This window comes from Palaemon carinicauda, unplaced genomic scaffold, assembly GCF_036898095.1.
Source record: "Palaemon carinicauda isolate YSFRI2023 unplaced genomic scaffold, ASM3689809v2 scaffold78, whole genome shotgun sequence".
Classification (NCBI taxonomy): domain Eukaryota; kingdom Metazoa; phylum Arthropoda; class Malacostraca; order Decapoda; family Palaemonidae; genus Palaemon; species Palaemon carinicauda.
Genome location: NW_027172071.1, coordinates 73,146 through 145,234, shown reverse-complemented (window position 1 = coordinate 145,234; position 72,089 = coordinate 73,146). Strand labels below are relative to the sequence as shown.

At 40.2% G+C, this 72,089-nt stretch overlaps 1 protein-coding gene and 1 long non-coding RNA gene across 3 annotated transcripts in view; both read right to left on the bottom strand.

Annotated features, from left to right (window-relative positions):
* Nucleotides 1–7,944, bottom strand: part of LOC137637479 (clumping factor A-like) — a 123,460-nt gene extending 115,516 nt beyond the window's left edge. The window contains exon 1 of the mRNA XM_068369664.1: nucleotides 3,594–7,944. Within this exon, the coding sequence (XP_068225765.1) occupies nucleotides 6,008–6,946 (939 nt within the window). The 5' untranslated portion in view covers nucleotides 6,947–7,944 and the 3' untranslated portion in view covers nucleotides 3,594–6,007. The remainder of the gene's footprint in view (nucleotides 1–3,593) is intronic.
* A 17,165-nt stretch (nucleotides 7,945–25,109) lies between these two features.
* LOC137637484 (uncharacterized) lies at nucleotides 25,110–65,130 on the bottom strand. Of its 2 annotated transcripts, XR_011043661.1 has the most exons (8): nucleotides 64,996–65,130; nucleotides 59,719–59,847; nucleotides 59,163–59,235; nucleotides 50,581–50,671; nucleotides 32,436–32,551; nucleotides 31,521–31,638; nucleotides 27,755–28,256; nucleotides 25,110–25,218 (listed from the first exon to the last, which is right to left on the bottom strand). It is a non-coding gene; the product is annotated as an uncharacterized lncRNA (long non-coding RNA). The 2 variants fall into 2 exon arrangements; XR_011043662.1 differs by lacking the exon at nucleotides 31,521–31,638.
* Nucleotides 65,131–72,089: the final 6,959 nt, after the last annotated feature.

Genomic DNA, 72,089 nt, shown 5'->3' with positions numbered 1-72,089 from the left:
TATTGCTAGGAAAAATACAAATTACTTAAAAAATTTGTGATTTGTTCCTACTCAAATACAAAACATCGTCTTTTAGGTAGGGAGACTCACTGCTTGGAGTGTTGGAAGTGGTACGGAAGTGGTACGTTCTTTTTCTTCCCTGGAAATGTTCAAGAACATTTGTACTTGGTCAAAGGCGGGATCCCTTTCCCGCCAAAGGGGTTTGCAGTCAGGAATAATATACCTGGCTTATGATGACAAAGTGCTGGTATATATTCTACCATCCTCATCCTTGTCTATGGAGGATGGATGAGAACTTCCATAGGTTTTAAAGATGGAGCTCAGAAGTGTAGTTCACATCATCAAGCCAGATCAAGCGAGTAACACTTTGACCACTTTATCCCTAAGATAGAGGCAGAAAGAATGGAGGAGGGGTCAGTCATTCTTCCTCCTTTACAGAGTTAAATTTACATGTTACCAGAGATGAGATGCTTAAATTTACATGTTACCAGAGATGAGATGCTTACTGTCTCCTAAGGGATCTGGGCTAGCAACCATCACAAGACCAAGCACAAATGTGTCAAAAGCTTGAGTACTCCTCTGGAATAAAGGCCATGAAAATGCTCTGGTACATAAACTACCCCTTTTCCTGCTGCTTCCTCCAGTGCCTTAGATGACCGCGAAGGTAGCAGCAGTAGGGGATTCAGCATTATGAAGCTTCATCTGTGGTGGATAACGGGGGAGGGTGGGCTGTGGCACCCTAGCAGTACCAGCTGAACTCGGTTGAGTCCCTTGTCAAGCTGTGAGGAACATAGAGAGTAGAGGTCCCCTTTTTGCACCATTTGCTCGACTCTTCTAACCAACGGCTTCGGCGAAGCCCCTTTAGTTAACCTACAGACTAGGGACACGGCGAGTGATACCCTTCGCCATTGGGTAAGGGGGTTCCAGAAGAATTCACCAGGACCATACCTACCGAATGACTCCCTGGGGCGTATATTGTTCCCCAAGGCTCTTCCTAGCACGGTGGTGTTGCAGGAACAGCTTCAGTCTCCCTTCATCCAGCTGAAGGTTGACTCTGACACCAGTAGGACCGTAGAGGACATGGACATACAGCAAGAGAGGATGTCAGAAGTGTTCTCCGACACAGAACAAGACCTGCTGCACGGCATCCCTGAAGAGGACGAGGATCTTCCCCTCATAGAGGAAGAGGAATCCCTTTCGACAGCGACAGAAGACCCCCAGTTTGCCTTGGCCGTATACCAGTCGTTACCATCGCCGTCCTCTGCACCGACTCCACAACCTGTTGTTCAGGCCAGTGCGAGTGATGAGATTCTGGCGTCTCTTAAACTCATGATGGAGTCGTTCCAACAGGAGCAGAAGGCCATGCAGGAGTCGTTCAAACAGCAGCAAAGGACCATTCAGAAGATTGACCGTCTCAGGGCCGTCAAGGGCACGTCTAAGAAGCCTCTTAGAGTGTCCGATCTCCCTCATTGCTCCGAAACCAGTCGCTGGAGGTATGCGGAGCACATGCCCATGATGGATGGGAAAGTGTTCGTTTCTGAGAAGCTGGGAGCCAGACCTATTGAAGACCTCGAGTTCTGCCCTAGCTTCTCTGTTTATCCCGAGTGCTACGGAGACTGCGGGACGAGAGTGTAACCCGAAAAGAAACGGTCCCTAAGGAGGTCATCGTGTTTGAACACGATAAGGGGCAGGCCATCCTTCTAAAGACCCTAAAGGGATCGGACTATACTAATACTAAAGTTTCAGCGCTGAGCAAGAAGCACGCTACTTTTCTCGCCCCTTCCTCGATCTCCTTTCCCTTTACAGAGAAAGTGTTCGACTCTGTCGTCAAGGCTGCCGACGAGGGAAAACCCTGCCCGACTTAAGAAGAATGCAAGCCATTCTCCCTCGCACAGCCTACTGGTGAAGGAAAGTGGAAGGATGTCCACCTAACCTTCTCCGTCTCCAAACTAGACCCGGAGATTGCTGGACAGCAGTTCAAAGAGAACCTTCCTATGTTGCCAGACCATCTTCTGAAGGAGGAACAGGAGTCGAAGGAGAAACTTGTGGCCTCTCTCTCTCTTCGGAACTGCTTGGAACTAAGTGAGAGCAAGCATAATGCCCTAGAAATCTTCCTTTTCCTGGCCAAGTCTCACATGGGTACCCATGTGAAGGACTCTTACGCTTTATTCAGGGCGAGGAGAGCTTGCAGAGTTCATCCTGGCTGCAGTGACCATTCAGCACGAACCACGAAAGTTGATTACATACTTTGCTGTAACTACATTTTGATAATCTAGTTGCCTAATAAGATACTTGAACTGTATTTGCATTTTATTACTGCTCCCTCAGTTATAATCTAATAAAGTATGTTGGAGTTTTTACTAAACCTTTTATGGTGTTTAGGTTCTTGAAGTCACAATATTATTTTCCTAAAGGAATAATCATGACCTTAGGGACTTGGTAAGTTAACAAACGTTTCAAACTCTTCCCTTTTTGTTCCGATGGGAAATACAAACCCTTATTGTCGACATCGACATTTCCCTGCTAGGGGGCAGGATACACTAACTCGGCTTCAGGTTATGTATGGGTCAGAATTCATTGGATTTCCACATATAGGTCTAGGTTGACCAGATAAGGAGAATCTATTCAAGGTAAAAGGCACATACACAAAGCCACATCTAATAGTAATTTCAAGACATTTCTCTAGCATAGAGGGGGCTTGGGTGCTAATCATATGTATATATGGACAGTCTCTGGGGCATTGTAACAGATCTTTGCCGCTGCCATTCATGAGCGACCTTTAAACCTGTTAATTTTTTTATATTTGCAGAGTTGGTGATACTCAACTCTTTTACCCCCAATCTATTTGGAACTTTCCAACCCTTTTTTCAAGCACATTTTGCAATATATTTTATTTTTAAATTGCTCTAACAGCCTTAAATTTTGTCATAGAGAGGTCAGGTTGGTCTCATTCTTTTGGAAAATGCCTGAAGTTTCTCATAAAGTTATCAAAAATATGCAAAAAAATGTATAAAACAGTTTTTTGCAAGGACGTACCGGTACGTCCATGGGGGTGAAGGGTTGAGTTTTGTGAAACGTACCAGTACATCCTTTGGGGGTTAAAGAGGCTCCAACGAGGCTTTATCTCATAGAAAGTGCTTTATCCCGACTGTGATGGGTATTCTGGAAATCATGTTCATGAAATCATTCTTGTATTGTAAAATATATTTCTTCCTCGATGAACAAAGATTGTCGTATTTGTATAGATGCATTTTTCACCCATGCATAATATACTAACCCTTTAACCCCCAAAGGACGTACTGGTACGTTTCACAAAAGCTATCCCTTTAACCCGATGGATGTACCGGTACGTCCTTGCAAAAAAATGCTATAAAATTTTTTTTTTTCATATTTTTGATAACTTTTTGAGAAAATTCAGGTATTTTCCAAGAGAATGAGACCAACCTGACCTCTCTATGACAAAAATTAAGACTGTTAGAGCAATTTAAAAAAATATATTGCAAAATGTGCTTGAAAAAAAATAACCCCCTGGGGGTTAAGGGTTGAAAATTTCCAAATAGCCTGGGGGTAAAAGGGTTAACTTAGACCAAGACCTTCTCAAAGGCTCGGATGCGGTAGAGAAAAACTATCCCCTTCCATCAAAAGACAATGTTCAAGTCTGAGTGGTAGCCTTGATGGCCGCTACTGAGAGGAGCTTCTCCCAGCCAGGAAGAAGTGGAACTCCGATATCTTGTCTACAGATGATCTGACTTGAGAAGAATCCCTTATTTGATATCCACCATAGAGAATGTCCTACTTTACCATGAGAGTGAAGGCCAAGGGGGTTCCTCCATATCTCGACAAGGGAAAACAGGAAACAGGAAACCATTTGGGATGAGGCCATCTGGGAGCCACCTAAATCATCCCGAGTCCCGGTGTAATTTCATACGTTAGACTAGTTGACAAACCAGGTTTCATTGGAGACAGGGTGTAACCATCCAAGTGATCCCATGGGTGTTGGAAGGTGACTTCGAACATAGATCATGGAGTTAGAAAGGGGTGAAAACCTGGGCTTATTCTTGTCTAGCTGTATGGCAAACAAGTCATTTCCTGGAGAACAATCCAACCAGGATACACTTTGTTACGCATAGTAGGAACCAGCTGACCCTACAAACTTTCCTTGGTTACTGTGTCAGCTAGCCCATTCCTCTTGCCCAGAATGTGATTGGCTGACAACTCACCAGCATGAAATGCCTCCCCGAAAACCATCTGCTTTGTCGGGTTATGGAACTACACGCAAGCCAATAAGGTGGTGTTATCGCATCTACCGATCGGATTCCTCCTCAACGCTCTTGGAAGACTTGCAGCACTATATATATATAGGATTGCTAAACCCAAGCCATTAGAGTAGATGCTTCTGCTGATCCCACTGCTGAGACAACTTGGTTGTTCAGGCATGCCCGCCTTCCTTCTTTTAATGCACCTGAGCATAGTTGCATGTAAGGAGTCAAAGATTTAAGTGGGATTCCTTTTAGTATAAGATCAACCCAAGTCTTCCATCCCAACAGCACAAGAAGGGATGCCAATCCCTAGACGCTAACCAGCGATTCTTCCAACAGTGCTCGATGAGATCTTTACCAAAGGAGCTCTTAGAAGGATGAGCTTCTCCAGTTAAGAAAGGCGGCTGAGAAGATTCTGTCAAAGCTGGGGTAGTTCTGTATGACAGAATATACACACTACCTCCTTAAGCTTGCTGATGTGATTACCTAATTAGTTGAATCCAATGCTACCCACATCCCCAAGTGTATCGACCTTGGCTTGGGTAAGCAATTCAACTTTGCCTTGATTATCACAATCCCCAGATCATGATGAAAGTGGAAAGTCAAACTCAATCTTGTCGCCACGGCCACACAGAGGCAAGGATCACCCACCCGAGACATGCATCTACAGTCGTACATATCGCTTGTGGTGGCCCCACGTTACTATCCATGTGAACATCTGAATGAACACCTGAGGAGCAGTAACCCGTTTAGCACCCAGAGGACTAACTTGTACATAAAACTGTATATCATTATTATTAGCTAACTAGAGTGCGGGGAGCAGACACTCTCCCTCCAGCTCCACCTCTTTGATGAATGCAAGAGTTGGTGGGAGAAGAACAAGAGGAAGGCCAAGGTATGGGTGGATGGATGGAGTGAAGGGTTTTAGGAAAATTCGCCGTAAACAAGTTTGCCGTAGGAAAACTCGCCTCAGGAATTCTCGCCTCGAGAAATTTCGCCTAATAGGAAAAATCGCCGCAAGACAATTTTGCCGTAAAACAAGAAAACAGAAAAAATGCAATGATTTAAAGAGTGCAGATTCCACGTAATACTACGCAAATAGTCTCTTTTCTGTGCAGAATTGTACCCAATAACTTGTCGATGGAGTCTTGTGTTGACATCACTATATACCTTTTTCATTCCTTCGGCGTTTCCTCGGTCTAAGTCACACTTTTTCTTTCTTGCTAAAATCTCTTCCTTTTTTAGATACGAAATAAGCTTCCATAGATTTGGATGCTTATTTGTCATTGAGCTTTGCAGTGCATTATGGTAGCCTTCTATGCTGTGGTTCGTTCTGCTTCTATTATGCTCAACTCGTTCAAAAACATTCCATAATGCAATAGGAAAAGTAGGCTCCACTCCTCGTCTTCGCTCTCCTCTACCCCGTTCTCCTCCTATATAATGCGTTTCGAAATAAGATACGGAGTCTTTGTAGGGTGACGGCCAGATCCCGTAGAAAACGGGAATATTCTGAACTGTGGCCGTCGTTCTAAAAACGATTTTGGCAAGAAAAGCTAACTTATAAAACCCACCTAACCTATGCTAAAAGCAGTATCCTTACCCGGGGGGGCTTCGCCCCCCCCCCCCCCCCCTTACACAACATATCTAAGATCCGTAGACCATTTCCAAGCGTTTTTATTCTATACAAGATAACAGTCGGAGTGATAATAAGCAAATTAGGACGCTTGGCCGTAGCGCTACAAACTACCCTAAGATACTAATTCTTGGGGTAAATCGTCATCATCTGATAGCTCGATGAATCCATCAATAACATCTTGCACAGGAAGGAAAGCTAAGGCGGTGAAACATTTGGTTTTGTTGTTGAATTCTGCGTCCGTTTGATAACGCGACTTTAAACCGAGATCCACATCTGCGTCTGTTTGATAACGCGACTTTAAACCGAGATCCACATCTGCGTCCGTTTGATAACGCGACTTTAAACCGAGATCCACATCTGCGTCTGTTTGATAACGCGACTTTAAACCGAGATCCACAACTGCGTCTGTTTGATAACGCGACTTTAAACCGAGATCCACATCTGCGTCTGTTTGATAACGCGACTTTAAACCGAGATCCACATCTGCGTCCGTTTGATAACGCGACTTTAAACCGAGATCCACATCTGCGTCTGTTTGATAACGCGACTTTAAACCGAGATCCACATCTGCGTCCGTTTGATAACGCGACTTTAAACCGAGATCCACATCTGCGTCTGTTTGATAACGCGACTTTAAACCGAGATCCACAACTGCGTCTGTTTGATACCGCGACTTTAAACCGAGATCCACATCTGCGTCTGTTTGATACCGCGACTTTAAACCGAGATCCACATCTGCGTCTGTTTGATAACGCGACTTTAAACCGAGATCCACACCTGCGTCTGTTTGATAACGCGACTTTAAACCGAGATCCACATCTGCGTCTGTTTGATAACGCGACTTTAAACCGAGATCCACATCTGCGTCTGTTTGATAACGCGACTTTAAACCGAGATCCACATCTGCGTCTGCTTGATAACGCGACTTTAAACCGAGATCCACAATGTGCCTATAAATATTCTTAGCCATATGAAATAAACAACCTGTTACTTTTATTGTTGGAAATACAGCAGAAAAGGCGTTAATACTTGCTTTTTCAAAATCGACCATCAAGGTTTCGGGTTGTAATGATGGGCGTAAGTCCTTCAAGGCACTGAAAAGTCTGCTGTAAGTTACCTGAGATTTGTCTGGTAGCAAGACAAAAATACGTGGTATACTAATATTCTTTATAACAATATGTAATGTGAACAATTGGTAATATATCTCTGGGCTGCATTTAAACGTGCCGTCACACGCCCAGTCCTTGTTTTTCTCAAGGTCGTCTAGCCCAGCTTTTATGCCAAAAACTAAAATTCTGTCCGGACAATCTTCCCCACTATCGTATAATAAAAACTGATCACATTTTTCAAGAAATTTATATTCTTCTGGTATAATATAATGAGAGAATGGAAAATGGCTGTCTGCTAAAGAAGGTGATGAATGCAAGAGTTGATGGGAGTAGTACGAGAGGAAGGCCAAGGTTTGGGTGGATGGATGGAGTGAAGGAAGCTCTGGGTGATAGGAGGATAGATATGAGCGAGGCAAGAGAGCGTGCTAGAAATAGGAATGAATGGCGAGCGATTGTGACGCAGTTCCGGTAGGCCCTGCTGCTTCCTCCAGTGCCTTAGATGACCGCGGAGGTAGCAGCAGTAGGGGATTCAGCATTATGAAGCTTCATCTGTGGTGGATAATGTGGGAGGGTGGGCTGTGACACCCTAGCAGTACCAGCTGAACTCGGTTGAGTCCCTTGTTAGGCTGGGAGGAACGTAGAGAGTAGAGGTCCTCTTTTTGTTTTTGTTTCTTTGTTGATGTCGGCTACTCCCCAAAATTGGGGGAAGTGCCTTGGTATATGTATGTGATGTACTAGCTAACACCAAGGGCTTAAACGTAAAAATAGCCCAGTGAGGAAAGAAATAAGGAAAAAAATATACTATAAGAGAAGTAACGAACAATTAAAACAAAACATTTTAAAAACAGTAACATCATTAAAATAGACCTTTCATATATAAACTACAAAAATAGACTTATGTCAGCCTATTCATCATAAAAACATTTGCTGCAAGTTTAATATTTTGAAGTAGTGGAAGAAGGGACTGATACATAGGTAATAAAAGTACACATCCTTCAGACCTACTGAAAGCAAGAAGTCTCCTCTGATGGAATTCTTTAAGCGTGATCCACTCCAACATTCCTCCTCCCTTTACCTGAAAGGCCAGGGTCCTCGATGTTGAAAAAATGGATAAGTACTCTATACCCAAGATGGAGGGGGGGAGCAAAGGCCTGAAAATGTTGGTAAGTAACTATCCTGAAGAAATCACACAACCCAATGCTTCTGCTGGATTGCCCAAGGCACGACAAGGAATTCCCCTACTCTCGGATGTAAGATGGGGGAGAATGCTGCTAAGTGTAACCCTCTTCTTCACTTCTTCAGCCATCCCACTGCCTGGAAGAAACAGGTAGGGTAACACGAAGAGCTGAATGCCCCAGTTCCTTCCGAGAAGTTGCGGGTGGTCCCACCAGTCTGGTACCTAGGCCCCCGGGGAGGGTCAATCACTGCAGACATCATCGGGGACACACTGACTACGTCCTTCAATGAAAGACCTAAGGACGCCAATACGTACTTTCCTTCAGTCACACTTGTCATCAGCAGTAGCACAAATGGAAAAGAGCCTCCAACCTCCAATGGGGTGTGACAAAAACGGGAGGAACCCGACATGCCACCGGGAAAGATCGCCGACTTAAGACAGGGGGCGACTTGCTCCTGACACATACTCCCAGGGGATTGAGCAAGGAAAGTAAGCACGGGAGCAGCGATAGAAATTGCACCCAATGAACGAAAGGATGAAGCAACATGCCACCGGGAAAGATCGCCGACTTAGGACAGAGGGCGACTTGCTCCTGACACATACTCCCAGGGGATTGAGCAAGGAAAGTAAGCACGGGAGTAGTGATAGAAATTGCACCCAATGAACGAAAGGAAGAAGCAACATGCCACCGGAACCTGAAAGATCGCCGACTTAGGACAGGAGGCGACTTGCTCCTGACACATACTCCCAGGGGATTGAGCAAGGAGAGTAAGCACAGGAGCAGCGAAAGCAATTGCACCCAATGAATGAAAGGAAGAAGCAAAGCTCTTTCTCCCCCTTAAAGCATACGCCTGACACCAAAAAGGAGGCCATGACCTATAGTCGGCAACCAGAGACGATTGCAAACAATCATCCGTCTAGCAGGGGCAGTGAGAATTTTTATATATAGCCGGTTAAGTTCATCCTCTCATGATTGAGTGTCTCGCTTCACCTTCTAAGGATCAACAGCCAGAACGCACTTTCTGAAAATGAAAATGAAAAGTTCTCCTACGGGTACACTGGTATTACTGTACTTGATGTGGCCAAAAACATAAGTGAAGAAACTTTGATAGGTAAGGAGGCAGGGCTCCTCACCCTCGCTTTCACCCTTAGCTTAACTACTTGTTAAGTGATTCAACGGCCGTCAAGCTTTGCGCTGAAAACATACTGGCTCCCTAAAGGACTCTAAGTTCGTATTCGCATAGGAACAAACACTCGCGTTGAGTAGCTATGATCCAAGATTAAAACTTGCAAATTCCTAACTAAAGAATTTTACAACGGTTGCAAAGGAGTTTGGAAATAGCAAGAGAATTTGAGAGACTTTGACTTCTTAAACTTAATAACTATCAAAATGACATTGTAATTTCAACAAATGTTCAACTAACTTTTTTGTTAATACATGCAATTATGCTACGGTATTTCCATGGTCGAAATTTGCTAAAGCAAACTCCCACCCATAAATAGTAAAGTTAATTCTTTAAAATTCTACAAAATTAAGCATAAAGTAAAAATGAAATGTATACCCAAGTTCTCTATAGATGTATCTCAAAAAATGCTTAATGTTCGCAACATCATATCTTTTTTAGCATCTTTTTGAAAGATAGATAATGTTACACAAACTAAAATTAAAATATGTTTATCTTCGTTAATAGAAAAAACAATATCTATGCAGGAGCAATGATGAGAATGTGCAAAAACTCTAGTTACTGCAAGCAACATAAAAAACTACCTAAATTTCAAGCATCGAGCATAAGCACAAAAAACATTTAGTTAATGAAATATGAAATGATTCACTGAAATAAGAGGAGTTGGATCTAGGGGACACATCTAACTGCAGATGAAATAAAAATATTTAAGCATTGTAAACCTTGAAGAGTCAATTACCGCCGCTACAACTAACCAACTCAGAGATCTCACAACATAAAAAGTAAGAAGCCCAATAAGAACTATCAAACGGCACTTTGGCAACCATACCAAAAACTAACTTATCCCAAGAGATTAAATTATCATTCAGATTATGATACGATAATCTATTTTTGTACTCTAAACTATTAGCCCTTTTACCCCCAGGCTATTTGGAAATTTCCAACCCTTAACCCCCAAGGGGTTATTTTTTTCCCAGCACATTTTGCAGTATATATTTTTTAAATTGTTCTAACAGCCTTAATTTTTGTCATAGAGAGGTCAGGTTGGTCTCATTCTCTTGGAAAATGCCCAAATTTTCTCAAAAAATTATAAAAAATATGAAAAAAAAAAAGATTTTTATAGCATTTTTTGCAAGGACGTACCGGTACGTCCATGGGGGTAAAGGGATGGCTTTTGTGAAACGTACCAGTACGTCCTTTGGGGGTAAAAGGGTTATTGACCGACAATTGATTTAAATTTAAGTGATTCTATCCTCACTGAAGCAGTAATAAAAAGAAATAAAAAAAGTAATAAAGATTTTACAAAAGTAATTTCTGGGACCATGAAAATCTGTTTGGAACCTGAAGGGTTCTTAACTACCCACAGTGAAGGAGGAAGCCTCCATGTTAATAATCCTTGCACTGATAACCCTAAAGGGAAGCCTTTCTGACTTACAGGGCCCGGGCAATACCTGTACCTACACAGAAACTATTAAAATCAAACGCATTATCAATCGCAATCATGAATTCTTAAAAATTGTATCATCTATAACTGTCATGAATTCTTAAACTATTCAATTCTCCATCAAATAATACGGGGCAGTAATGTCTTCTACCTGTTTTCTCCATAAACTAAAACTATTCAATTCTCCATCAAATAATAAGGGGCAGTATTGTCTTCTACCTGTTTTCTCCATAAACTAAAACTATTGAATTCTCCATCAAATAATAATGGGCCGTGTTTTCTTCTACCTGTTTTCTCCATAAACTAAAACTATTCGATTCTCCATCAAATAATAAGGGGCTGTGTTGTCTTCTACCTGTTTTCTCCAAAAACTAAAACTATTCAATTCTCCATCAAATAATAAGGGGCAGTATTGTCTTCTACCTGTTTTCTCCATAAACTAAACCTATTGAATTCTCCATCAAATAATAATGGGCCGTGTTTTCTTCTACCTGTTTTCTCCATAAACTAAAACTATTCAATTCCCCATCAAATAATAAGGGGCTGTGTTGTCTTCTATATGTTTTCTCCATAAACTAAACTAGAAAAAACAGTCATAACAAAAACATCAAGAGCTGACATAAAGAATACTGTGCAGTAAAAGCCACAATGCATGATTTATCTTAATCCTGTTTAAAATAAATACGAAGGACTGAGCCCATAACTATATCCTTGAATTGTTTACAGAAATAACCTGTCAAATACGATAATGGAAACAGACGGCAATTCTAATATCGAAATAATCGAATACTGTCGGGCAAAAATAGGACCTACTTTTCTTTTAACCCTTTTACCCCCAAAGGACGTACTGGTACGTTTCACAAAACTCATCCCTTTACCCCCATGGACGTACCGGTACGTCCTTGCAAAAAACTGTTATTTACATTTTTTTTTTCATATTTTTGATAATTTTTTGAGAAACTTCAGGCATTTTCCAAGAGAATGAGACTAACCTGATCTCTCTATGATGAAAATTAAGGCTTTTAGAGCAATTTAAAAAAATTATACTGCAAAATGTGCTTGAAAAAAATAACCCGTGGGGGTTAAGGGTTGGAAAGTTCCGAATAGCCTGGGGGTAAAAGGGTTAAATAACAAAGTGAAGATGATATGTGTCATATGAAACCAATTCTACTTGTTTTACATTAAGGAACATCCTGTACTGTACATCATACATTAACCTTGCACTGATATCTAAAATTAGAATTTTAATAAAATTTCTTATTTCTTTACTCATCTGATGTTCATATTCCATCTACTACAGAATCCAGGGTTTATCAACACTTAACCGTAAATTTCTTAAAATATTAAAATTCTTCCTTTTTTTTTCAAACAATACATGCCCTTAACAAAGGAACAGAGCCCCCTAATATAAGTGGTAGAAAGCACAGGCTGTCGCCTCAGGATAGGGTAGGATTAGAACATTTTGGCCTCAAGCCAAGCACTGGAGCATCAAAGGCAATTCAGCGCTATACGAGACGAATTAATCAACCGTAACTGTACACTCACACTTTTTGGTATTATTTCAAACTATAAAACCAATCACATCACTTTTGTATAATGTCTAAAAGTGAAATAAGTAAGGATTCAAAATATTAAATAAATAAATTAAAAAAAACTGAAGCTTGTGATAAACCCCAATACTCTGTGTACCTTCTATCAAGTTCAGGGTATTACAATTTTCCACCAATATATTTCTTAAAGGTTTGTCCCCCTCTCAGGATTAAAAACAGGAAAATCGACTAAAATATTTCTAAAATCAATGAATGGAAGTACCTTATTTCTAAATATATCCAGACTATTTAATAATCGTTTCACCCGAAAGCCATAAGGTTGAGGAGATTTGGGGTGCAACTCAAAGTATGATGCTTGTCTTACAAGGCTTGCAGTCTGAAAGGCTAGAGAGTTAGGGAGTCTTTGCAATCTAAACCAATACCGAATAATGGAAGACATTCGGTAAAGGTCTAGAGGTAACTCTCCAGCATCAACAAGGAGACTTGGGATAGGCGAGGTTTTAAAAGCTCTAGTAGACAATCTAATAACTGCATGATGTATCGAGTCTAATATTTTTAACCGGCTTGAGAGCTATTACAAAGGGGGACCACCTGACTGCTTTCCCCTATTCATTACATAACTGTGGGTCGCAAGTGTACGGCCAATACGCAGCCTGGTTAAAATGATGTTATCCCTCCTACTTTTAGAATTACATGACCATTAATCCACTGAAGGGTGGATTTTAAAAACTAGCTTTTCATTACCTTACTAGATAAGGTATTTTTACCTTCTACTGTAAAACTTAAAACAGGTGGATTACACCAAAGGGGACACTTAGGACATCTTTCCTCTCCTATCTGTGCTGTTAACAAACCTACTCCTCAAGCATCATTTTTCAGTCGTACTTCCAAAAGCTTGGACACTCTAGATCTGTTAGGAGCTTGATTTAAAGGAGGCTTAACCCTTTTACCCCCAAAGGACGTACTGGTACGTTTCACAAAAGCCCTCCCTTTACCCCCATGGACGTACCGATACGTCCTTGCAAAAAAATGCTATAAAAATTTGTTTTTCATATTTTTTGATAATTTTTTGAGAAAATTCAGGCATTTACCAAGAGAATGAGACCAACCTGACCTCTCTATGACAAAAATTAAGGCTGTTAGGGCAATTTAAAAAAAAATATACTGCAAAATGTGCTGGGAAAAAAATAACCCCTTGGGAGTTAAGGGTTGGAAATTTCCAAATACCCCGGGGTTAAAAGGGTTAACATACTGTTAGGATTGTTTTCATACTGAGAGACCTAGCTAAAAACCTCAAACTCAATTCCTCTCTTCAGATAGAAAGGGGAGGCATTCCAGAATCTCTTAACAAGAGAATGCCTTGATGAAGTCTTTGGGCTTCAGCATGGCATATCATTCCAATGCTGAAGCCTTGTGGCAGGTGAGAGGGCTCTCGAACTGGGGAATTTCTTTTCCTCAGTTTGACTCTAAATTTCTCTCATTCTATTACTATCACTTATCATTGCTTCATCCACCTTCTTGAAAGTAAGAAGATAGTTCTGACTCCTCGTACTTTAATAGAACGGTTTGATAAAAATTCTTCAATAGATTTCTGTTTTGAAACCAACATTACCACTCCTCTAAATACTATTAGTCAGTATGGAGAGTGGGCATGTATATGAACATCAAGTGATTATAGAAATAAGAAATTAAATTACTGAAATTCTAATTACTTCTATGAATCTCCCACGATGTTCATATTGCTGACTCTCAAAACATTATCTTAAAAAGCCAATCTACAGTACAGCACTGTATTTTCAATTACATAAGAGAAAGCATTTGATAGTATTTCCTGTAGTATATTATAAAAAGATTCCGAGGCACTATTGGATACCAGAAAAGAATGTAAACATTATAATGGAAACGTATAGTCAAGACTGGAGTACTTTAAGGTGGAATACTATCCCCGATACTGTTTATTTTGGTGATTGATTATATGAACAAGGTAATGCAAGGAATGAATGGTCATTCAATGGAAAAGGGGACCAGAAATTATATGATCTTGAATATGCAGATATAGTTGCAATTGCCTCTACAATGGCTGAAATGTAGAAAATGATTGATAGGTTAGTACTGGAGGGGAGAAAGGTTGGATTGGCAATCAACCAGAGATAAATAGGTCATGCAGATTCAAAGTGGTGATCAAATGAATTGCCTTATTTGAACCTCTTTCAAATATTTAGGAACCACCATTACCAGCAATGGATCACAAGTTAAAGAATTCAAGGAGAGAACAGGGAGGGCAGAACAAGCAAATACGCATTGAGAAGGATTTTTTTCGTGAAATGGCAGCAATATATAACATATGCCAGAATTAGCAAGATGACAGGGGTGCCAAATGTGAATGATAGATTATCAAGATGGAGATGGATGGGGCATATTTTGAAAAGGGAGGATGTACCTGAATGGAAGCTGCTGGGCAGGAGAGGACATGGTCGACCAAGAGAAACATGGCAGATGACAATGCAAAGGGAGGTCGGATCTGAGAATTGGGTTGAGCTCAGAGAGATGGCACTGGAAAGAGACACACGCCTTGAATTCAATGAGGTCCTAGACAAGATAAAAAATCTGGAATCCAGTATTTCAAACCGCAATTGAAATGGTTTATCAAAATAAGCTAGATGCGTAATCTAGGCCAGGTATGTAACCTTAAGCTCGTTGCATTGCTTATACTAAAATCAATCCCTTTCTTTCCTTCAATTGTGCTCAGCTCCAAGGGAAATTCATAGGAGAGCTTTTAATTTATATGATATGCTAGTGGTACAGAGTAAGCAATCTTTCTGACTGGAGTGGATTCATTCAACTTAGTAGAGCAAGTGACCATGATCTAAATAAAAGAATATATAGGACTAGAATTCAGGTTACTATCATTAGTTGGTCAAGGCAGTGTTCTCTCCCCATCACTATAACTCTAGGCTCTTGGGAGCATTGTACATGTTGTAGAGGCTGTTTGAGGTAAGAACTGCCAGTGATTTGAGCCATCTGGAAGCGTTGCATTGGAACTTTAATAACAGAATTTCTTATTTCTATACTCGCCTGTTCTTCACATACATGTCCATCCTCCTCTCCACTGACTCAAGAGTATGAAGAGGATGGATAACGTCGACTTCAAAAATGAAATCTGTATTGCCGGAGGTGGCCACCTGGGCTTCCTACCACTTACAGCAGAGGGCTCTGTTCCTTTGCCAAGGGAACGTATTGTTTGAAGTAAAAGAGAACGGGAATATTCTATTTTAAAAATTCTACGGATAAGTGTTGCTTACACTGGGCTTCCGGAGAAGCAATATGAATATCAGGGGAGATTCGGAGTAATAATATTGAATTCTACAAAAATTCTAGCTTTTCAATAACACACTTTTAATACTACACAGCGTACGCAAAGATAAATTATTCAACTTAAATATATTAACAAAGCATACCATAATTATTAATTTTTTTATACTCTACTATTCCTAAATCAGTTTACCTTTTGTGGAAATATGCCTAATATGAAGTTTTTCTCAAAAGTTATACTGTACATTTCTCATCTAAACAAGCCACAATTTTAAACAAGACATTTTTGACAGAATTGGTTAATAAGCCAAAGCAGTAAGATGATAAAGGAAAACCAATCCAAGTACTTAGATTTACAGGCAGTCATTAATCAATATTATTGGTATTATCTATCAATTGCCAAGCTACAACCTTAGTTGGAAAAGCAGGGGCCCCAACAGAAAAAATAGCCCAGTGAGGAAAGCAAACATGGAAAAATAAAACATTTTAAGAAAGGTACCATTAAAATAAATATCTCCTATATAAACTATAAAAACTTCAACAAAACAAGAGGAAGAGAAATAAAATAGAATAGGGTGCCCAAGTGTACCCTCAAGCATGAGAAAGAAAAGAAAAGCCTAACTACTAGATTCAAGTGGAAGGCTTAAATATATTGACAAAGCAATTTGGCAGTCAGAAATTTGTCGTTGATTCTTTGTAAATGCAGTTTGTTCTTCCTCAACAATAAATCTCTAGGCTGCTCAAGGCACACTGTAAAAAGAAAAAAGAGGCAAGTAAAAAGAATATAATATAGATATTAAACAAACAAAAGAAGGTAAATGAAAAGAAGCATGTCAATGATGCTATCTTCCAGAAAATACTATTTCTCTCTCCCACACATACGCTCACACACACACATGGGCCTACATGCATCACATAAGTATTGCAGTTCAACCTAGCTTAATTAAGCGAGTATCTTCAAGATTAATTCTCTATTCCAGACTCAATTTCAAATAGCACTTTAATTAAAAAATCTAAAACTGCAGTTTCCAATACATGTAATGTACATTTAAATTTGAAAAATCACAAATTCTTAAAGATATAATTCTCTGTTCCAGATTCAATTTTAATTAGAACTGGAAATTAAAAGTACTTAAAACTGCAGTTTGTGAATACAGTACCAGTAGTGTACTGTACCTTTAAATTTCAATTAGCATTGGAAATTAATACATTTAAAACTGCGATTTCCGGTACTGTACGTTTGAATTTTGAAAAATCACAAATTTTTAAATATGTAATTCTGTTCCAGATAAAATTTTATTTAGCATTAGAAATTTCAAAACATTTAAAACTTCAATTTCCGAAAGAACACATTTAAATTTTGAAAAATTACAAAGTTTTAAAAGATGCAATTCTGTTCCATATAAAATTTTAATCAGCATTGGAAATTTAAAAATACTTGAAACTGCGATTTGTGCGCTACTGTACTGTACGTTTCTATAAATAAATTACAAATTTGTAAAGCAATTTATATTTTATCTTACTATACAAACCTGAGCCCTTCAATAGGAGTATGCTATCAGCAAAGATAGATGCGGCTGTTAAAACGTAACGAGGTGGCGGTAGTTAGCTGGAGGGTGAAGGGTAAGCCCCGCCCACCTCACAGACTAATGAGTTCCCACTCTGACCTTAAACCTAGGACTCGCAAGTTTGTATACTTAGGAACAAGTAAAAAGACCAACCAGAGATTTCAGACCTTCGCCAATGAAGATTGTCAAAATTTTACTCACATTTACAACCAGAGCTCTTCCTCTTCCATATAGTGACTGAATTAATCTACTGTATACAGTGAACCCTCGCTACTTCGCGGTTCGACCATCGCGGATTCACCACTTCGCGGATTTTCTCCTAACCCATATATATATACATATTGGTAATAACAAAATCAACATACTGTACTGAATAATCAATATAATCGATGCAAAAACTAACCTATACACAGATGTGTACAGTAAATGCGTTTGTTTCTTCATTACGATCAGAGAAACGTAAACAAAACATTGGTTGCCATTTTTTATCGTGCTTTTTGGCGTGTTTAGGAAACGCATGATATAGAATCGCCTTTAATATTTGTGCCTGTTTTAGTTTAGGGTACTGTAGTACATGCATTAAGTGTTCTGTACATTAAAGGGTAGTTTGTTAACAGTATTACGTACAAAGGAAGGTTTTAAAAGTCTGAATATACATGTTAAATGAATAGGTAAATATGGTGTCACTACTTCGCGGATTTTCACCTATCGCGGCCGGGTCTGGAACCTATCTACCGCGATAAACGAGGGTTCACTGTAATAGCAATCATGAATCCGGATGCAAAAATCTAATCAATTCTAAGGTAGGCCATTTCTGACATATACAATTTTCATCAAAATTCATTTGAAACTTCTTGGGTTAGGCTGGCAACAAACAGACATAGGTAAAATCCCAAATTACTTCAAACTTTGAGATTTGTTCCTACACAAATGCAAACCTTCCTTTAACCCGAGAACTGCTACAAGCCTCTTGAGCGGCTGTATGGGAGACTGCTATAAGCCTCTTCAGAGCGCAATTTTCTATCTCTTCTTGCAAATTCCCTTGTGAACTTATTCGACTTCTATTATTTTTCTTATGATAAATCAATATTTCTGGTAGAAATTTTAATGTTTATAGCTTTATTTTACCTATATAATTATGTATAATATAAAACCTTTCCATAAACGGACTTTAACTTTTTTGCAAGGGAAAAAGGCGAATTGTAATTATTTTCAGTTAAAACTGGTTTTATATTAACATATTAGAAACATAAACGATGAAAAAATTTTATTTTCCTTAGTAAAATAAATTTTTGAATATACTTACCCGATGATCATATAGCTGTCAGCTCTGCTGCCCGACAGAAAAAACCTACGGGCGGAATACGCCAGCGATCGCTATACAGGTGGGGGTGTACATCAACAGCGCCATCTGTCAAGTAGGTACTCAAGTACTCGATGTCAACAAGAACCAATTTTCTCCTCTGTCCACTGGGTCTCTATTGGGGAGGAAGGGTGGGTCCTTTAATTTATGATCATCGGGTAAGTATATTCAAAAATTTATTTTACTAAGGAAAATAACATTTTTCAATATTAAACTTACCCGATGATCATATAGCTGATTCACACCCAGGGGGGTGGGTAGAGACCAGCATTACATGTTGAAATTATGAGCTAAGTATTCCGTATTTCATTTTAGCAGTTATTCAAAATAACAAGCATAAAATAAATAAGTACCTGGTAAGGAAGACGACTTGAACAATTACTCTGCCTTTTTAAGTACGTCTTCCTTACTGAGCCTCGCGATCCTCATAGGATGCTGAGCGACTCCTAGGAGCTGAAGTATGAAGGGTTGCAACCCATACTAAAGGTCCTCATCAAAACCTCTAATCTAGGCGCTTCTCAAGAAATGATTTTGACCACCCGCCAAATCAAGTAGGATGCGAAAGGCTTCTTAGCCTTCCGGACAACCCAAAAATATTTCAAGAGAAAGATTAAAAAGGTTCTGGAATTAGGGAATTGTAGTGGTGGAGCCCCCACCACTACTGCACTCGTTGCTACGAATGGTCCCAGAGTGTAGCAGTTCTCGTAAAGAGACTGGACATTCTTAAGATAAAAGACGCGAACACTGATTTGCTTTTCCAATAGGTTGCGTCGAATATATTTTGCAGAGATCTATTTTGTTTAAAGGCCACGGAAGTTGTGACAGCTCTAACTTCGTGTGTCCTTACCTTCAGCCAAGCTTGGTCTTCCTCATTCAGAAGGGAATGAGCTTCTCGTATTAACAGTCTGATAAAATAGGATAAAGAATTCTCTGACATAGGCAAAGATGGATTCTTAACTGAACACCATAAAGCTTCAGACGGGCCTCGTAAAGGTTTTTAAAATAGAACTTAAGAGCTCTTACAGGACATAATACTCTTTCTAGTTCATTTCCAACCATACGATAAGTTTGGAATATCGAACGATATTGGTCAAGGCCGAGAAGGCAGCTCGTGTTTGGCTAGAAAACCAAGATGTAGAACATGTAGCCGTTTCGGATGAGAATCCGATGTTCTTGCTGAAGGCATGAATCTCACTGACTCTTTTAGCTGTGGTTAAGCATATCAGGAAAAGAGTCTTAAAGGTGAGATCTTTCAGGGAGGCTGATTGAAGTGGTTCGAACCTGTCTGACATAAGGAATCTTAGAACCACGTCTAAATTCCAACCAGGTGTAACCAAACGACGCTCCTTCGTGGTCTCAAAAGACTTAAGGAGGTCCTGTAGATCTTTATTGTTGGAAAGATCTAAGCCTCTGTGACGGAAGACTGATGCCAACATGCTTCTGTAACCCTTGATAGTGGGAGCTGAAAGAGATCGTTCTTTCCTCAGATATAAGAGGAAGTCAGCTATTTGAGTTACAGAGGTACTGGTCGAGGATACAGATACTGACTTGCACCAGTTTCGGAAGATTTCTCACTTCGATTGGTAGACTCTAAGGGTGGATGTTCTCCTTGCTCTAGCAATCGCTCTGGTTGCCTCCTTCGAAAAAACCTCTAGTTCTCGAGAGTCTTTCGATATTCTGAAGGCAGTCAGACGAAGAGCGTGGAGGCCTTGGAGTACCTTCTTTACGCGTGGCAGACGTAGCAGGTCCACCCTTAGGGGAAGTGTTCTGGGAACGTCTACTAGCCATCGAAGTACCTCGGTAAGTTATTCTCTCGCGGGCCAGAGGGAAGCAACTAGCGTCAACTTTGTCCCTTCGTGAGAGGCGAACTTCTGCAGTACCTTGTTGACAAACTAGAACGGAGGGAATGCATATAGATCTAGATGAGACCAATCTAGTAGAAAGGCATCTATAAGAACTACTGCTGGGTCCGGGATAGGTGAGCAAAGTATTGGGAGCCTCTTGGACATCGAGGTTGCGAAGAGATCTATGGTTGGCTGGCCCCAGGTGACCCAAAGTCTCTTGCATACATCCTTGTGGAGGGTCCAATATGTTGGAATTATTGTCCCTTCCTACTGAGACAATCTGCTATGACATTCAAGTTGCCTTGGATGAAACTCGTTACTAGTGAAAAGTCTAGACCTGTTGAACAGGAGAGGAGGTCACTTGCGAACTCGTACCATGTCAGAGAGTAGGTCCCTCCTTGCTTGGAGATGTACATCAAAGCAGGGAGTTGACCGTGTTCACCTCCACCACTTTGCCTTGAAGGAGAGACCTGAAGCTTTTCCAGGTCAGACGTACTGCCAGAAGCTTCTTGCAGTTGAAATGCATTGTCCTTTGACTCGAGTTCCATAATCCCGAGCATTCCCTACCGCCTAAGGTCGCACCCCAGCTTACGTCCGATGCGTCTGAGAAGAGAACGTGGTTGGGAGTCTGAACAGTCAGGGGAAGACCCTTTCAAAGGTAGATAAAGTCCTTTCATCAAGTCAGACCAGACTTATCTTTCCGGAAACCGGGATCGAGACCGCTTCTAGCGTCTTGTCCTTTTCCAGTGAAGAGCTAGATGATACGGAAGAGGACGGAGGTGTAGTCTTCCAAATGACACCAATTGAACCACGGATGACAGTGTCCTAACCAGACTCATCCACAGCCTGACAGGGCCGTGTTCCTTCTTCAGCATCTTCTGGATGGATAGCAGGGCTGGGGGTTGATCGTCTTGTTCAGCCATGTCCTCATCAGAGGGTTCCTCATCCGAAACTGATGAGGAAACGGCAACGGAGTGGGCAACGTCTGACTCGCTGAATCCGGTCGCACTGGTGGATGCGTGACGGAGCCGGACACAAGATCATGGTACTGCTGCACAGTCTGTGAACTGTCAACCATGGGGACGCGAGGAAGTACAGCGTCAACCCGAAACTGTCTAGACTGTCTGGGTTGTGCAGACAACCCCCTACCGGGTTGCTGAGGTTGCCGCACTGCGTCACAACAAGTCACCTCTGCTGGTTGTTGAACGTCTTCCTAGTGACACACTGAACGTCCACAACCACCTCCGAGAGTCGCTTAACGTCAACGTGCGACTGGCAACCCAAACTGGGTCGCACCGGAGGAGGAACCATCTCAACTGGCGGACGTGAGTAGGATACCTCAGCGTCAACAGGGCGTACAACCAACCGGTAGGAAGGTTGTTGGCTAGAAGGTTCTTCTCCGTAAAAAATCCTCTATCAAGGACTAAGCTTGGACTGCATGTCTTGCAACAAAGCCCATTAGGGTCTATGGGAGCAGGTGTGGCAACAGACGGGGTTAGCGACTGAAGCGGAACCATTTACCATCCCTGGAAGCATGTTATGCTTTAATTAAAGTCCATAGGAGGCTAAGCAGCTTAAGGCTCCTCTCCAAATGACAGAGTCCTCAAAGGAATATCAGAAGGAGGGAGAACAGCACTTTCTCATCTACAGGAACCATGTCCGAGAAAAGATAGGTTATCTCAGTGAGGGTTTCACTGGTGCATAAGCAGCAGACCAGAAGGCAACGTTATGTAACTGCTTGACAGTCTGTGAACTGTCAAAAACTGAACTGTCAACCACAACAGGTGCATGAGGACATACAGCACTGGTGCATTAGTAGCAGACCAGAAGGCAACGTCATGTAACTGCTAGACAGTCTGTGAGCTGGCAACAACCAAAGCTGTGTGGGGAAGCCTCAACTCCTGACTGACTAGTCTGCTGCGGGCGAGTGGCGGTAACCACAGTGGGTTGCGGAGGCTGACACACCGTGTCAAAACACGGCAGCTTGTGGTAGCTCACGCACGGCAACGGAGTGCTCCGTGTGTCTGTGGGAGTCAGCATGCGTCTGGCAGGGTCGACTGCGCATGGGTGGAGGAGCTCTCACAACAAGAGTGTGGGAGCAGGCAGCCATGCTGGGCGCACAACCGTGGCAGGCTGTAGGCCAACGGGTGCATCGTCAACCTTCTCCGCAGTCGGAGTGTGGGAGCAGGCAACAACCAAAGCGGAGTGGTGGTGCGTGGTGGGGACTGCCGTGGGTTGCGGAAACTAACGCATCGCGTCAAAACACGGCAGCTTGACTCCACCTTCCCACTGCTGATGCGGTAGCTCACGCATGTTAACGGAGGGAGCCGCACGTCGGCTAACGTTAACATGCGTCTGGCAGGGTCGATCGCGCATCGGAGGTGGAGCTCTCCGCAGCCGGAGTGTGGGAGCAGGCAGCCTCAGCGTGAGCTGGGCGCACAACCGTGGCAGGTTGTAGGTTAACGAGCAGTGTAAACCTTCTCCGCACGAAACTCCTGCATAACCGCAGCTAACTGAGTCTGCATAGACTGCAGTAAAGACCACTAGGGTCTACAAAAAACGGCAACAAACGGAGCTACTGTCCGTTGTGACTGAGGGTCTAAAACAGCTGGTGCGGCAACAGACGGAGTTACTGCCTGTTGCGGTACCACCTTGCCTCTCTTGGGAGGTGTGCAGTCGTCGGATGACTGCAGCGAGTCCGAACTGACCCAGTGGCTACACCTAGGCCGTTGGACTTGCGCGGAAGGGACCGACTTGCACTTAAAAAGCTGCAAGATTTGGTCCATGGTTTCTACGAGAAACCTCTTCCGCAGACGAGGAATAAATGGGCTCTCTCGTCTTTGTGTGGGTGGGGCGATCACGTCGGCAACGTGTGTAGATACACCCGAAACCACGGAGGGAAACGTCTGTTCGTCGATCAAGGCCTGTGGAACCCATAAGTCGTTCGACATTACTTCTCCCCTGGGCTTGGGAGCTTGTAAGAGGTCCCGGACTAGGTGAACAACTGGCACGAACAGACGAACCCTCGAACGCAACACTGTAACACTTTGCGCATATCACTTTATCACTTTTGATTTTCTGTTTGCACTATTTCACTGAAATCGAAACTTTAACTGATTTCTACCTGAAACACGCAATCCTATCCTTCATTAAAAGGTAGTAATTGCGAAAACAGTTTTACAATGCAACAGAAAAACATAAATAAAGATAAAGAATTCAGTGGCTGGAAAAGAGACTAAACACTAGATCAAATAAACTACGTTTAAAATCTCTCACCGCATAAAGCCTGGGAACAAGAATAAAACTCTAGAAACGTTTTACCTTCTTCCCCTACAGCGACTAGGGAGAAGAGTAAAAAACGAGAACAACGTTACCCGCTTGAACGAAACGTTTATTCTCCTCTCTCTCCCTCCGTCTCTATCTCTCTCTCTCTTCTCTCTTGACTTAGAACCTGAGAGAAGAGCCCAATTATATATCGTTAAAACATGTTATTTGCTAAAGGAAAAAACTGAAAGGTTTCCCAAATAAAAAGTTCCTTTATTTAGAATTTAAACCATTTAAGCTAAGAAAGAATGAACGAAACGCTAAAATCGGTTTACTCTTACTGCAACGTGAAACCGTGAAACACTCTCTCTCTATCGTAACGATAGAGCGCATGTTGAACGTTCTGAACGTCAACAACTGCGGAGACTAAAAAACTAAACGTTAGTTCATCTTTGAAAACAGTACGAGACTATCAAAGAAATTCTTTCATAAAACATTAAAATTAAAAAAGTATTAAATTCTTAAAAGGTAAATACGATATGACGGGCTCAATGTTAATTAACTTCGGTTCCAAGTAAGGACCGCCTACTATTAGGAAAGGTCGCATATAAACAAACATAAAAATTAATTTTTATAAGTTTATAATAATTGGAAAGTTAATCGAAGAGGCCTATAAAGGCGGAGAGATATAAAATAAATAGATCTATAACTTGTTAAGCAAAATTACCAAAAACCTAAACACACTTCCGTCTAAGGGAAGGGTCGGCCATTTAAAAGTGAAAGAGAGTCCATACTCTCTTCGTCACCAACACTTCCGTCTAAGGGAAGGGTCGGCCATTTAAAAGTGAAAGAGGGTCCATACTCTCTTCGTCACCATAATTAAATCTATCCAAAACGAGTTCAAGTTTTGAAATGAAGATAAAACCCCTGCATAGCGAAAGCTCAAAACTGGAATAGTGTACTTCACCAAATCGTTGTGAAAACAAATCCAGTTAGGGACGGCGTATTTAGTAGGTCTTGCCAGTGGCACGACAGAGGGAAAATTGGTTCTTTGTTGACATCGAGTACTTGAGTACCTACTTGACAGATGGCGCTGTTGATGTACACCCCCACCTGTATAGCGATCGCTGGCGTATTCCGCCCGTAGGTTTTTTCTGTCGGGCAGCAGGGATGCAGCTATATGATCATCGGGTAAGTTTGATATTGAAAAAAATAATTTTCTCCAATTACAGTATTTCATCTTGAACTTTTTATAAAATATCTGACATTTAAAATTTCAGTTGGATTTGCATTTGTATATCAGGATGTTTGTAAGTTAAGAGCCCTTTATAGAGTGAAAATCAACTTACATCGGGTCTCTTGGAAACCAATTAACAACATGGAACAGTATATTACCATACCTGGAAGAGCTCTGTGTTTGAAAAGCATCCGAGCAACAGCATTAACGAGCAGACCGTGCAAGACACCATCTAATCATCGCAGTTGAGCCGATTAGTTTCTCGGACATCCTGAAAGAAGATGGATCATTCAGATTTACCAAGATTGATTGAAGATTGTTATCAAGTGTAAACAAGTACATAAGAAAAGACTCTTTACTGATAAAAGTATTAACAAAATAACAGAGGCACAAGAATAAAAAATCTGAACATCATTTTAGGGTTATAAAAATTTCCATACCTGTTAAAATTACATGTAAATATTATCATTATCATTATCATTACTAGCTAAGCTACAACCCTTAATGGAAATGCAGGATGCTATAAACCCAAGGGCTCCAACAAGGAAAATAGTCTGATGAGGAAAGAAATTAAGGAAAAAGATGTGTGACTGAGTGTACCTTCAAGCAAGAGAACTCTAACCCAAGACAGTGGTACAATTATGGCACTACCCAAGACTAGAAAACAATGTTTTGATTTTGGAATAAGGAAACAGAAGTGTGACTGAGTGTACCTTCAAGCAAGAGAACTCTAACCCAAGACAGTAGTACAATTATGGCTCTACCCAAGACTAGAGAACAATGGTTTGATTTTGGAGTCTCCTTCTCCTAGAAAGAGGTGCTTACCATAGCTAAAGAGTCTCTTCCACCCTTACCATGTAGAAAGTAGATACAGAACAATTACAGTGCAGTAGTTAACCCCATGAGAAAAAAAGAATCGTTTGGTAATCTCAGTGTTGTCAGGTGTGTGAGGACAGAGAAGAATGGGGAAAGATAGGCCAGACTATTCGGTGTATGTGTAGGCAAAGGGAAAATAAGCTGTAACCAGAAAGGGATCTAGCGTAGTACAATCTGGCCAGTCAAAACGACCCAATAACTCTCGCAGTAGTATCGTGAAAAGTGGGCCGCGGCTGTATGTAAAATGATATATATTTTGAATACTGCGATAAATGCTGTGATATTCTCAGACAAGTCCCAGGTATGAGGAACTGTTGCCTTATCTACAGGAGCTCAGATTTACTAAGCTACAGTTGTTGTTGGAAAAGCAGGAGGACATAAGCCCAAGGGCTCCAAGTGGGTAAATATTCAGTTTAAAAAGAAAGTAAAGAAATAGTTAAACTATATGAGAAGTAATAAACACTTGAATTAAGATATTTTTAGACCAGTGACAACATTGATTTAGATCTGTCTTAAATAAACAATGAGGAAAGACTCCTGTCAGCCTGTTCAACATAAAAACATTCGCTGCATGTTTGAACTTATGGATAGAATAAGCCGAATGAATAGAGGAAATGGGAGTAGAATTGATATACATAGATGGAAATAAAAAAATCAATGAATATCATTTTGTAATGAAATTTCTCTTGTTTTAAGAACAAGAGATTTTATTTTTATCAGAACATATACGATCAAAAGCCAAGATTATTAACAGCCAAAATACTACAAATTTTAAAAATAAGTTGTATTTTTCTTAGCTACACAAACCTGAGATCTTTATAAGGCTTACCTCTGTGGTTTTGTTACAACAAAATTGATGAAATATCGTGGAGCTAGCAACATTGTACGGTTGCAGATTATTCCAACCTAGCTCGCTGTGTCGGAGCTAGCTCCTTTGTTATCACTCTGTTCTTGGTCAGGACTTGTAGCGTGAATGAGTTGGGAAATATGAATAAACTAGAGGGGCACCCAGTAGAGCGCATTCCTCACCACAGAAGCTTGCACTTAAACCTTGACCTTTGACCTTGACATGTATTAATGTGCGTTGATTTTCATACACTCAAATATGAACCAAGTTTGAAGTCTCTGTGACAACGATGTACGAAATTGTGGCTGATTACATGAATTGGACATTTTGCTTGACCGTAACCTTCCAAAATTTAATCATTTGCAGCTTTTTACATAGCAGTTTAATCCCTGTACGTTTCATTAATCTACGATTAAAATTATGGCCAGGAAGATATTCACAAATAGGGGGTAAAACATAACCTCCTTCCAATTTTGTTGGCAGAAGTAATGATTCAGGTTTGTATAGCTAGGAAAATGACTAATTACTTTTGAAATTAGTACAGCAGTTTGTTCCTACGCAAATACAAACGCTTGTTACTTATATGGGAATCTTCCTTAGAAAGTCCTCAGCTATAAAATTTAGGGCGTCTGTCTGACCCTTAACCCAAAACAAAATCAACACATTCTCGCCCTTCAAGTTACTTCCTTAGACAATTGGAAATTCAGCTAGAAAGCTTTTCGGAAAATAATGGAATAGCAACTACTACTCGATGTAAAGTTAGGCTTCAATATAAGCACATCCATTGATAAAGTAGCAGCCCAGGGGATTTCTTTAAAGAATAGGTCTACGGTAGTAAATCAATAAAACAACAAATTGACACTTCGAAAAACTAGGAAAACAATATTTCTTTCGTATTTTTCCTTTTCAAAATGTAATGTGTAATATTTACTAATATTATATTAATGGCTGACATAGCTGAAAGACACAGACATAAATCCCAATTCTATATTAGAAGAGCAAGTGTAAGATGTCGAGCAACAGCTAAACTTTATATAAAAGTTCTTAAAATGTACTTGTATGCATAAATATAATTTTGACTTACAATCTACTTTTCTTCAGCTTGGAAATAAGAATTGCTCCGGTCAATTTCTTTTGAAGACGTTGGATTCAATCCCGCTGGATGCTCCAGCCAATTTCTTTTGAAGACGTTGGATTCAATCCCGCTGGATGCTCCAGCCAATTTCTTTTGAAGACGTTGGATTCAATCCCGCTGGATGCTCCAGCCAATTTCTTTTGAAGACGTTGGATTCAATCCCGCTGGATGCTCCAGCCAATTTCTTTTGAAGACGTTGGATTCAATCCCGCTGGATGCTCCAGCCAATTTCTTTTGAAGACGTTGGATTCAATCCCGCTGGATGCTCCAGCCAATTTCTTTTGAAGACGTTGGATTCAATCCCGCTGGATGCTCCAGCCAATTTCTTTTGAAGACGTTGGATTCAATCCCGCTGGATGCTCCAGTTAATTTCTTTTGAAGACGTGCTATTTCCATACCTCTCTCTTTCAATTCCTGTAATTGGCGTCAATGACCTTAGATGTCAGGATGCCTGAAAAATTTTAAATCAATCAATCAATCAATTCCTGTAAAACATTCTAGATTATTAATATAACCCTCCAAAAGAAGAAACCTTAGCATAAATATTACCCAAATTTAGAGGTCCTCAATATGGTCACTAATCAGTTGATAAAATAATCACTACGGTACTGTACACTACATAGGTGTTCAAATTTGGTCTTGACTGTGTCACTCTAGTTAATAACTGCATTAACCCTTTGGTGCTATTATAGTATGCTATCTACCGTCAAATTTATATTATAGTATGGTATCTACCACAAAGTATGTTATCTGCCGTCAATGTTAATCCTCCTGTTTGATGAGGATTATCAAACAGATTACTTACCACCAGTATGATATCCTCATTGGACTTTAATGATAGTTTAATAACATTTATTGGAAGGACAACATGGATGCTTAATTATAAACAGTTTGTAGGTTAGGTTAGGTTGGGTTAGACTATGTTAGGACATGGGTGCATAATTATAAACAGTTTGTAGGTTGGGTTAGGTTAGGTTAGATTAGGACATGGGTGCATAATTATAAGCAGTTTGTAAGTTAGGTTAGGTTGGGTTAGACTATGTTAGGACATGGGTGCATAATTATAAGCAGTTTGTAAGTTAGGTTAGGTTGGGTTGAGTTAGGTTAGGTTAGGTTGGGATATCAAGTCGGTATTGATCCTCCTTATTAGAGGCGGATTAATAAGTAGACCGTATCCTTAGGGACTGATGGTAGGTATCATACTATAGTCAGAAAGGGGTGGTAGATAGCAAAATCGGTGGTAGATAGCATACTATAATAGTACCAACCCTTTTACCCCCAATGCTATTTGGAACTTTCCAACCCTTAACCCAAGGCGTTTTTCTTTTTCAAGCACGTTTTGCAATATTTTTGTTTTTAGATTGAGCTGACAGCCTTAATTTTCGTCATAGAGAGGTCAGGTTGGTCTCATTATTTTGGAAAATGCCTGAAGTTTCTCATAAAGTTATCAAAAAACTGCAAAAAAAAAAAATGCAAATACTGTAGCAGTATTTTGCAAGGATGTACTAGTACGTCCATGGGGGTTAAGGGATGAGTTTTGTGAAACGTACCAGTACGTCCATTGGGGGTAGAAGGGATAATACAGTAACCCCAATTTTGTCTACAACTCTATACAAAGTTCTTATATTAAGGCCATATTAAACTTTAGGATGAGTATATCTATAGATACCTTCTTTGGGTGTACTGTATATTATATTGTGATTTTCACAGCCATTTTGTGATATTATTTCAAGTCTGTACATTTCTCAATGTCAAGTTTCATGATTCTTATCACTGTATTCTAATTGGCTTTATAAAACTTATGAGTTATTGCCCTTATATTTCAACCATCTAACATCGCTATAATTTTTCTGATATAAGAATTACAATGATGTCTCACCGGATTATAATACAGGAGAGGGGGTTCCTAGCCTCCTCGTCCCGTCCCTTTTAGTCGCCTCTTACGACACGCAGCGATACGTTGGCGCTATTCTAATTGTTTTTATGCCCCCGCGGCCACAGGGGGCTGTGGCACCCTAGCAGTACCAGCCGAACTCGGTTGAGTCCCTTGTCAAGCTGGGAGGAACAAAGAGAGGAGACGTCCCCTTTTTTGTTTCATTTGTTTGATATCGGCTATTAGTTGAACTGAAAAACAGTCAACATCATTCACATACAAAAAGCAATAATCCAAGATCTAATCATGCTTTCCACCCGATAAACTCTTAAAATTGGAATTCTTATCAAAGTTGAACTGAAAAAGTCAACATCATTCCCATACAAAAAGAGAATATTATTTTAGTAGTAAAAAAGGGATTTTGATAAAGGAAAAATCTATTTCTGGGCGAGGGACCTGTGTCGCTCCATGAAATGCTCCTTATAGCACCATTTCTAAGGTATAAATACTTCTAGATATACCAGAGAAAAAGTTGCATGGAATTCCAGGAATATACCCAGCTCACTCACCCTTATAAGTTTGCCTTGTCAAAAATTATTTGTTTGCCCATATCAAAAGAAATGAAAATTATAACATTTTGTCAAGAACAAAATTTTGAGAAAAGTTTCTAACTGAAAATGTTGGTGAATCTATCAAAAACTCTTTAATGGATTTGTTTCCAATGTCATACTATGATTTTTAATTGTTGTGAATTTAAATTTGGGCATTATTATTATTGTTATTATTATTATTATTACTTGCTAAGCTACAATCCTAGTTGGAAAAGTAGAATGCTATAAGCCCAGGGGCTCCAACTGGGAAAATAGCCCAGTGAGGAAAGGAAACAAGGACAAATAAAATATCTTAAGAGTAACAAAAATAAATATCTCCTATATAAACTATAAAAAACTTTAACAAAACAAGATTAAGAGAAATAGGATAGAATAGTGTGCCCGAGTGTACCCTCAAGCAAGAGAACTATATCCTAAGACAGTGGAAGACCATGGTACAGCAGGGAAAATAGCCCAGTGAGGAAAGGAAACAAGGACAAATAAAATATCTTAAGTGTAACAAAAATAAATATCTCCTATATAAACTATAAAAAATTTTAACAAAACAAGAGGAAGAGAAATGGGATAGAATAGTGTGGCCGAGTGTACCCTCAAGCAAGAGAACTCTAACCCAAGACAGTGGAAGACCATGGTATAGAGGATATGGCACTACCCAAGACTAGAGAACAAGAGTGTCCTCCTAGAAGAGTTGCTGACCATAGCTAAAGAGTCTCTTCTACCCTTACCAAGAGAAAAGTGGCCACTGAACAATTACAGTGCAGTAGTTAACCCCTTGAGAGAAGATGAATTGTTAATGTACAGTAGTACTGTATTGTATTCTCTAAAGAAATGACTTGCATCTCGAAGAGTGACCAATAAGTAATTGTGTTAAAAATGTGTACTTAATTATTCCAGATGGTCCTGGAGCTTACCATTTTCTATCACCTTAAGCCATGTTTAACCTCTTTGGCTATGACTTACCCAATCAATCCTTTGTCAACAAAGTGACAGATTCAGTTATGTAAAATATTATCCCGTAAATTGTTCAATTTTCATTCACCTCTGGAGCTTTTACAAATGAATTAATAAATTTAAACAACTTTCAATTTTTCACCTGTGTTATCACCTCATGCAGTCTACATATAATCGAATAAAATGACTTACATCTAGCCACACTGAAATTAGAAGGATAATTGTATAAATAGCAATACCTAATGGGAAAAATGCATTCCTATTAAAAATGGTATTGTACCTGTTCTATAACTTGGGAGTCATCTCCCTGAACTGGTTGTAAAGCTGGCATTGCAAGACCTCCGATGAAGCTGTTGTCTTAACAGCTGCAACTCTGCCTCTCGCTGGGTCACAGCAACCTGGAAAGCTCTCATTAATGGTAATCTGAATCAAATATGAATTCCTTCTCTATCACTTTTTCTCGGTTAACAATAGGTATCTATACATGAGAGAAACTATACCTTATGTCATTCAACAGTGCTTAATATTTCTAAAAAATCCCTTAACCCTTTTACCCCCAAAGGGCGTACTGGTACGTTTCACAATAGCCATCCCTTTACCCCCATGGACGTACTAGTACGTCCTTGCAAAAAAATGCTATAAAAATTTTTTTCATATTTTTCATAATTTTTTTTAAAAATTCAGGCATTTTCCAAGAGAATGAGACCAACCTGACCTCTCTATGACAAAAATTAAGGCTGTTAGAGCAATTTAAAAAAAAAAATATACTGCAAAATGTGCTGGGAAAAAAATAGCCCCTTGGGAGTTAAGGGTTGGAAATTTCCAAATAGCCTGGGGGTAAAAGGGTTAAACACAAACATGGAATATCAAATGCTTATGGGCCTTTATTTTTTCATCTCTAGGAAACACCCAAAAATATTACTTCAATCTTTTCCAGTTCCGTTAATGCAAATAACGTAACCTACCTTATTTTACTAAACCCAAAAAATTTTCAAAATAACGTAAAAAATGATAATTGTGTTTGTTTTTTCTTTGAAAAATTATGGAAATTTAATAACAGAAATATAATGATCAAATCCACAATAATCTTAAGAAAATATAACAAAATATATGAAAATACAGATACAGTACCATTGAAAATATGAAGTGCTTTCAAAACTAGACAATAAAATCTTGCAAGTACAAAAGAACTTACTTTTAGCTGATTGATTTTAGCATTGACAGCAGTATTTAATTCTTCATATTTCTTCTGTATGCGAGATTTACTAGCTGTCAATTCTTCCGTATGGGTCTTCAAACCATCAAGGCTTTCTGTCAAGAAGAAAAATAAAACGCTTATTTTGCTTACCAAAATAAAATATAAACTAGAATGGACACCCTTTGCCTATATCATATTGTATATCACAAGACAGGGAACTGAATCATGCACATTTCGACACTAATTTCATGCAAATCAGATAAAAATTGACCACGATATAGCAAAAAGGTATTTTTTATAATTCATGATCTTAACCTTGACCTATGGTCCAATCGCTTCCAAATTCTAATCAAATTACCCCTGGATTAAGGTCAATCACCTCACCAAATTTTATGAGATTCGGTAAAATAGTTTTTGAGTTATGCGAATCACAAACACACAAACAGACATACAAACAAATACACGTCTATCAAAATATAATCTTCCTAAAAAGTTAGAGAAGGTAACAAGACAGCACTTTAATCAAACTGGGCATTAACCTTTTTACCCACAATGGACGTACTGGTACGTTTCACAAAACTCATCCCTTTACCCCGATGGACGTACCGGTATGTCCTTGCAAAAAAATTGCTATTTACATTATTTTGCATATTTTTGATAACTTTATGAGAAACTTCAGGCATTTTCCAAAAGAATGAGACCAACCTGATCTCTCTATGACAAAAATTAAGTCTGTTAGAGCAATTTAAAAAAAAAATATTGCAAAATGTGCTTGAAAAAAAATGCTTGGGGGTTAAGGGCTGGAAAGTTCCAAACAGCGTTGGGGGTAAAAGGGTTAAGGATTTTGGATATGCTGTAGTTATCTAAACTTAAAGCATCTTCCAATGGATTAAAAAAATCAGACCTGGTCAGGTAGTACAATGACTTAAGGATATAATCCTATAAAGTTTAAACGTGGCCCAACTCCCCCCATAATATCCAATAGGAACATCTTAACGTAGATATAATATATGTATATCGAAGGGAAAACTCACTGGTTTAGGCTACTTTCCGATGCCGCATGCGGCCCGGTCAGGTAGGCTAACCACATGACGCTACAATAGCCTAACTTGTTCCCTGCATGTAGGTGATGGGGCAGACGAATTCAGATATGGCTGCCAGGTGACATTGTTGACGGGCTGACCAAGCGTCCCCGGGCTTGGTAATGCCTGATGGCGAGATATACCATCAAGAGTTCACGATCAAATCATCTTGCGGTGCGTTGCATTTTTCTCGCTTTCATTGGCCTGCAAAGCAAAATATGGTTTAAAATGTGTTATAAGAATGTTGCCACAGAAGAAAACAGACACATACAGCTTAAGAAATCATATTCCTGTTAAGAATGATTAAATGTTGACGGTAATTTGTAAATACATTAGAATGAAAAAAAAAAGATTTTAAACATTAGAAAAAAAGAAAATCTTATTCTATATACTTTGCTCTAGAGCACACATACAAACACTTATTATTAGGAAAAAAATAAATGTCAAGATAATGGCATTATAATACATATTTAAATGCTTTTAACATCCGTGCTGCCAAAATGGGAACATGGAAAACAGCAATAACGGAAATATCACTGCAATAGTAATGTCCTAATTATACATATCCTGCAACCTTGATCACAGACCATGACACTTCTCCACCCATGGTAAGACTAGGGAAGACAAGGAAATTTGGGTGCTATTATAGTACGCTATCTACCGCCGATTTTGCTATCTACCACCCTTCTCTGACTATAGTATAATACCCACCATCAGTCCCTAAGGATACGGTCTACTTGCTAATCCGCCTCTAATAAGGAGGATCAATACCGACTTGATAACCTAACCTATCATTACCTAACTCAACCCAACTTAACCTAACCCAACCTAACCTAACTTACAAACTGCTTAAAATTATGCACCCATGTCCTAATCTAACCTGACCTAACCCAACCTACAAACTGCTTATAATTATGCATCCATGTTGTCCTTCCAATAAATATTATTAAACTTTCATTAAAGTCCAATGAGGATAACATACTGGTGTTAAGTAATCTTTTTGATAATCCTCATCAAACAGGAGGATTAACATTGACGGTAGATAACATACTTTGTGGTAGATACCATACAATAGTAGAAATTCGACGGTAGATAACATACTATAATAGCACCGAAATTTGTTCTGATGACCTTATCTCTCCACAAAAAAAATTTTTCCTCAGATTTGTAAGAAAGTAAAGTTGTGGTCACTACTCGGAACTATCGAAATGCGAGCTTGTTGCAAACCCGGACTGTTCACCAGGCAGACAAAACCCGGTAAAAGCTTTGTTTGCGTAAAGAGGAATGAATCAGGAAGGCAAATTCTATATAGACGGCAAATTGATTTTTTTATGTTCCATGTTATTTTGATTCTTTCCTTTCCTCTATTAATGGTTTGAAAGAACTTTTTATCCATATTGAACATATTGTTGAAGTAAAAGCAATATCAGACCCCTCGTCGATGACTTTGATTCAGAACAGAATACTGACAATGATAATACATGGTCAATGTTTACAATGCTAGCGCATTGTCCTGTATATATCGAGCTAAGAGAAGGCCCACCAAAGCACCGCTTCTCAAAATACTAATAAATTTCAACTCTCCATTCTCAAAAAAGATCCTTTCAATTGAACGGCATCATGGCGACAAATGTTAGGGTCATGAAGAGAATATTCCAATGAAACTTACTCCCAAGTAAGTCGGGAAGAATACAGTATTGGATTGGTTTCAAGGAATTCACAACATTCCAACTACAAAGAATAAATTGAAATCAGTAATGTAATCAGTTTGATCTGTTTTTGTATGCTATATTAAAGTGCATTTCTTTCTGCAAATCCTTCGGTTCAACTTTATCAAAGGAGCCTTTGTATATCGGCGGCCAGTTCCTCCTGAGTGCATAGTAAATGGACAACAGCTAACCTAAAATTCCCCACCCTAACCTACAGGCCGTGTCCTTACCTACTTATCTAACGGGAGGGTTAGCGGCCCCCTTACACTGCCGTATTTTTAGCCAGCCGTCATCATACACACAGGTGTCCACTATCATACATACAGCCCTTATCAGTGTACTGTTCCGAGACACTTCATGGTGTGGCGAGTAGAAGTACCTGAAAATAAGACAAAACATAGAAAATGAATCCTAATACAGACTGCCAACAGACACAGAACGTTTGATAATGAAAACATGCCACAAATAGACCACCATTTCATTTGTTTACTAAGGGAATTAGTTACCCTCCTTCCTTCTAATACATTGGCAAAGCTTTTAAATTCCTTGTCTGCTTCCTTGTTCCTTGAATCAAGGAAAACAGACATACTGTAGAAAAGGACTAAAATTGGCAATTAACTGAAGTAACTTGAATACAGCACTTGATCAACCTGTATTATTATTATGACTATTACTGTATTATTATTATTATTATTATTACTATCATTATTATTATCATCATCAACATCTAAGCTACAATCCCAGTTGGAAAAGCAGAATGCTATAAACCCAAGGACTCCAACAGGGAAAAAATAGCTCAGTGAGGAGGAGACATATGGAAAAAATAAACATGAGAAGTAAGATATATTGAATATATATCATCTTGAGATCAGGAACGTTATAATAAATCTGCTATATATAAACTATGAGGAGAAACTTATGTCAGCCTCTTCAATATAAAAACATTCGCTGCAACTTTGAACTTCTCAAGTACCAACGATTCAAATGACCGATTAGGAAGATCATTCCACAATTTGGTCAAAGCTGGAATAAAACTTATAGAATAATGTATCGTGTAGTATTGAGTCTTATGATGGCAAAGGCATGACTGTTAGAACTAACTGCATACCTAGTAGTGCGCGTGCGTAAACGGAACAGGCAACTGAAAGATCTCGTCAAACAGAGCCAAAATGGAAGAGAGATAGAGACAACAGAAAACAAGACTAAAGCTTATAACTCAAGAACATCAAGACGCATCTATTGGAAGACAAAGGATTTTAACCGAGAGAAAAGAACGACCGGAAGAAACATGACAAATTCGAAGATAATTTGTATTTTTCCTAACCATACAAACCTTAGCTATTTACAAAGGGTTTACTTTTAGCGCAGCTGAAATGACGAGCCAATAGTTTTTAACGAGGGTTAATTACCCCCGCGCTAGTTAGCGGGGGGTGGGGAAGGGTAGCTTGCTACCCCTCCCCCCTCCACACACCGGTGACTTGCTTCACTTCACTTAGAGGTAGGACTTGACTTGGGGGTCAGGGATGGCGGGCACATATGTGTAAATAGCTAAGGTTTGTATGGTTAGGAAAAATACAAATTATCTTCGAATTTGTCATTTGTTCCGTAACCGAAATACAAACCACGCTATTTACAAAGGGTGACTTACCCCTTAGGAAGGGTGGAAAGTCCCCAGCCTTACTGACTTCGGCTTGCCCGGGGGCTCGATCCCTTAGTGAGCAGCACTAGAGAGAGGGAGCCCCTGTACCTCACAGGTTCCTAGCATCGCTAGGAACGAGTGGCCTACATAAGTAGTGTGAGGAGGAGAGTGTGACTCGTCCTATGAAGTTGACCTTGAGACCTTCAGATAGGAATTCTAGGATAGGACGTTCCCCATACCACCTCGTCAGGGTATGGGAGACGCAACAGTATTAAGCTTAATACTAGGAGCACAAAGAAGCATGGGTTACCTGCAGAGGTCGAGGTCAGCTATGCGAGGACCAGGATGCTGCTTCCCCAAGAGAGGGGAGAATGAAGAAAGAAGTAAGGGTCAGACATACTCTTTCATTCACACAGACTAAGACCGGGTAACAACGCCCTCAACCTACTGCTACTTGTCCAAAAAGGAGCCTGAGGTTAGACCAGCTGTTGTGCAGCCACCACAGGGCCGATAGAGAACGTATCGAGGCTCCTGTGGGTCACGTCTTGCAGGTAGTGGGCTGTGAAGGTCGTTTGACGCTTCCAGACCCCCGCTTGAAGTACCTGCGTCACAGAGAAGTTTCTCTTGAAGGCCAGGGATGTAGCAATACCCCTGACATCGTGGGCCCGAGGGCGACGTGACGGAGGAGGGTCAGGATTCAGGGCATGGTGGATAACCCTACGAATCCAAGCAGAGATGGTGTTCCTTGTGACCCTCCTCTTTGTCCTGCCTGTGCTCACAAACAAAGCTCGCACATGAGGACGGACTGCAGCCGTTCTCTTCAAGTAGTACCTCAGACACCTCACTGGGCATAGTAGCAGCTGGTCTGGGTCGTTTGTTACAGAACGGAGACTCGCGATCCTGAAAGAGTCGAACCGAGGATCCGGCACTCCAGGATTCTGAGTCTTGGCCACAAACTCAGGGACGAACCTGAACGTTACCTCCCCCCATCCCCTTGAATGGGCGATGTCGTACGAGAGACCATGAAGTTCACTAACTCGCTTGGCCGAGGCCAAGGCGAGTAGGAAAGCCGTCTTCCAAGACAGGTGGCGATCGGAGGCCTGGCGTAATGGCTCGAAGGGAGGTCTCTTGAGAGACCTGAGAACTCGAACCACGTTCCAAGGAGGGGGTCTCACTTCCGACTGGGGGCAGGTAAGCTCATAGCTACGTATGAGTAAAGAGAGTTCTAGCGATGAAGAAATATCCACGCCCTTCAATCTGAAGGCCAAGCTTAAGGCTGAGCGATAGCCTTTCACTGCCGAGACAGAAAGGCGCATTTCTTCTCGCAGATACACAAGGAAGTCCGCTATTGCTGGAATAGTGGCATCGAGTGGAGAGATACCCCTTCCACGACACCAACCACAAAAGACTCTCCACTTCGCTTGGTAGACTCCCTCAGAGGACCTTCGCAGGTGCCGAGACATTCTCTCCGCAACCTGTTGCGAAAAGCCTCTCTCCGCGAGGAGACGCTGGATAGTCTCCAGGCGTGAAGCCGAAGCGAGGCTACGGCCCTGTGAGGGACACCGGAGTGGGGTTGTCTGAGAAGCTCGTGTCGTGGAGGAAGCTCCCTTGGGAGTTCCGTCAGGAGTTGCAGAAGGTCCGGAAACCATTCCGCGTGATGCCATAGCGGAGCTACTAGAGTCATGGAACAGTTGACCGATAGTCTGGTCCTGTTGAGCACCCTTCTCATCAGACAGAATGGTGGGAAGGCGTACACGTCGATGTTGTCCCACCGTTGCTGGAAAGCATCTTGCCAGAGTGCCTTGGGGTCCGGGACTGGTGAGCAGTACAGGGGCAGCTTGAAGTTCAAGGCTGTCGCGAACAAGTCCACCGTCGGGGAACCCCACAAAGTCAGGACTTTGTTGGCTATCTGAGGATCCAAAGACCACTCGGTACTCACTATCTGCGAAGCCCTGCTCAGACTGTCGGCGAGCACATTCCTCTTGCCAGGAATGAAGCGAGCTGATAGTGTTATCGAGTGGGTTTCGGTCCACCTCAGAGTCTCTACTGCAAGATGGGATAGCTGTTGCGAAAAAGTGCCTCCCTGCTTGTTGATATAAGCCACTACCGTGGTGTTGTCGCTCATCACCACCACGGAGTGACCCGCCAGGAACCGTTGGAACTGTTGAAGGGCCAGAAAGACGGCCTTCAATTCTAGCAGGTTGATGTGTAGGCACTTTTCTGATTCTGACCAAAGGCCTGAGGCCCTCTGGTTCAGAACGTGCGCCCCCCACCCTTCTTTTGACGCGTCCGAAAACAGAGTCAATTCCGGGGGAAGGACGAGAAGACTCACTCCCTTTCGCAGGTTCTCGTCGGCCAGCCACCACCGCAAGTCCGTCTGTTCCAGAGACCCCATTGGGATCAGAGTGTCCGGGGAATCGGATCCTTGATTCCACCGGGACTTGAGCCGCCATTGAAGGGATCTCATCCTGAGGCGGCTGTTTGGAACCAGACGGGCCAGGGAGGATAGGTGGCCCAAGAGACGCAACCACGATTGGGCGGGGAGTTCTTTTCGCCTGAGGAAAGGTTCCGCCACCCTCCTCAGCCTTGCTATCCGGTCGTCTGATGGAAAGGCTTTGTGGAGATTGGTGTCTATTAGCATGCCTAGATAAACCAGTCGCTGGGACGGCTGCAGAGAGGACTTCTCGAGGTTTACCACGATCCCCAGATCCTGGCAAAGATCTAGAAGCCTGTCTCGGTGTCGAAGAAGGGTCGACTCCGAGTCTGCTAGGATCAGCCAATCGTCTAGGTAACGAAGGAGACGAATGCCGTTCCTGTGCGCCCAAGTCGAAATCAGGGTGAACACTCTGGTGAACACCTGAGGAGCTGTGGAGAGACCGAAACACAGCACCTTGAACTGGTAGATCTTGTTGTCTAGGCAGAATCTCAGGTACTTCCTGGAAGACGGATGGATTGGGATCTGGAAGTACGCGTCCTTTAGATCCAGTGTACACATGAAGTCTTGTGGTCTCACCGCAAGTCTGACTGTGTCTGCTGTCTCCATGCTGAACCGGGTTTGTTTGACAAACCTGTTCAGAGCCGAGAGATCGATGACGGGTCTCCAGTCTCCAGTAGCCTTCTTTACAAGAAAGAGTCGACTGAAGAAGCCTGGAGAGCCGTCCACGACCTCCTGGAGAGCACCCTTCTCGAACATGGTCTTGACTTCGGCCTGAAGGGCCAGCCCCTTTGCCGATCCCATGGCATAGGAGCTCAACGACACTGGATTCGCTGTCAGGGGAGGTTGAGATGACGTGAACGGGACGCGATAACCTTGGCCGATCACCGAGATCGTCCAAGCATCGGCCCCGAGATGTTGCCACCTGCGGACGCAACGCTGAAGGCATCCCCCCACAGGTGGACACGCAGGGGGACTGCCACCCCTAGGGCTTGCGGCCGCGGCCGCCACCCCTAGAAGTCTTGCCTCCCCTGGAGGACTTACCACCCCTCTTGACCTTGGCTGGAAAGGGCTGGGGCTTAGACACCACTTTCTTAGCTGCCGGTGCCTGTTTTGGAGCCTTACGAGGCTGTTGCTGCTGTTGTGGCGGGGCTGGAGGCTTATAGGGCCGAGTTGTAAGGGCCCTGTGGAGGAGGGAGTCCGTGCTGGATTTCCTCCACCTCTCAGCCGTTCGCTCCAAGTCTTGAGGCTCAAACAGGCTCTCCCCCAGGAGGGAGGCATGTCGGAGCCTACACACATCTACGGCGGGGACCTTCGGATGGAATCTCTCGGACACAGCATCGCGACGCTTCAACACCGAGTTGGCCCACAGGGTGGTAACCTGGTGCGCCAAGAACTCGATGGAGCGGGTGCCCGAGAGCAAGAAGGTCTCTAGGGCCTTCCTATTGGTCTCCTTGGACAAGTCCTCAGATCGCAATAGGATGCCCAGAGATCCTAACCAGAAGTCCAGCCACGAAGTGGCCTGCATGGCACACTTAGCGACCTTCTCGTGGTTAAGGATCTCTGCCGCCGAGAACGACACCTGCCGGGCAGAGAGTTTCTCCAAGGGAACTCCCTTCGCCAGCTCCTCCACAGAGTGATGGAGCGGAAGAGCGAGGTTGTGCTCACCCAGGATCTCGAAATACCTCCTCTGCTGAAGGCGAGGAGGAGGGATGAGTTTGTTCCCGGCAGTGGAACGACTGGAGGAGGCAAGAAGTGCGAGCTGAGCATTGGCCCTAGCTCTGGCACTCTTCAGCCCCCGAGACCAGGGCAGAGCTGCACTGGTCTTAGGGGCCTTCCGAACGTCGAACACTTCATCCAGAATTGTGTCTTTGCCTTCACGGGGGGGGATGACTGGATCCGTAAGACTGTTAAGTTGCCTTATCAGGCTTAGGACCTGCCAGAAGGCATGTTCGGACTCTTGCTGTTCTCCTCCCTGTGGGCTGGCAGCTAAGTCTCCTGCCCCAGGAATCTCTTCCTGGGGTGATACGTGGACATTCCCCTGGGTAGTCATGGGTTCCTGTCGAATCCTTGCAGAGGATTTAGGGATGGTCTTGGAATCCTTGGGCTCCCTCCTAGGAGGGATACAGGATCCCAACAACGAGGTTCGAGGGGCCCCTTCCTCACGAGACAATTCTCCTGCCTGAAGCGAAGTCTCCCCCCCTGGTGCCGGGGGGAAGACTACCGGTCCACTGGACTCACCTGAGGACGGAAAGGCCTCGTCCACGGGAGAAGGAGAGAGTACTCGTGCAGGAGAGGGAACCCTCGAGACCGACCTCTTGGGAACCAACTTCGCCCTGGGGGAAGTCACCACGAAGTCCACTCCTCTCTTTCTCTTCAGCGAAGGAGAGACAGCCGCTGGTTTGTCACCCTGGCCGGCGAGTGCTGGTTTCATAACCCTCACTAACGCCCGTGCCAGCGGACCAAACCAAGTCTGCTGCTCAAAGGACACAGAGTCCGAAATCCTCGCTAAGGTGAAAGGGATCGGGCGATCCTTTGGAGTGGACACGACGGTACCTGCCTGAAAAGAAGGTGGGGAAGAATGTTGTAATGACCTGTCCTCGTCCTGCAATACCAACCTGTGCTTGGATGGAGGTGATCCCGAGTGCCGTCTAGGAGCACGCGTCCCTGCTGCTACCACCGGCTGTGGAATTCGCCGCGAACTATGGTCGCGCGAGGGTGAACGGTCGCGCAAAGGCGAATGGTTGCGCGGGCGTACAGGCGAGCGGTCGCGCGGGCGCGCAGGCGAGCGGTCGCGCGGGCGCGCAGGCGAGCGATCGCGCGGGCGCGCAGGCGAGCGATCGCGCGGGGCGCGCAGGCGAGCGATCGCGCGGGGCGCGCAGGCGAGCGATCGCGCGGGCGCGCAGGCGAGTGGGCGTGAGGGTGGGCAGGTAAAGGAACACGTGTCCGAGGCGACGAACGCAAGCGATGGCGCGACGGCGAGGGATCGTGCTGCCGCGTAGGTGAAGAAGATCGCTGGCGATAATGATCACGTGATGGTAAGCGATGGCGAGCAGCATGTGAAGGTGAATGATTGCGCGCAAGAGGGCGATCATTCAGGGTTGAGCGATGAGGAGCAGCATGCGTAAGCGGGCGATCGTTCAGGGTTGTGCGATGGCGAGCAGCATGCGTAGGTGAATGATCGCGTGAAAGGGTGCGATGGTGATCAGCATCCGCAGGAAGGCGATCGTTCAGGGTTGTGCGATGAGGAGCAGCATGCGAAAGCGGGCGATCGTGCAGGGTTGTGCGATGGCGGGCAGCATGCGCAGGTGAATGATCGCGTGAAAGGGTGCGATGGTGATCAGCATCCGCAGGAGGGCGATCGTTCAGGGTATTGCGATGAGGAGCAGCATGCGAAAGCGGGCGATCGTGCAGGGTTGTGCGATGGCGAGCAGCATGCGAAAGCGGGCGATCGTGCAGGGTTGTGCGATGGTGATCAGCATCCGCAGGAGGGCGATCGTTCAGGGTATTGCGATGAGGAGCAGCATGCGTAAGCGGGCGATCAGGCAGGTTCGTGCGATGGCGGGCAGCATGTGAAGGTGATCGCTGGCGAACTGGTGATCGCTGGCGAGCTGGTGATCGCTGGCGAGCTGGTGATCGCTGGCGAGCTGGTGATCGCTGGCGAGCTGGTGATCGCTGGCGAGCAGAAGGTCGACGCGTGTCCTGTGAGAGGATAGGTTCACGAGCAGGAACGGGAAGATCGCTGGCGCGTTGGCGAACATGTGTTTCTGACACACGATGGTGAGCAGGGAGTTCAGCAGGAACTAAAGGGTGGTCAGAGACCGCAGGGCGATGGTCCTCAAATGAGCGCTGACGCTCGGAAGAGAGCTGACGAGCAGGAGAGCGCTGGCGAGGGGGGCGAACCTCAGGAGAGAGCCGACGAGCAGGTGAGCGTCGGCGAGCAGGAGAGTCTTGGCGAGCAGGAGATCGTCGACGAGCAGGAGATCGCTGGCGAGCAGGAGATCGTCGACGAGCAGGAGATCGCTGGCGAGCAGGAGAGCGCTTGTGCGCTGGCCCTGCTCGCGTAAGGGAAGAATCCCTTAGCCCCGAAGGGACCGTTGCCCGTCGGGTGACGAGTTCTCCAGAAGGCGAAGATCCGGCAGGAGATGGAGAGCGGTCCGCAGAGAGGTTCAAGGAGGGCGGAGTAGTCGGTTGAGGCTGACGAGGAGAGTCCCCCCCGGAGGACGAAGACCCAAAAAGGCGCCTCTTAGTCCCCCTGTAAGGGGAAGGGAGGCCCTTGTGGCGTAGAGGGCGGTGAGCCTTACGGCGGAGGCGGCCTCGGGGGAGATCGTCGGGACCATCGGTCCTCCGAAGGGGAGTCTCCTTCAAAACACTTCCCTCAGAAGGAAGCTGGGCAGCAGTCGAGACCGAAGGACTCACTTCCCCCTTCGAAGGATGCACGGAAGGAGGAGGAGAGCCTAGAGCACCATCACCAGCAACAGCACCTGCGTCGGAAGGCCCAGCCACGTCGGAGGCCTCTGTCACCACGACGTCGACAATAGACAGAGGGTCTACCTCCGCTACCACCGGCGACTGTTTAACAGCGGCCCCCAACGAGACAAGGTCAATAAGAGCGACCCTGGAGGGCAAGCCCTTAAGCCCCAGGGACGACCAAATCTGCAACAGATCATCACTGGATAAAGAATTATTATCAATAACCTCCCCCGGAGGAGGAGGGGGAACCGCCTCGCTATGGGAGGCGACGCCCTCTCCCCCCACCGAAGGTAGGGAAACAGAACAAGGGCCTGCGCTCCCACTCGGACGACTCTCCTTAGGAGGCGGACGAGGGGGAGCTTCGGAGGAGGTTTGGGCGGCGGAAGAAGAGTCCCGAGAACCTTCCTCCTTCAAGGCTAACCCCGGAGGAGAACGGTCTCTCTTGGACTTCTTCTTACGCCGACGGCCAAACCTCTCCCACTGGGAGGCAGACCACTCCCTACACTCACGGCACATGTTATCCTGGTCGCACCGTCGGCCCCGACATTGAGGGCAGAGGGTGTGAGGATCCGTACTCACGTCCGACATGAAAGTCCCACAAGGACGGCCGGCAACTCCAGGGCATGTCCGCATATTAAATAAAAGAAAATAACTGAAGGTCAACTTCCAACCAATCACACAAGCTGTAAAGAAAAAGAAGAAAATTAAAGGCTGTCAGCGAAGGCGATGAACAGACACGTCTGATCACCGCCGAGCCAAAAGTGAAGTGAAGCAAGTCACCGGTGTGTGGAGGGGGGAGGGGTAGCAAGCTACCCTTCCCCACCCCCCGCTAACTAGCGCGGGGGTAATTAACCCTCGTTAAAAACTATTGGCTCGTCATTTCAGCTGCGCTAAAAGTAAACCCTTTGTAAATAGCGTGGTTTGTATTTCGGTTACGGAACAAAAACGTATTTAAACCATAAAGCTAAGAACCACCAATTTCCAGAACTACTCTGTTCAGTGGCTACTATCCTCTTGGTAAGGGTAGAAGAGACTCTTTAGCTACGGTAAGCAGCTCTTCTAGGAGAAGGACACTCCAAAATCAAACCATTGTTCTCTAGTCTTGGAGAGTGCCATAGCCTCTGAACCATGGTCTTGGGGTAGAGTTCACTTGCTTGAGGGTACACTTGGGCACACTATTCTATCTTATTTTTCTTCCCCTTGTTTTGTTAAGTTTTTATAGTTCATATATAAAACATTCATTTTACTGTTATTGTTCTTAAAATACTTTATTTTTCCTTGTTTCCTTTCCTCACAGGGCTATTTTTCCTGTTGGGGCCCCTTGGGCTTATAGCATCTTGCTTTTCCAGCTATGGTTGTAGCTTGGCAAGTAATAATAATAATAATAATAATAATAATAATAATAATAATAATATACTTACCTAATGAGCAATAAGAGCAGAGATGCAATGCTGCAAGGAGGCCACCAGTACCCCTGTTACTTTCCACTGATGGCCACCACAACGTCCACATTTTTGGTTCCTCCCGGGAAATCATCTTTGTGGTGCGTTGCATTTTTCTCGCTTTTATTGGCCTGCAAAGAAAAATATGGTTTAAAACGTGTTATAAGAATGTTGCCACAGAAGAAAACAGACACATACAGCTTAAGAAATCATATTCCTGTTAAGAATGATTAAATGTTGACGGTAATTTGTAAATACATCAGAATGAAAAAAAAAAGATTTTAAACATTAGAATAAAAGAAAATCTTATTCTATATACTTTGCTCTAGTTCACACATAAACACTTATTATTAGGAGAAAAATAAATGTCATGATAATGGCATTACAATACATATTTAAATGCTTTTGACATGCGTGCTGCCAAAATGGGACCATGGGAAACAGCGATAACGGAAATATCACTGCAATAGTAATGTCCTAATTATACATATCCTGCAACCTTGATCACAGACCATGACACTTCACCCATGGTAAGACTAGGGAAGACAAGGAAATTTGGGTGCTATTATAGTATGCTATCTACCGCCGATTTTGCTATCTACCACCCCTCTCTGACTATAGTATAATACCCACCATCAGTCCCTAAGAATACGGTCTACTTGCTAATCCGCCTCTAATAAGAAGGATCAATACTGACTTGATAACCTAACCTATCATTACCTAACTCAACCCAACCTAACCTAACTTACAAAATGCTTACAATTATGCACCCATGTCCTAATCTAACCTGACCTAACCCAACCTACAAACTGCTTATAATTATGCATCCATGTTGTCCTTCCAATAAATATTATTAAACTATCATTAAAGTCCAATGAGGATAACATACTGGTGTTAAGTAATCAGTTTGATAATCCTCATCAAACAGGAGGATTAACATTGACGGTAGATAACATACTTTGTGGTAGATACCATACTATAGTAGAAATTCGACGGTAGATAGCATACTATAATAGCACCGAAATTTGTTCTGATGACCTTATCTCTCCACAAAAAAAAATTTTTCCTCAGATTTGTAAGAAAGTAAAGTTGTGGTCACTACTCGGAACTATCGAAATGCGAGCTTGTTGCAAACCCGGACTGTTCACCAGGCAGACAAAACGCGGTAAAAGCTTCGCTTGCGTAAAGAGGAATGAATCAGGAAGGAAAATTCTATATAGACGGCAAATTGATTTTTTTTATGTTCCATGTTATTTTGGTTCTTTCCTTTATCCACTGTTCGAAAGAAGAAATTTCCATTCATATTGAACATATTGTTGAAGCAACAGCAATTTCAGACTCCTCGTTGATGACTTTGGGTTCAAAACAGATACAGTAATGCTTCACAACACAAAAATAATTGGTTCCGTAAGGGCTTTCGTAAAGTGATTTTATTGTGTTGCGAGTTACCTTTTACAGTGAACCCTCGCTACTTCGCAGTTCGACCATCGCGTATTCACCACTTCGCGGATTTTTTTCATAACCCATATACATATACATATTGGTAATAACAAAATCAACATACTGTACTGAATAATCAATATAATCGATGCAAAAACTAACCTATACACAGATGTGTACAGTAAATGCGTTTGTTTCTTCATTATGATCAGAGAAACGTAAACAAAACATTGGTTGCCATTTCTTATCGTGCTTTTTGGCGTGTTTAGGAAACGCATGATATAAAATCGCCTTTAATATTTGTGCCTGTTTTAGTTTAGAGTACTGTAGTACATGCATTAAGTGTTCTGTACATTAAAGGGTAGTTTGTTAACAGTACTACGTACAAGGGAAGGTTTTAAAAGTCTGAATATACATGTTAAATAAATAGGTAAATATGGTGTCACTACTTCGCGGATTTTCACCTATCGCGGCCGGGTCTGGAACCTATCTACCGCGAGAAACGAGGGTTCACTGTACATGTAAATAGCCTAATTTGTTCCAGACCCTACAAAAAACACCACATTATATGACTATAAAAAGGATACACACCACTAAACAGTATTAAATGTATGAAAAGTACTGTATTTTGTTCATTTAATAACAAATTAGGGATCGTTCTTATCGTAAACGGATTTCGGCCATATTCCTTCCCGAGCACACATAACCGCATGCCAGCCTAGTATTTCTTGATTATTTCCATCTTCACCTCCATGGAAAGCATCACCCTCTTCTTTCCTTTGACATCAGCAACTTTCTTGAGACCCATGGCTAATGATGTGATGTAATATCACACACAATACAGTACTGTATAATTATCAAGAGCGAAATCACAAACACTAAGTCAATGGGCACGATACCGCTGCCGAAACCAAAAGACATAGGAACGCCATTGCGTAGATGCACAAAAGGATACAGTACAGTAGATGCTGACCAATAGGAGAGCAGGATCTCATGGTGGTAACTAGCATAAGAGTGGGGAGATAACCAATGGGAACGAAGGAGGATAGTAGCGAGTTTATGGGCTGGCGGCGAGCGAATTTTAAAATCCGTCTCGGACACGGTCGGGATCTAGCACTGTACTTCCTTTCGTTGTCCGAAACATTTTTCGTAATGCGAGTCGTAAAATTCTTCGCATCTCGTTTCGCAGAGGGAAAATTTCGTAAGCCGATTCTTTTGTATCGCGAGGAGGTGTTGTATCAGCGTAAGAAAAAAAATTTGCATTCGGCCACTGTGAATTCAAGCTTTCAAAATATTTTCCACAAGATTGACCTGAAAGCTTCATTAACAATGGAGATCAAAACAAGACAAGAAGCAACCCCTTTGTGATTAAAAAAAAAAAAAAAAGAAGAATGAACAATGCTGACTTCTGTCCCTTTATCCCTTTTATCCCCAGGCTCTTTGGAAATTTCCAACCCTTAACCCCCAAGGGGTAATTTTTTCCCCAGCACATTTTGCAGTATATTTTCTTTAAATTGCTCTAACAGCCTTAATTTTTGTCATAGAGAGGTCAGGTTGGTCTCATTCTCTTGGAAAATGCCCGAATTTTCTAAAAAAATTACCAAAAATATGAAAAAAAACATATCATTTTTTTGCAAGGACGTACCGGTACGTCCATGGGGGTAATGGGATGAGTTTTGTGAAACGTACCAGTACGTCCTTTGGGGGTAAAAGGGTTAAAATCGTGATAAGTTGGAGTAGCTGTTGAGCCGCCGTAGAGAAAGTCAATTTATTATTGGTGGGTTTGTGCGAAAAAAATGTCCCATGTTTTGAAAACACTTGTTTCACAGAATTGACATGAATACGCCAAAATTATAGTTAAAACTTGCAGCAAATGTTTTTATGTTGAACAGGCTGACATGAGTCTTTTTATAGTTTATATTTGAAATATCTTTTTTAATGTTGTTATTGTTTTTAAAATATTTTACTTTAGTTGTTCATTACTTCTTATATCATTTATTTGTTTCCTCATTTCCTTTCCTCACTGGCCTATTATTCTTATTACTAGCTAAGCTAAAACCCTAGTTGGAAAAGCAAGATACTATAAGCCCAAGGGCTCCAACAGGGAAAAAATAGCCCAGTGAGGAAAGGAAATAAGGAAATAAATAAACAACATAAGTAATGAACAATTAAAATAAAATATCTTAAAAACATTAAAACAGATATTTCATACATAAATTATAAAAAGACTCATGTCAGCCTGTTCAACATAAAAACATTTTCTACAAGTTTGAACTTTTGAAGTTCAAACTTAGGTGCTTCGTTCATTTCTAATGACGAAAGCTGGCGAAATGAGTTGTGGTGGTCACCACTCAGACTGCTCCAAAAACACAAAATTCAACATAACCCTTTTACCCCCAAAGGACGTACTGGTACGTTTCACAAAAGCCATCACTTTACCCCCATGGACGTACCGGTACGTCCTTGCAAAAAAATGCTATAAAAATTTGTTTTTTCATATTTTTGATAATTTTTTTTGAGAAAATTCAGGCATTTTCCAAGAGAATGAGACCAACCTGACCTCTCTATGACAAAAATTAAGGCTGTTAGAGCAATTTAAAAAAATATACTGCAAAATGTGCTGGGAAAAATATATCCCCCTGGGGGTTAAGGGTTGGAACAGCATCTAATATCAGAAAAACAGAGGAAAATGCACATTTTGTACATGACTGTCCCATCATTGTACACAGGAAACCCAACTTATGTAGTTATTACCCCAAAACTGATGATGTTTTCCTACAAAACCATTTAAAAATACACAATACTCAAGCAAATGCAGCAAAAAATATCGGAAAAACACAGGAAAACGCACATTTTGTATGTGGGTGTCCCATCATTGTACACACAAAACCCCACAATAATTGTATTTTGTGTATTTGGCCATCAAACCTGTTGTAATAAGCCCGAACAACAACAACCAGGTTCGCCATTAACGTATGTCAATATTGCAAAAACCACGAAAAAATGCAACATTTTAAAGGGACTGCCCCAACATTCTACACAGTAAACCACACATTAATTTGTGCTTCAGTAGTTTATCCTGAAAATCCTTCGGCTTAACTATACTATAGGGGCCTTTGTATATCAGCGGCCAGTTCCTCCCGAGTGCATAGTAAATGGACACCAGCTCACCTAAACTCCCCCACCCTAACCTATCCTACAGGCTGTGTCCTTACCTACTTAACTAATGGGGGGGTTAACGGCCCCTGCGACCCCCTTACACTGCCGTATTCTTAGCAAGCCATCCTCATACATACAGGTGGCCGTTCTCATACATACACCCCTTATCAGTGCACTGTTCCGAGACACTTCATGGTTTGGCGAGTAGAAACAGAGTCACCAAACTGATAATGAGTCATTGGGGGTACCAAAGTATAGCTACCTTCCTAGATTGGCTTAGCGGTGCAAGGGTATATATAAGCCAGTTACATGAAAATAATGTTTGTGCCTGTTCCTTATTATACTAGATTGGTCATTAACTTGCATATAACTATAATTAAAGCGAAATATGATATATGATAAGAATATTTACCTATTAACTTCTGCAAATAAGTATTAAATGGCGTAAACTACATTTAAGAACCAGCCCACCACCCTATGACTACTTTCAATCAAGCCTGCACTAGTGGCTTTGCTACAGTAAGATTAAACATTCAATATTAATTATATATTAATATAAATCAGATTAAACTGTTATATTTACAAGAAATTATGTTAATAATTAATAAATTACCTTTTTGAGCACAAAAGTTTCGTAAGACGGACGGAATCTTGGGGGAGCAAATTTCATCTATAATTCAACGAATTTAAGTCTATAATCTCAATATATATTAAATTAATTACATTTATAAAGTTTTACAAATATTTACACTACTCTTACTTACCAAATTCCCATATATATTGGGCGCACAGTCATAGAAATACACTAAAAATAACACGTTTATTTACCTTCATCTTGTTTTGTTTACATTCATCCTGGCCGGGATCCAATACCGGGAAGAAAAGTAAAAATGGTTCCAATTTATAAATTTATTTTTGGTTTTTTAAATACTTATATATGCTTTATGAGAGTTTTCATATTTTTAAAAGATTTATATTTAAATTTTCAATCTATTTTAATTTATTTTATGCTTTTTTATATTGAAATAAAATAGGGAATATTAAATATTAATACATATGCTGGTAGTATTTGGGCCAACTGAACAAAGGCCATTTTGTGTATTGTACTTCAGCCCACAGTATATTATCATTACTTTATCAATCATAATATAATATAAATATTCATTTTAATACAATAAATATAATATATTATTACAATTATTACTTTATTATAATGTTTTAATAAATTTATGCTATATTATAGTATTCACATATAAAGGACACTACCATTTTTATATTTCTGACTGGCATTATTTCATGTGCTGTGATTGGTTGCTTTGATAATGACGTCATTACCTTTCAAGCTCGTTATTGGTTCTTGAACAATGACGTCATTACCCATAGCGATTGTTATTGGTTCTTGAGTAGTGACGTCATTATACAGAACATTCACTTTATTTACTTAAATACAGAAAAGAGAAGGGTGTATACATTATAAATGTAAGAATAGTTTAATTAAATGTCTTTCTATTAAACATAAATACTTTAAATATTACTATTTTTCGTGTATTTAATATTACAAAATATTCAATTCATGACGTCACATATTCAAAGCTCTTTGATTTGCTTATAGGTAATGACGTCATAAATTAAAGATGGCTTCTTGGTGACGTCATACTAAAACAGATAAACTATACATCTTTGAAATGTTTTATCTTATTATATTACTTTAAATAATATAAATAGATTAAATACAAATCATATATATAAATTATTATTATATATAAATACGTTTTAGTAGAATTTATTCTGGATATTACTTGAATTTAACGATTTAATTAAGATACTTAACTGGATTAAAGCTATACCCATGACGTCATAGAAACTCTATCCCTTTATAGATAGGTGCAAAGCTTCTAAGCTTATTCTTATTATTGTTTTCAAGTTTATATTATCTATGCCTTAAATAAATTAATATCGTGATGAGATTCTCAATCTTTACTTTTATTCCCTTCTACCTTGAAATTAGATAGGTAACACCTTGCTATCATCAGTTTTGGCAACCTATTGTGGTATCTTCTTCATCTTTGCACAAGTCACACAAATTATTTTCATATTTTCCCCTGAAATTCGCTTTCAAGTTGAGCATATTTAATCTTGCTTTCATCACAAGGGATGCCTTATCCAGATTCAGTTCTCTAATATAAGGCAGTGGGCCATTTCCTTTAATAAATCTTAATTTGTTCATTACTTTCTTTTTTTTCTTCAATAGTTTCTTCTATTTTTTCCATAATTCTTTTCTTGGTTTCTTTTATCAGGGTCCTTTTTCCCCCAACTTCTTATTTCTTCAACTTCCATCCCATATTTACAACAGATTTCTTCTACGCTCTTGCTCCAGCACTTTCTATAGGGGTTCTTCAACTGATCCTCAATTATCTCTCTTACTAATCTTTTTTCCTCAGAGTTTATGATATTATGGAAGAGCATTAATTCCTTATATTCTATTCTGCAGGACACCAGCCATAATCCTGTTTCTGCAAGATGCCTCAATACGGAGTACTTGCAGGCAGTTCGTATACTGTACTCAATGCAGTGAGAAATGGTTGATATGGGAGAACACCTAGTTTGAAAATGATTCCCCAACTGTTGCCATATCTCCAAAGATCACTTAGCCACTCTCCTACCCCTCCATTTTACTCTTTGCATATATATCTCTCTTTTTCTATATGAATTGTTGAATTTCCTAAATTATTTCCCTCTCCTGGGACACTAAACTTACCTTGAATGTTTTTTGTTTTCATAACTGTATTAAAGGTAGATAATGAAACACTTGCAAATGTTTTCTAATTTGGTCTTGAGACTATTTTATTTTCCAATTACAGAGTTCAGAAATGTTATCAATTCTAATATATACCAGTAAGAAGGCAGATATTTTTTAGACAATGTCAGCTATTAGTTTTAGTTCTATACGGTGGAATGCTCTCTCTCTCTCTCTCTCTCTCTCTCTCTCTCTCTCTCTCTCTCTCTCTCTCTCTCTCTCTCTCTCTCTCTCTCTCTCTCTCTCTCTCTTAACTTAATGTTCTTACTAAATGAGTAATTTGATGATCATGTTTTTAAAACCCTTTCAGTTCGCACTGTACCAGCAGACCAGTTGAGCTATAGGATAATTTGATCAGATATTGAAGTTCACTTTTGTAATTGTATTATTTTATTAAAGAAACAAAGTGTTTAAAGTTATGATAATTGTATATTATGTATTCAGACATTCTATTGACATCAAGGGTTAAAGCCAAAGGTCCTATGAAAACCACAGTTGGCCAAATTTTGCCCACTGAGGATTGCATTCTTTACTAGAATTCTACTTAACTTCTCTTTGGGTTACTGAGTATAATACTATGATTTACTTGAACGATTCCACTCCATGAAAATGCTAAAATAAAATCTACCTCGCCAGAACAATGATCCAGTAGATGATATTAAAAACACTAACTGCTAAAGGGACCACCACCTTCCTGAAATTCAAGATGCCCGCAGGAGTTAGCCTAACTCTGCCCCTGGAGGCGGCTTCAGGCAACTTACCCTTTAACCTCGTATCCTTCGTCAGCCTTTTCCCAGACTTCCTCTGATGTAAAATTGCGTTGAAACGTGATGCCATCCCTAGGGCCAGGGGAATGGCTGTGTAAGTTAGAACTGAGTACCCTGCATCTCACAAGTCCTGCTATCAATGTGGATGTCATGAGATTCAGGTAATAAAAGTTTGTGGCAGGCATAGCAACTTTTATTTGTGTTCGATCTACCGGAATCCAGACATGGATGATTCTATCTTGGATTGTCTTCTAACCATTATGGCTAAGATACAAGAAGATGATAGAAAGGCTTTTTTTGTCTTTGTTGGTGATTTTAATGCTCACCATAGGGAGTGGTTGAGTTCTCTCTCTCCTACCGATCGCCATGTAAGCTTTAGACTTTGCCTCTGAATCGGGCTGTGAGCAAATCATAAATGAAGCTACCCACAGGTCTGATAATTGCTTGGACCTCGTATACACTGACTCTCCTGCCGTTATAACTAATAAGGTTGGTTCTCCAGTCGGGACATCTGATCATGCCTTGATTTCATTAGTAGTGAAGACTGAGCAGCCTGATATATCATCCTCTTGTAAAATTTATATAAAATCCCAAGCACACTGGAATGGGATTTTTGCATATTACAGTAGTATATATGGATAAAGAAGCCACCACACAAACAGTTCTGGCAAAAGTACAGAGGAGTTTAAAGTAAGAGGTGGTCTGCACTAAGGATTAATTGCTAATCCACAAATCTATACCTTGCGATTAAGAGTCATCATGTGGTCCCTTTGAGAGTGATGCTTGCTGATGACACTGGTTAGTAGGAATTTGTAAAACTATAGTCCATTTCTTTTAGCGATGCATATTTGCACCGACTCGCGGGGGTGCCCTTTTAGCTCGGAAAAGTTTCCGGATCGCTGATTGGTTGGACAAGATAATTCTAACCAATCAGCGATCCGGAAACTTTTCCGAGCTAAAAGGGCACCGCCGCGAGTAGGTGCAAATATGCATCGCTGAAAGAAATGGACTATAGGTGAGAATTTGGTCTAAATAATGGAAGATCACTGGAATATAGTATAGGCAAAATAGGGTGAAACTATGGCAAGACAAAATCTTAGGAAACAGAGAGAAGAGAAAAAGGGTGAGTGAATAACACATTGGATTGTTGGATTACATAAACTGACACTGGCAAAGAAGGAAGGGAAAATAAGTGGTAAAAGAATATAGATACACTATACAGTACTTTAAGAAAGTGTCAAGAAATTGAAAGAGAATAATTAAAAAGATATTAGTAGTCTTATATAAAGAAAATAGCTAAAAAATATGCTTCCATTTCTCTCTGGTTAGGACATAAAAACATGTTCTTATAGTTTGATAGCACATGATAAATCTTGGAAGCAGTCCTTCCTAAACTCAGCAATATTGGATGGATTCAATGGTGAGCTGTGTTATGGGCCAAACCCATCAATCATACACAAGTCTCTTAAACACAAATAAAGTCATTAACGATCAAGTCCACAATAGGTGGAATGGCCCCAACAGAGTGTACAGAGATGGAATCAAGGAGGATATAAAAAAACTGAAAATAAAACTTTAATATTTAATACAAACTTTTTAGAAGGAAATAACCACTGAGCCTCTTACAAAATAGATTAAATAAACACAAAATCTAATCACACACTGTAAACATCGAATAACAAACACTCTTACACCAAATTAAGACTATGCAATTATACTTTAAAGAGAGGACCCCGAAAGTAATAGAAAGTCGAAAAGTCAGAATAACCTAACTTATTACACATTAAAACACCAACAAAAATAAATTGCTTCCCTTAAGTGAGCTTCAAACAGTGGTAGTGGCAAACACAGCCTTCAAATCACGGGTCGAGGGGATTCATATATATTCTTAAGACCTTACCAAACGTAAGAGAGGTCCCCTTGGCTTAATAACTGGGCCAAGGTAACAGACTGAAGAGTAAATCCATGGACACGGCCATCCGACAGGTAATCAATCACTTTAGCGTCGCGAGACGATCAACAGACACGGACGTCTGACAAGAAATCACACCTCACCAGTTGGCAGAGAGGTCCCCTTGGCTAAATCACTGAACCAAGGGCGAGGTTGAATAATCAATAAATCTTCCAAAGGAAGACAACAGCAGAAAGTGAAGGCAGGCAGATCTTGATTATCAAACTCGGTCAGTCAAGCACTCCTCTTCTTAAAGGTCCAGAAACGACTGTCTTCTCCTGGACACTCAGCGCCCAAGTCTCCTCCAACACCACCCGTGAAAATAAAACAAGCTCATTGTAATTAAAACTATACAAGTCAGAAATGTCGGGGAGGAGGAAACAGGGTCATTACGTTCCAAAAGAAATAATCACTGCCAAAGTGACTTAATCAAAACAAAATAATTTACGTTAAATTTAACTCATACTGACAACTGTTAGACAGACATAGGTATGAGATGGTATAAAATTTGAAAAAGTTAGGAAGAAATGTGTATGGATGATGAAAAATCATGAGATGGTACATCTAGAAGAGGAAAATGTGTAGCATTGTGTATTTTAGAAGTAAAATTAGTAAATTATCTTGAGTGATTGAGCAAGTAAGGTCCTTGGTACCACAAGAAAGATAGTTTGAAAAAACAAGGACGAGAGATAATGTAACTTTAGAAAAAAATGCTCATAGAATGGAGACAATGGATGGGAAATATCATATATTTCTTCTTCTATTAACATGTTTTTTTCCCGCATTTTTTGTATGGGGTAAACACGGTTGCCTTCTTTTTGAAGGACTTTGCGCTTTGGCTTTGGGGTAGATCGTAGTCGCGATCGGCTGCCCTGCCTGACATAGCTTTAGACCCCGGTAGCATATGTTCGAGTGCTGTACCAGTTACCATCGTATAAATAAAACATGTTTAAAAAGTTTCTAGTCACTGTCTCAATAAACTAACATAAGCAAATAAGTACAGTATCTAAAAGGAGATAATGTGTTACAGATTAAGTATATATTCAATGCCAGAAATCAATTATAATATGCAAATGAGAAAGAGGAAGAAGGGTGAATCTGTTGTGCTAGGATGAGGCCAGGTTTTGGAAAAGGGAAAACATCTGTAGTATTTGGGGAAAATCATTGAAAGAATAAGAGAGAATAAAATGGTGTTTTCAGTATTAACTTCAATAATGAATACCGCGAGAGGAAAAGCAAAATTCTTCAGCAAAGGTTATCAAAATCTGTGATAAACATCACTACCAAAAAAGAATATTGGTAGGAAGAATAGTTTTGAGATTTGAAGGTAAAATCAAGTTGAAAAAGAAACTGGTTCCACAATTATGAGAAGTACAGACAGCATAACGAAAAAGATTGCACTGCTGTACCAGCAGTTTCTAAAACCTGATTTCATAATAACTGATGGAAAGATTAATGGTGTTTTCTTATTTTTAGTTAGTGTACAATCTAATGTTTTATTTATTTGCCCCTTCCCATAATTCTGTCTTCTGCTGGAATATTGAATTAAGGAGGATAGTTGCCTGGTGTTTTTTTTTTTGAGATACTGGTAATTTGTGGGGACCTGGTGGTCTTTGCCCTGGTATTTCAGAAGTTAATGACAAGAGAGATAAGCTTTTGTCGGGGTAATAATAAAACTAGCAGTTAGAAGAGAATGGAAATCTAATGAGAGTGACAGTGATGTTAACAAGCCATCGTCAATTACTTCAAAATAAAGCTGCCGGTAAGAAAAGAAAGGTGAATTTTGATGAAAGTGACAGTAAAATAGAGAAAGCTGTCTAAGATTAAGAGTAAAGACAGCAGTAAGAAATGAAAAAAGATTCTGATTACATCTGTATATTAAGAAAGAGTGGAGAAAACAGATGACAGTGAATAAGGTACAGTACTGTACTTATACAAATTTGGGAGTTTGACGAAGGAAAAATCTATTTCTGGGCGAGGAACCTGTGTCGCCCAGTGAAATGCTCCTAGATAGAAGTGTGCCCGAGTGTACCCTCAAGCAAGAGAACTCTTACCCAAGACAGTGGAAGACCATGGTACAGAGGCCATGGCACTATCCAAGACTAGAGAACAATGGTTTGATTTTGGAGTGTCCTTCTCCTAGAAGAGCTGCTTACCATAGCTAAAGTGTCTCTTCTACCCTTACCAAGAGGAAAGTAGCCACTGAACAATTACAGTGCAGTAGTTAACCCCTTGGGTGAAGAAGAATTGTTCGGTAATCTCAATGTTGTCAGGTGTATGAGGACAGAGGCGAGTACGTGAAGAATAGGCCAGACTATTTATTGTATGTGTAGGCAAGGGGAAAATGAGCCATGACCAGAGAGAAGGATCCACTGTACTACTGTCTGGCCACTCAAAGGACCCAATAACTCTAACGGTAGTATCTCAACTGGTGGATGGTGCCCTGGCCAACCTAGATCAAGTGGTAGGAGTGCAGGTACTTGGGAAGCTTTCAAAATTTTCCAATGAGCAAGGTGATAACGAAAATGCTGAGTAGATTCAAGTAGTCTCTATATTCCCCTTCGAGTGATAGTGAACAAATGAATGAGGAGGAAAAAGCAGATAGCTTGAGTGAGAGAGTGAAGAAGAGTATAGGTAAATATATAAGTGTGTCCCGATGAGGGAAGTACCAAGGATGACAAAATATAGTTTGAATGAAGTGAGAGATAAGGTTGAGTTTTTAAGTGTATGATTTAAAGAGCTGTATGGGGAAAAAAAGGTTTTGAGCATAAAGATTTTTGCATTATTTTGAAAGGAAATTTGAATAGTTTATAGAGGAAAATCGTGAGTGTGGATGATAAGATATGAATCTGTTTGAGAAAGGTACATTGATCAGATGAGAAGACTTAAAGCTGGTGTAAGGTATAGAAACAAGAATGAGTTTGAAGAGACGAGGAGGGGGAAAACGGGGCAGTAAAGACGTATGAGCAGATGCTGGCGACTTTAGCACGAAGTAAATTTGGGGATAAACATATAAATGAATGTACAGTATTGGTGAGGTTCTTTGCCATTGTACAAGAGTGTGTGAGCTCATGAATATATAAACTAAATGGAAAATGCAATAGATAAGTGCAAGACTGAAATGGGATGATGTATTTGAAATACTGGAAAATTGTGAGTTTGAATATAGGACAGATATAAGGAATGGAAGTGGTGTGTAAGTTAAAAAGGAAGTATGAGAGAAGAGTCCTAGATAAAGAGACGTTATAGCATAGTTTCTCGAATGCTATGGGGAATGAGAAAGTGAGAATGAGATAATATATGAGTATATAAAGGGAATTCTAGAATGAAGAGAGAGAGGAGTGCAAGTCTCAAGAGGGATACAGGATAGAATGAAAGTCATACTGAAAAGTGTTTTCGATGTAATAGAATGGGTCACTCGAAGAATGGATGTAGGTGGTCACCAGGCGCCCGTTTTGGTTTTGGAGTGAAAGAGGAGGATCGTGTTAATGAGTGCACAAAAGCAAGCCCTATGAAAAGTGACAAGTATAATAGGCTAGGCCATATAGAAAGAGCATATGGAATTCAGAGCGTGAATGGGATATTTAGAATATTGTGTTCGAGAACCAACAATTGAAGTAGAAAATGGATATGCATGTACAGCAAGAGTTATTTACAGTATTTGTATATTTCAGTTAAGAAAGCGGAATTCTTCTAATGATGAGTTGACTGAGAGCATAAAAGAGAATGCAAGTGGCGGTCCATTTGACCTGGTATTAATAGTAGAACCAGAAGAGCTGGTTTTATTGTTTAAAAAAACCTGAGGGAGTAAATTATAAATTACTGACGTACCTGTGATTATTGAAGCTTAAAGGGTCTTCCTTTTTGTTTTTAAAAGACTTCTAAACTTCATGTGATGACAAATCTGGAAAAAAAGTAAATAAATGAGCATTCTTATACATTTAGCCAAGCTAAATCCATATATATATATATATATATATATATATATATATATATATATATATATATATATATATATAAATATATATATATATACAAATATATATGGATAGTATTATTATAATTGTTTATATACATACAGTATATAGAGATAGATAGATATATACATATATATGGATGATATTATTATTATTATTATTATTATTACTATTATTATTATTATTATTATTATTATTATTATTATTATCATACACACATATGTATACAGTATATAAATTTACATACAGTATTATTATTATTATTATTATTATTATTATTATTATTATTATTATTATTATTATCACTATCATCATTATTATTATTATTACTATTTTCATTATTATTATTATTATTATTATCATTATTATTAGTCATTATTATTATTACTATTACTAACTAAGCTACAAACCTAGTTAGAAAATCAGAAAGCTATAAGCTAAAACATAAAATATGTTATGTGAAGAGAGACTTATGTCAGCCTCTTCAACACCACCAAATTTGCTTGTCACGTCTCTTTCTCCCTCTCTCTCCATTCGATCTGAAAAAATGAAAACAAATCAGTAGTCTTATAACTTTCAGCCATAAGTAAATTGCAAATAATTAACTGAACTAACCTGGGTTTACACCCGATTTACTTAGTTACGACCTGAATTAAAACGTTGAAGGCTTCTGGTTAACACTGTAGGGTTACCAACTATCCCATCAAAGCCGGAGAGGAGCGACCGAGTGAACAACATAGCTTCACTTATTACTACTATTATAATTACAAGCTAGGCTATAACCTTGGGTGGAAAAGCAGGATGCTATAAGCCCTAGGGCTCCAACGGGGGAAAATGGACCGGTGAGGAAAGGAAACCAGGAAATAAACAATCTACAAGAGAAGAATAAACCAACAAAAAATATTTCAAGAACAGTAACAGCATTAAATTAGATCCTTCACATAAAAAACTATAAAAATTTCAAATAACAAGAGGAAGAGAAATAAGACTTGCAGGAGGGATAAGGCGGGATATCAAATTATAGATTTGGGTTTGTATAGGCAGGAAAAATCTTGAAGATTTGTGGTATGTTCCCATGCAAATACAAACCTTCACTATTTATATGGGGAGTCTTCCTTAGGTGAGAGAAAGTCCCCTGTAACAGGCATTTGTCTGTTTAAGTTGACCCAGATAAAGAAAATTACATCTTAAGACCGACTTGTAAGATAGCCAAGGCCTAGAGGTCAGTCCCAAGTAAAGGATTACATGACCGGAGTAACAATTATATCAATTGTAATATGTTGCAAACTTATTTTAAGAATTAAATGATATATGAGAAAGGTCTCTTACCTACATAAGGGTTTCTTCAATGCTACACGATACAGTACAGTAACTACAAGCACGAAAGCGAAATCACGCCAACACGAATTCAATGTGAATGATATTAGTTTCTTTCTAAGTAAAAGATTCTAATTTGGTGTTTTTCCATACTGGAAGGCCAGACTCTCGATTTAAGCTCGTATTGTCAGGATGCCAGATAGCTCATAATCAATCAATCGAACTCATAATGGCGAATAATAGAATCACTTCAGCAACGCTGATTCTGTTACTGAAGATAGAGGTTTATCTACTGCCACTCGAATGAGTGTTCGAGGTGGTATCTTTGGTGAGATTTTCAACATTATTACCAGAGATAGTACCTGTAAATCTTAAAAATCCCCTCGATTGACAATATCCGAAAGAAAAAACTGGCCTCCCTGAGTACCCTCATAAGAGATGGGGATCTGTTAACATTGTCAAAATCTGAAACTAAGAATACCTGCACTGTTTCATGATCTGGGTGGACAAGGGCCAAAGCCAGAGGATAGAGTACTGTACCACTGTGTGTGATTTCTGGTTCACTGTATTCCATAAGCAACGCAATATCAATCCCATCAGTACTTCAAAAAGCACTTATTTTTGGACACAGGCATCTCTGAAAACCTCAAAAAGGATGGATCACTCGCACAGAGAAAAATAAAAAAACCATAAAGCACAGCAAAACAACAGTATAAAGCACAGTAAACACGTCTGCCCGCACAGACAGCCAGGATATAAGTAAAGCTCCGTCACCAACTCAGCCGCTCCTCTCCAGTGTGGGTTGGATATTTGGTTTCTATACAATCTTACCAGAATCCCACAACTTTTTAATTTTAGTCATGACTAAATTAATCAGGAGTAAACCAACAAATTATGAAGGTTTGTATTCACATAAAAACAACTGCAAAATACAGGATTATTGAAAGAAAGGTTAATGGAAGTTAGATACATAAATAAAAAACTACATATTTCAAAAACAATTTGTATTTTTCCTAGCTATACAAACCAGTGTCATTTAAATAGGGTTATACTTCTAGTTTTGTTTTCTACGACTAGAAAATAATATAAGAAACTGGGGTCTGTTGCACCATGGTTGGTTACCATTGAAATCCCACTGCTGGGCACCATGTGCGGCTGACGATAGGCTTCATTCTATTCTAGTCAAAGACGTGTGGGGTGGTCAAGATTTTTTGTGATGGCACCCTCGACATGATCACAAACACAAGACTTTTTAGGCTGAAGCAACAAACACTGCCATGAAACTTCAGGATCATGACTAAGCGTGGAAATCAAATTTGGCTGCAGACGCAACATCCCGCCTTCCCTTGCCATCAGCCCACACAAATGCCTTAAGCACTGGCGACCAGATGGAATATGCACTTACCGCTGCTATACAATGGCATGGGCCTTTGTGTTCTGGCCAGGTATGACTGCAGATATTCATGCGCAGGATGTGGGGATGGCAAACTTAACTGCGCCCACCCCTACACAAAGGACTACAGTTAACACACCTCTAATTACCCCCTCACAAGTAAAACATCACCCTCGAGCATGCCATCAACCAACCAAATGCCAATGAAGCTACCCCCATCAAGGTCCATGCATTGGTGCTACCTTTAGCCAGTGATTTGTCACCTGGGTGCAATGGGATTCCTACATTACCCTGCCCACCACCTGCCTCACGCCCTCATTGCATAACCAGGAAACCATGTTGGCACGTGCTCGATGACTGAGTCAATGGAGTAATTAAGCTTGTAACTGCTATTAAAAGCTTTGGGGGAGATAAAGTTATGATGTGGTACCAATGCATTGGTAAGAAGCTGATAAGACTGAGTGGGGAAAGCATTGTTTACATGAAGCCCAAGCCAAGCCTCACTCCTGCTCATCTCTCACCTACTGCCCACTTAAATCATTAGGCAGGTAGAGTGAACTATGTAAAATTAGTATTACGGTATCAGGGATCATACCAAATCCATTAATATATATATCCAGCTCTCCATATTTTATGACTGGAGCGTGTATATCACGTGGGTACGGTTATCCATGCGCAGTACAGTATACATTTCAGGCCCCCGAACCAATGTTTTATATCCTCTTACTGATTCAAAGGATAACATCAAAATTATAACCTATCTTTATGTATACTTACTCATTGCCTATGTATACCATTGTCTAATATCAAGTCAAATTAATCTATCATTAATCATATTTACTCTAGTGTCAGTTCTTAACTACCATTATGTTTTGCAGTTACTACCACCAGCATTGTCAATAATCATGATTGCAAATTACATGGACTGCTCCGGCAAAAACCACAAAACTGGGGTGCACTGAACATGGGGAAGGGGGAAGGCACACTGGGGGAGGACATAGACTTGTAACCCCTGGCACAAGGTTAGGGAAATGGACACGGGGAGGAGAGGGGAGGGCTGGTACTTGAAAAGTGATTAGGTCACACCAGGGACTGGGAGGCAAACATTTCAACTTAGGACTTAATTTTACCTTTACCTAACCAGACTTATCAGACCCTGAATACTATAAAAAACCATGGGTACCACCACAACCTGCACATCTGCTACACAGGGGTTACTGGGGGAGAGGCAGACTTGCCATCCAAATCCCTCGAAGCAGTCATAGAGGGCTTAACAGAAAAACCCGAGTTAGCCCGTCAATAACGGTCAGCACAGTCACAAAAGCAATCTGTTCAGCTTCCTCATGGAAGCAAAGAACACTTGGGGTCCCTAGCACATCCCTAATAAAGGCCTAGAGCACTTCTTCCCCTTCAGAGCACATGCCTTTCATTGCATCGGAGGCCACAATTAACACACCGGCACAAGGGGATGCCTGCATAGACATGCCCGATACAAAGAACAAAGACTGTGGGTCTATGTCCCACTTCACCTTTCCCCCACAAACATGAAAACAAGAAAAGAACCCACAATTTTGGAGTTATACCACACACACACATACTAACAGCAAAGAAGTCGAAGCAAAACTGAATAGACAACCAACTGTGATGGGGTGCTCCCTCACCGTTCAACCACCAATACCAGTTCGAGCCAAAGTAATCCTTCTAATTAAAGGATGATAGGTTTTATGTTCATAGGTACAAAAGAAGATTCTTTACTGTAATACGTTGCTAAATATCATCTAAAAGATTAAGTGATAAATTTAATTTAAAAAAGAACAATTCTTTTAAGAAAAAAAGTCATTTTGTTTCTCGGCATCCTTCAAATGTAAATGCCCCATTAAAACAATGCAGGAATCAATTAGGTAAGTTGTATAAATGAAGAGCAACATGATTAGTGCTACAACTACAGTACATCTAGGTAATATAAAGACATTACTCCTGTTTCATTACTCATAATTGTACAGGAAATGTGGCCAGTCTTTAATATTCTACTATCAAGATATGGAGTCACCCAGCAAGCTTATATAAATGGTTCAAATGGCATTTTCCTCTAGCTGTCAAGCCACAGCAATGACCAAGACTGATATAAAAGTCCTTTTGGTGGTCATAGCTCTTAGAACCCTATGATTTTGCTGTCCAAAAGAGGGTAATTAACAATATGGTTAGATGTGTAGACCAGCAGAACTCCCTTGAGTTTCTCATGCTCATACTGTATAGTATTCTCTCAGCCTGAAGGTATAGATCCTCCTCTAACCCAATTTTCCACAAATTCTGACAATAGCTTCTGCTTTTTATTTAGCTTGCAGTGTTCTATTACAAACACATATATACATACTGTAAACATATATATATATATATATATATATACATATATATATACCGTGTGTATGTATATATATATATATATATATACATATATATACTGTGTGTATGTATATATGTGTGTATATCTATCTATCTATCTATCTATCTATATATATATATATATATATACTGTACACTATGTATATATATATATATATATATATAGATATACACTTGTATAATTAAACGTTTTTTCTGATAAGTAAAACCTGCAATGTGATACAATGAGTGTCTGGGCCTATCATTCAGTGTTACCCCATGGGTTATGTTAGGTTAGGTTAGTTATTTGGCCAAGAAAATACGTGCGTGATGAAAGATTTGTAACTATGACTACTCAAATGAATTCTGCTGTTGATATAATGATTTTACAATGGAAACACTGATGAAATAGTATTTACTTAACTTAAAATATCCCTCCGAAATGCCGAGTAGATGGGCTCTCTGCTCTGGCCAGAACAGACGTAAGTTGGCTAGGTTGATATTGGTGTGAATAATGAAAAATAAGTCTATTAGGCCTACCTGTACGGATAACTAAACTGATAAAATTGGTTTAGAAATGGAAATAAATACATACCATTAAACTAATGACATTTCGTTGTCATATTAACGAAGGTAGACTTCGAAACCCGTGATATGTCCTACCACGGCCACCCACTCTATCATCCCCCATCCCCCGGGTCCCCGGAACATTAGGGTTGCTAGATACCGCCATTAATTGGAGCAAAACAGACAATTCGAAGTATTTAACCTGAATTGACACATTTCTGCCTCTATATAAAGCATATTTGATGATATGGTAAAAGTTATAGATAGGAACAAAGATATAATTACATGGAATATTTAGCCTTACCGCTTATATAACGAAAATGCTGACTTCCTTCCGGGACTACAGTCAAATATTATCGTACATATGGCATGCGCCTGTGCCACTTTTCCTGAATTTCATTCATTAAATCTTCACCTAAGATGCGTTATCGTGTAGATGTGGCATCGAGGTAGGTGCGTACTAAACAGCTGATTACTAAACAGCTGATTGTCATTCTTCTGCGAAAATAACAGATTTGCTTGTAGACTGAAAAATAGTTTCTCAAGTTATATCTACACCTATTGAATAACCAGACTAGGGCAGATATTTTCAATATACCATATATATAAGAGAATAAGAACAAGTAAAACCATTTAATGTAAAAGTTTTGATCAAGCAGATACAGCCATTATAAAGATAGAGAGAGAGAGAGAGAGAGAGAGAGAGAGAGAGAGAGAGAGAGAGAATTTTGTTATGGAAAAGCTGTAATCACTGACCTAATCAGTTGGTAGCAAGTTTCAAACAGAATCCTACAGGATTTATGAGGCTGAACGTTTGACCCGGGAAGACCATTCATAGTAGCAAAGCAGAGAGAGAGAGAGAGAGAGAGAGAGAGAGTGAGAGAGCGAGCTTAATCAGCTTACAAAAGGTTTAAGATCATCAGTCAGCGATAGAAGTATATAGCTCTTAGATGGCGAAAAACAAAGAGGAAAGAAGACATAAATTATAAACGATAAAGAAAAAGCAAAAGTCATCCTAGTACTAGGCCTAAAAAATTCCACGAAAAAAGAGGCTAAGGTTAAGGAGGATTTAAACAACATCCCTAGTACCATAATGCCTAAATACAGGATGACACAAGTCTTTTTGTAGTTTATATACGACATATCTGTTTTGATGTTGTTACTGTTCTTCAAATATTTTATTGTTAATATTTTCTCATATTGTTTATTTCCTTCTTTCATTTCCTCAATGGGCTATTTTTCCCCCTATTGGAGCCCTTAGGCTTATAGCATCCTGCTTTCCCAACCAGGGTTATAGCTTAATAATTTATAATAATAATAATAATAATAATAATAATAATATATAATCAGGGACTCTAACAGGAAAAAATAGCACAGTGAGGAAATGAAACAAAGAAAAAACAGTCTAATATGTTCACGTCTTCCCCAACCGCAGTGACCGAAACTGATACCAGGACAATGAGACTAAACTAGCCAATAAAATATATTAAATTATATTGTTTTTCCTTTTCTTTAGAAATGTAACTTTTACAACAAATGCGAATAGAAATGAGGAAAGAGCAAAGCAAGGGAAGAGTGAGACTTTGAAGTTTTTAGTTTAGCAACGGCTGAGAAACACCAAACTCACTCACTCACTCACACACTCTCTCTCTCTCTCCTCTCCTCTCTCTCATCTCTCTCTCTCTCTCTCTGTTATATGCAACCAGATACGTAATTCACTGCTTTTGTGAATCTAGGGAACATGGAGAGAGAGAGAGAGAGAGAGAGAGAGAGAGAGAGAGAGTCAGTCTTCTATCTGTACGGCTACCTTCAACAGCAAAAAAATTATGAAAGAGGGAATTTAATAACTGAAGACTTTTAATGCACAATATTTGAATGATGTTTTTAACGACTAAACTAATTTAAACAACACACATACACACTATATATTATATATATATATATATGTTGTGTGTGTGTGTATATATATGTGTGTATAATGTGTATGTGTGTATATATATATATTCTAAATACATTCATTCATATATATATCTATATATATATATATATATATTATATATATATATAAATTATATATATATATATATATATACACTGTATATATGTGAATACATATACATATATATTTGCATAATGTATATATCCATGTAAATATATTAATGTGTGTATATATATATATATATATATATGTATATATATATATATATATATATAGAGTGTGCAGCAGCGTCCAAAAAATCAGGATAAAGGCCATAATTTATTTAGGAGACGTTTTCGAACATTGCCATGTTCATTATCAATCTGTAAAAAATATAGATATAAAATTCTTCAAAACTACTGAACCAATTACAACGAAATTTGGTGGACATATGGCATATGACACAAGGGCAAATAAATTAAAGCTTGAAGAAATTATATAGAAGTACATGTACACAGTGAAGTTAAGGGCAAAATAAGACTGCTTGGCTTGGCGAATTCATGCTCTGTACAGATTGCCCCTCTAGTTAAACCTTGGCATTTGTCTCACCCTCTCTCCCACGGTTCGAAAGGGACAGAGTTTGCTCTTTGGGGGACATTAATAAGGTGTTACACACACAGTGGTCAACTTTTCTCAAATGATTCCCATATGCAGATCACGTATGGACTGATTCCCTTGAATTGCTTTCTTGCTTTTAGCTTTAAAATATGTTAAATAATAGAAATTATATCCATTTCCCTTCTCCTAATAATGACACACTATCAAATACCCTCACTAATTTTAGATGGTAATATTATCTTAAACTTCTAAGTGGAGATATTTTGATAACAACTGCTTTAATAGACGAGAGAGAGAGAGAGAGAGAGAGAGAGAGATTTTATGAAGCTATACCCATACCATAAATCTTACCATGTATATATATATATTATATATATAAATACAGCTATATATAGTTCGCTTTATAATGAGGTGATATGACATTTTTATTCAATTTTCATTTGCAGATATAGTTATATTCAGATGCAATTCATTCTTACTATATTTACCCTTCAATCGTCATTTATTGTTAAATCTTACCTTTCGTTCCTTCCCTATCTTTTCCTTTCTCCTGAGTTCTTTGCGTAGCCCTCTCTTCTCTCTGAGACTGGCCGGGGGGAATATTGTCTGGTCCCTACTGGGGGAGGGGGGAAGGCTGGCCTGTCAATCATCTTCTACGGCTGGTAATATGGTCATGATTAGACAGGCGAGAGTGGATAGGAAAGGCAGTTCTTCCTTTGTGTTAGTGGAATACCAAGTTCTTTTAAATGTTATTGTGATTATGTTGTCTTTATCCATTTATTTTTATGGTTTAGTATACACATAATTCTCTCTCTCTCTCTCTCTCTCTCTCTCTCTCTCTCTACTAAATGTGTACTTTATTTGAACATGCATAATAATGATGTCTTTCTCTCTCTAGATAATGTGTACTTTATTCCATGATACACAATTTTCTCTCTCTCTCTCTCTCTCTCTCTCTCTCTCTCTCTCTCTCTACTAAGTGTGTACTTTATTTGAAGATGCATAATAATGATGTCTTTCTCTCTCTAGATAATGTGTGCTTTATTCCATGATACACAATATCTCTCTCTCTCTTTCTCTCTCTCTCCTCTCTCTCATCTCTCTCTCTCCTCTCTCTCTCTCTCTCTCCTAAAGGCAGAAAATCAATCACCTGCAAACCAAAAAGGCTAAAAATCAACCACCTGCAAGCCAAAAGGCTTAAAATCAATCACCTGCAAGCCAAAAGGCTGAAAAATCAATCACCTGGAAGCCAAAAGGCTTAAAATCAATCACCTGGAAGCCAAAAGGCTTAAAATCAATCACCTAGAAGCCAAAAGGCTAAAAATCAATCACCTGGAAGCCAAAAGGCTGAAAATCAATCACCTGGAAGCCAAAAGGCTTAAAATCAATCACCTAGAAGCAAAAGGCTGAAAATCAATCACCTGGAAGCCAAAAGGCTGAAAATCAATCACCTGGAAGCCAAAAGGCTTAAAATCAATCACCTAGAAGCCAAAAGGCTGAAAATCAATCACCTGGAAGCCAAAAGGCTGAAAATCAATCACCTAGAAGCCAAAAGGCTGAAAATCAGTCATCTGGAAGCCAAAAGGCTGAAAATCAGTCACCTGGAAGCCAAAAGGTTGAAAATCAGCCCCCAGGGAACCAAAAGTTTGAAAATCAGCCCCCAGGAAACCAAAAGTTTGAAAATCAGACCTTTGGAAGCCAAAAGTTTGAAAATCAGACCCCCTGTAACCCAAAAGATTGAAAATCAGACCCTGGGAACCAAAAGCCTCAATACGAACATCCCTCCTCTCTCTCTCTCCCTCTCTCTCTCTCTCTCTCTCTCTCTCTCTCTCTCTGTGGGAGCATTGCCTAATCTATCTCAAGCAAAGGGAGGGGTAGGATTTGCTGGCCTCTACATTGAAACAGTCTCAAGGATAACGAATGATAACTGGTACCACATGATATTCTGTACCTACAGCCTGTACCTGTGCCTAACGCCTCTACGGTACTTTTAGTTAAAGTGTAAAAGAGAATCATTCAAATAAAAAGAAATGGATAGGCTCATATGGTATATACTTTTTGGAAGTTGAGGGACATTAATATTAATAACATTGACATCAACTTGCAATGAAAAGATCAATTTTTGCCTTATTCAAATTATGTTGATGGTAGAGGTGTTAAACCGTGCATTCGTTTTCATGTTGAAATAAATAATTATATATATATTACACATATATATATATATATATATATATATGTAATATATACATATAGTTTATATATCATCCTGTGTAATAAAAATGACCTTATTGAAGATCAATTTTGCTTCATATTAAAAAACCTGATTAAGTTTTTCCTTCAAATTTTTCATTTGCTAAGACAGAGTTGTATTTAGATGCAATCTATTTTTCCTATTTTTTTTCTTTTTAATCATTTGTTATCAATATATATTACTACGTTTGGTTCATTCCATATCTTATCCTTTCTCTTAATTCTGTGCATAACCTTTCTATTTGAGACTTCCAGAGAGAGAGAGAGAGAGAGAGAGAGAGAGAGAGAGGTGGAGGGTGGGTGGTTTGATGTACCCAGAGGGGTGTGTAGGGTGGGGTTGGAAAGGTGATAAATGTGACAGGGAGAATTTATTTATTATGGATAAAGCAATTAGGCTGAGAACTAAGATATCTCGATGTGACAAGGTTTGTTGCAAAGAGAATTTGTTTTGTTTGCGTAAATGTAAGGTAAAAGAATGTAAAGGTAAAAGAATGTAAGAATGTAAAGGTAAAAGAAATAGATTGGGACTTGTAAATGCTACTTGAATTAAAGAAAGTTAGTCATTGGAAGCTCTCTCTCTCTCTCTCTCTCTCTCTCTCTCTCTCTCGCACCCAAGAATAATCTGTGGATACACAACTGATTTGACCACAATATTTCATCCATGAAATTCAAAAGCTATCAAGGGTAGATACATAATTAAAAAGTCCCCCTGCAATTTGAGTCTTCAACGTTTTTCTCATTAAGTCTTTAACCTTGCCTTTGCTAATTGGTTGTTTCCTCCCGCCCTGACGTTTTAAGGCATATTGTGACTTATTTTGCTCCCTGGTAACGTTTGTGGTTACCAATCTTTGAGTATGGTCTTTTATAAGACATTTTTAGACCTAGAGTTATAGAATGTTCTTGTTCAAGGCAGTTTCAACTAATGACAACTCTCTCTCTCTTTCTCTCTCTCTCTCTCTCTCTCTCTCTCTCTCTCTCTCTTACTTCCTTTTGATCCACGTTAGCTGCCAGGTTTTACCCACTGCAATTTTCATAGAAATTTATATATATATATATATATATATATATAATGTACGTGTGTGTAAATGTATGTATGTATGTATATTTAATGATTAGAGGTATATACATTATGCATATAAATATATAGTACATAATATGAGTGGTAGAATTATTGGAAGAATAAAGCAGGTTGATATGGTTCTTTAATGAAAGGCACTCGGTAATTCCATTTATTTATGGTTTTACTCTATGCAACTTTACCAGACCGTTATTATTATTATTATTATTATTATTATTATTACTTGCTAAGCTTCAAACCTAGTTGGAAAAGCAGGATGCTATAAGCCCGAGGGCTACAACCAGGAAAATAGCCCAGTGATTAAAAGAGAACTCATTGTATTTCATAGGTTTGTATTCGGGGATAGTATTACAGCTATCACGGCCTCAGGTATATAATAAGCCGGTATCTCTCTCTCTCTCTCTCTCTCTCTCTCTCTCTCTCTCTCTCTATTTAAAGAGTTGTTGACCGTCGTATGATTTTCATTTATTTCTCCCATAATTAAATTTATTTAGCTTCATCAAAACATATCATTCAGAAGTACGTTGCATATATAGTGTGTATCAGACTTGAACATTGAGTAAGGTCCACTGAAGTATTCGAATTTTGCATTTACGTTAGAAATACGAAGACAGGCTGTTGAAAATGCACTAGTATTACAAGTCCATTGAACTTAACAAGACATCAAAGCGTAGATAAATCCCTGCTAGGAAAGGGAGGATTAAAATCTCCGAAGGGATTGGTGTAATCCTAATATCACATTGACCAATTCATAAACTATAGAATAAATTGCTTATGTAAAACTAAAGTCAAAGAATGTTGTAGCTGAATTTTTTCCCCTATATAGGTGTGCTGTCCCATCTTGTATGTTATAACAAGTATGCATTTGTGAGCGTGTTTTAAAATACACACTGTGATGGTATGAACCCTTTTGTAAGGCTCGAGATATTTTAAATTACTTCTTCTAATTCAGTCTTTCATTCTTGGGTTTGCATATAGTTTGCCTTTGCATGCAGTTTTCACAGAGAGAGAGAGAGAGAGAGAGAGAGAGAGAGAGAGAGAAGGTTTTTTCACTTCACTTTCATTATTTACTTTGTGTTAACTTTTTGTGGAATTATTCATGTTTGTTCAGTTTAGATACTGTTAACAGGGACTTCAAAATGGTGCTTAAAACTGTATCCCGTTTTACACTTAAGGACAAGTTTGTGGATAAATGATATCCATTCGTTCTTTATAACCCATAGCATGCACAGCTACCCGTATAGGCCAGTCTCTCGAC